The 72,089-nt window shown below is 36.1% G+C and overlaps 2 protein-coding genes and 4 pseudogenes across 2 annotated transcripts; all 6 read left to right on the top strand.

Annotated features, from left to right (window-relative positions):
- Positions 1-18,082: 18,082 nt before the first annotated feature.
- On the top strand, positions 18,083-33,700 carry LOC132266739 (uncharacterized). Its single transcript, XM_059767726.1, has 13 exons — positions 18,083-18,650; positions 18,765-18,833; positions 19,077-19,178; positions 20,209-20,277; positions 21,833-21,997; positions 22,404-22,451; positions 23,593-23,699; positions 23,829-23,900; positions 26,889-26,940; positions 29,350-29,963; positions 30,829-31,038; positions 31,117-31,237; positions 33,109-33,700. Exons 1-13 carry the CDS (start codon positions 18,255-18,257, stop codon positions 33,178-33,180), a joined length of 2,097 nt encoding a protein of 698 aa, XP_059623709.1. The 5' UTR covers positions 18,083-18,254; the 3' UTR covers positions 33,181-33,700.
- On the top strand, positions 33,306-37,463 carry LOC132266740 (small ribosomal subunit protein mL103 (rPPR7)-like; annotated as a pseudogene).
- A 112-nt stretch (positions 37,464-37,575) lies between these two features.
- Positions 37,576-39,393, top strand: LOC132266741 (small ribosomal subunit protein mL103 (rPPR7)-like). Its single transcript, XM_059767727.1, has one exon. The coding sequence runs from the start codon at positions 37,684-37,686 to the stop codon at positions 38,920-38,922; it is 1,239 nt and encodes a 412-aa protein (XP_059623710.1). The 5' UTR covers positions 37,576-37,683; the 3' UTR covers positions 38,923-39,393.
- Positions 39,394-39,514: 121 nt separating this feature from the next.
- LOC132316374 (small ribosomal subunit protein mL103 (rPPR7)-like) lies at positions 39,515-40,935 on the top strand (annotated as a pseudogene).
- A 3,839-nt stretch (positions 40,936-44,774) lies between these two features.
- LOC132316373 (small ribosomal subunit protein mL103 (rPPR7)-like) lies at positions 44,775-46,679 on the top strand (annotated as a pseudogene).
- Positions 46,680-48,470: 1,791 nt separating this feature from the next.
- On the top strand, positions 48,471-50,716 carry LOC132266737 (small ribosomal subunit protein mL103 (rPPR7)-like; annotated as a pseudogene).
- The last annotated feature ends 21,373 nt before the right edge of the window (positions 50,717-72,089 follow it).

The raw sequence follows: 72,089 nt of genomic DNA, 5'->3' as shown, positions 1-72,089 counted from the left end.
AGAATAAATATTTGAATTTTTTGAGATTTCAGTTACTATTTTCTACTAAAATTTCTTTTTCTTTATTTTATTTTTTTTCGTACCAACACTGCTAAAAAAAAAAAAAAAAAAAAAAAAAAAATTCCAATATCAGTGTGCACTGATTTTCGGAGTTTGGAGCAAATTTGTTTTCTTTAGTTTGCACTTTTTTTTTTTTGTTTTTTTTTCTATTTATCTTTACTTTTCTTTTATACATTTATTTTATATTTTATATTTTTATCTTTACTTATCCATTGTCAGCGTTCTCCAATTGTATTATTTTCGGTCATTTTATAAAAAAATTTATTTCTATATATTTTATAAAATGATTCAATAAGGGTAATTTAGTCAACTTAGAGTTTAAATTTGTCAAAATGACCTATTTACACCAAATTGAAACTTTAGGGGTGCTTTTTTGCATGTGAGGAGCATCCTCCAATAGTGTCATTTTCGGTCATTTTACAAAATTATTTATTTTTATATATTTTATAAAATGGTTTAGCAAGGGTAATTTAGTCAACTTAGAGTTTAAATTTGTTAGATGGACCTATTTGTACCAAATTGAAACTTTAGGAGTATTTTTTTGTACGTGAGGGGTGTGATATACACTCTAACCATACTTTAGGGGGGTGTGATATACACTTTAACCATACTTTAGGGACTTTTTTTGTACTTCACCCTAAATAAATATGAGCTTAATATTGATCCATAGTGTGACAAAACCTTTATAGAAAATTTATTAGTTGTTGCATTTGATAAGAAATTTAATTTTTGTATTGGTATGCATATCCTAAACAATTTTAATAAGATTTGACGGGATTTGATATTTTATAAAGTGACCATATTATATCTATATGAAAGGCCCATTTTAAGTCTATGAAAATCATAAGCAAATTATTTTGTTTGGTTGTACAATCTTTTATCAATTTTCTAATCAAATAAATGGCCTCCATATGTAATCTCCTTTGTATAAAACCAAAATAGTTTCAGTTATTGTACATTCATTTCTTAATCTTTATTTAACTAACTTTTTTTAATAATTTTTGTTACTATGTTACTGAAATTATTTTTGCTATTATAAAATGTCAATATGGTGTCTTACATTCTTACATTCATTATGTGTCATTCTTTTTTTTAGAATTTTGTTAAATCAATTTGATAGCGCGATTCAACTAAGGGCATATTGTCTCCTATTTTTGCCAACTTGTAAATATTTTTTTCACTTTTTTCCTTACTTTTTATATAAATGAAATGGTACATTTTCTTTCATTTTTTTTGTTATTTTTTCTACTTCATTTTTTTTATTTTGTATATTTCCATTTTTTTTTAAAAACTCTTTCTTTTATTTTGCATTTTTTGTTGTATTTTGTCCCTCCACCGTTTTCTTCTGGATGGGTTTCTTCCCTTTCACCTCTCTATTTTATGTTATTTTGGACATAGGACCCTTCGTACTCCTCAACAAAAGTTCAAACATGACTCAAAAAAAGAATATAAAAGGGAGTTGATATTCGCGTACTAAATTTAACTTTTGACGTTCCTAATTAAACATCTTTGGCTGGTTAACAATATTGTTGAGTAAACTTCTTCTGAGTCGACGTTGTTGGTGGAGTAAATATTGTCTTGCACGACGACAATGGTAAACCTCAAAGGTTAATGTTTTCGGTGATTGTGGATGCAAAAAATTTCATTAGCGTCTAAGGGATTGAACAAAGCTTTGAGATGGTTGTTTGAGACATTGAAATGGACAAAGCTTTGTTGCTGCTCGGCAGCGTATTGGAGAACACATTGTTGGTGAGGAAAACTTCGATTAAGTTAGATTGTTGATGACAAATGGTATTGTTCCTATGGAGTTTTTGGTGGAGAGATAACGGCCAAAAGAGTTAATTCGGTGATGCTAGGTGAGAACTCATTGAAGAATTGGTTGTTGTGGAAGTAGAGGCCATGGAGGAGCTTTAAATTATAGAAATCAGAGAAAATTCAACCGAATAGACAATTGAAACGTAGACTAAGTACTCGGAGCTAGGTTAGTTTTCCAATTGCGTTTGCCGAAATTTGTTCCTCAAGGCCAATGCTCGAAAGTCAAAGATTATAGAAAAATGAGCTATTGGCAACGCCAACCCAATTGCAAGATGATTTGGAGGTAGGGTCATAAGCGAAAAACACCCCCATGGTATGTATATAGAGTGTATAATCCCCTATACGGCTATACGTTTTAAAAAGTCCATAACATTCAATTTTAGAGGGAATAATGACATGAATGCTAAAAAGATTAATATGTCCCTATATAACTAAATAAAAAATAATAATAAAAAAAGTAAAAAAACTAATAAAATGTGAAATGACTAAACTGTCCCTCTTTTTTATATATAATATAAGGTTGTGGGCAAAAAACACCCTTATGGTATGCATATAGAATATATGACTCCTATGCATTCTAAAAACTCCTTAACATTCAATTTTAGTACAAACAAGGATCTGAATGCTAAAAATACTAAAGTATCTGTGGCAACCTTGTAGGCGGATGTATGTGAGTGTGTGCAGGTGGCACCAGTAGATTACCACACTGGGCGAGTTACAGGTGCACAATTCCACATCGCCTGGGTGTGGAGGGGAAAAATATTATATGTAGATTCAACACCTTTAATGACACAACGCGTTTTAAAGTCGTGATGGCCGTGATGGGAAGTCTCTAGTTTAGGGGAGCCAAAAGTAGATAATATTGTGTCCGGTTAGGGTGAGAGTTGTTACAATATCCCTCTATAACTGAATAAAAAATATGAAAAGAAAACTAATTAAATGTGACACGTGTATGTGTGTGTGTGTATATATATATATATAATAAGTCATTATCGGAAAGTGACGGCTTGACCAAGTTTGAACCGTGGGCCGGAGGGTACGCAAAGTGGGTTTCGGGTTGGGTTTTCGGAGTGTGTGAGGTGAGTTTGTCGTTTATCGCAGCTGTCAATGGGTTCAGAACCCGGACTTGACACATGAGAGCTGTCAGACATGTGTTGCTTTCAGGTTGGAAAAGTCAAATAACTTTTGTCCTTTTCTACCATTTCGCTTTTCATATATTTTAGCCAATCTAAATTTGACATGTACTTCTTTGTATTTCAATTATTTTTCTATTTATGAAATTTAAAATTTTCAAATAGAGATAAATTAAATAAAATAGGATCATGAATTATGGGATGTTGATACAATATACATATTTTTATTTGAATTCCCTTCAATTAAATTTCAAAATTTGCCAAATTTTGCCATTTCAAATACGGTCCAACACTTGTTAATTTGTTGAGTAAGGAAGAAGTAAATAAAGACAAAAATATTGTGTGATCGGACTTAAAATAGAGAACTTTCTTCCTCCTGTCCTCACACTTTCGGGAAAAAGAAATCCTGAGTGGTGAGGTTTGGTATACAGTCAATTATGATGATTATTGTGCATTCCAGATTGATTCGTAGAATTTTGTGTGTCCAGTTTTGAGTCTCTTGCACGGTTCTTTGTTTCATGCGTGACGTATCAATTGATGTGTGATTTTTTAAAAAAACTTTATATGCGTTTTATATTGATTAATTTACACTGACTTTATTTACTTGACCAACTAAAAAAAAAAGTCAAACACAAGCAGGTTCACTCGGGAGGTGAACGTCATATCACTTTTGAAAAAAAGAAATTTGGTGAGTGATGAGATTTGGTATACAATCAATAATGATGATTATAGTGCATTCGCAATCGATTCGTAAAATTCTGTCCGTTTTTTTAGTCTTCCTCATCTCTTAATTTGTTAAGAATAAAAAATAAAGATTCACTTATCAGAGAATTACAAAACCGCTCAGGGAGCTGGGAGTGTTATATCAATTAAGCGACCGGATAATTTTATCGAATTCCAAATTTATTTTCTTAGTTGACAAGCTAAAAAGAAAAAAACTCAAACATAGGCAGGTCCGCTCAAGGAGGTGGGAGTTATATCAATTAACGCAATGAATAATTTTCTCGAATTCCAATTTTAAATTACCAATTTCATATAACCAAACATAAGAAACACGGGAGAATGCTGACTTTCACCATTTTGCAAATAATTGATGAACCAGGCTTAAGTCCTAACCACGATTCGTTGACCTAAAACCTAAAATCTAAAATCATTAAATATGAGTTGAATAAGTAGAGAAACCGAACTTTCAGTTCAGTGAGTCTTAAACATATGATAATTAAGTACATCATTAATGTTATATGAAATTGATGATAAGGTAATGAAAAATATATAACCTTGGCACACAGTTGTAACACATGTTGGGCTTAATTCTTATAAAGTTAGAGATGGACGGGGAGGTTGATAATTATGTTCTTACTATTCTTGTCATTAATATATATATATGTGTGTGTGTGTGTGTGAGAGAGAGAGAGAGAGAGAGTGAGAGAGAGAGAACTCAGAATTCATGACACAGAGAGCTTCAATCTGAAATCCATCATATGTTTAACGCGCATTGCACAAAAGTATATACTTCTTCCTTTTCTAGTAATGTTAATTACTATTAACCTAATTTGCAATTAGGGACCGACCCAAAAAATAAGGTAAGGGGATAATAATAAAATATTTTAGTAATTTCAATACTAATATTTTAAGGGTATATAACTGGGAAAAAAAAAAATAGTAAGATATATTAGTAATAAAAAAACTCATGTCAATGTAGCTCCATCCCTGTTTGCAATGCACACGAATCTGAAAAGATAGAAACATTTGTATCTACTTTAAAAATAAGAAAATGATACCGTTTGTTTCGACCTAATTCTCTTTTTAGGTCAAATATATTTTTAAAAATTTTAATTTTTGGTGTTCGGCAAATATTGAGGTTGAAGTCTGTGGGGGTTCGTTTTCGTAACACAATAAAATACATATAAATGGTAATATCATACACAAATCTGAGTAATCTAGACAACATAATAGAATCCGAGGTGGACTGAGAGAGGTGAAAGCCCAATCAAACTTGAGAGAGAGAGAGAGAAAGAAGATGGCAGTGTACTAAACACCATTAACTCTCTTGATAAATGTTCAAGGGTTGTGAAGACAACTTATGAGAGAGAGGCTTAAAGCTCTCAATGTCTAGGAAGAGTTTTCCTCCCTATTTTCTCTACCCCACTTGGCCTTGGAATACTTCTTTATATAGGCCAGGTGAGAGGTTGGATGATGTTCTTGGATGACATCCCATATGAATTAATTAATATAATAATTAAAAGACAGAAATATCTCAAATAATTATAAAGCTATATTAAAATGAGATTGATAATTTCGAGAGTTAAAATGGTATTTCTCTCTCTGCAAGTCAGGTCGAGGGTCAACTCGACGAGCCTTGGACTTCAGCCACCAAACCAAGTACCTCTCGGATCCTGGGTAATCATGAGTCCTGCTCCCAACTTAGGTCTTTAAGTCTTCGTTCTTCTGTTTGAGGTATAGTGATAACGTGGTAAATGATACGTATCTTTGATCGTTGACCGTTTGACCAAGCTATGTGGTCATTGTTGATGATGTGGCGTAATTCTTTGACTGTTTGACCAAGCTATGTGGGCTGCGTTGGCTAACATATTTTGGACACCTACAAAGTCAAGTCCATCAAGCAGGACATGTAAGATAATTTGTCGAAAATTATTGAATAAGTTATTTTATTAAGTTTTAATATTTTTTTTCTACATAAATATTTTATGATATCAAAAAGTCAAAAAATAAAATAAAATATATTTTTTTTAAACTATTTTACATTCAAATAAACCCTAGCAATGTGAGTGTAAAACATGACATATGGTATATTGTACATCATCACGCACGTGAGTAGTATAATTATTATTTATTCAAACCATATACATAGTACATACATTATTAAGCAAGAGAAGGTGAGCTGATAAGGTTGAGCTTTATATATATATATATACAAACACACACATGCAAGGTCACGCACGTGAGTGGGATAATTATAGTAGTACATGCATGGTCACGCACGTGAGTGGGATAATAATTTTTAATCAAACAATGTAAGATACTCCATTATTATTAAGCCAGAGAGCAGATGGTGAGTCGATAAGGTTGAGCTTTTACAAAGAGAGAACTTGAACAGAGGATATTATATATATATATATATATATATATAACCATAAAGCCAGCACTCTTTTCTCAACACTCCCATCATTAGTTGCATGACCTACGATCCCTTTCTTTTTTGTAATTCAAAATCTCTATTATTTTAGCAAGTGGGCACAAGGGCCCTCCCTAACCCACGTCTGCACAAAATTTTCAGATTTTTCAACTTAAATTTTTAGATGTTTTTTTTGGGGTAATAATTCGTGCATGTAACATGGGACTGTATGTGTTCGATATTGAATTATAAAGTAAATTTATTTTTGGGTACTTGCTCAATCCACCATTGTTGATAATTTTTTTTTTTTGATTACTTACTATTAATTTTTTTTTTTTTATTTTTATTTTTTTTAAGAGAGTGCTGCAATACTAAATTACATGTGACTAGATGGAAGTTTCACATAACACGAGAGGCCCACAACATAACAATTTTTATGAGTCCGCGATTATGAGAGACACCCGACTAGCCTAACACAAGACGTCTAATAGTCAATACTTCTTTATTAAGAAACTTGCTTGATGTTGTTTCTTTACACATGTAAAGTACTTTCCTTCACAAGGCAACCAAATTAAAAATCGCTCCAAACGTGAAGACTTGAACCCAAAAACTACGTCAAACCAATATATCGTCTCACATTTGACCATTTGGGTGGCAAAAAATGTGCAGCAATCATGACCGATTGGGTGGTAGTGAAATTGGAGTCCAATGGGATGCTAATAGGTAGGGGTACCAAAGTAGATCAAAATCCTCGCCTTTTTCGAAAATTTTGTTATGTGAGGCTTGACATTATAATATTTTTGTAAAGTACATTATTAACAGGACGGGACTCGAAATATGGGGTGTGCCACTCCATTTTGTGCATGTCCGGTGTTCATTATATCACTTATGTAACATTTTAAATCGCTTATTCACATTAAATCATTTTTATATAACTATAACTTTTTTGAAAAATGATATTTCAACCGAAATATTTGACCGACTACTTTGACAAAAATTACGTGACATATCCAACTAAGCGCTAATTAAAAGTTCTTTCTTTCTTTAAGTTAAAATGGTAAGAAATATTGTTTGAAGAGACGAAACGAAAAGAGAGAGATTTGATATTTATCAGAAGAAAAGAATTTAGTCTAGAACTTAACAGCATATGAAAGATGAATATGGAAACACGTATATTATTTCTCTTTTCATTTTCTTTCCTTTTTTTAATTGTTAAACTTATTTATCTGAACTGTCATGTATATTCTGTCTACTCATTTATCACTACCTAACTTTTTTTGTGTCGATTGCAATATGATAAAGTGTATTGCGTCCACTACAAAACCAAAGCACATGATCCCCTCCACATGAGGGGGATCGAAATTTGGGATAAATATTCCAAGTTATTAGTATTGTTCACTCAATAAAAACGCACGTCTCTCTTTTGTCATATCAATTTCTTGTCAACATTTTTTTACACATACGACAATTTTATTTTTCAAATCAACACAAGCTAAACGGCCTAAACAAAAATTTTAACTTTTTAATCCATGAAATTTGTCTCACCTGCGTGTAAAAAATCTAATAAAAAGCTGACATGTGTTTTTATTGCGGGATGACACACCCAAATACCCAATCATCTTATCCTTAGTGTCACAAAAAATAATGAATATTGTGATTATCCATTCATTGTGTCTGGCCTACACACCATGAATAATCCGACCACACATCAGCAAAATTGTGAATAAAATTGTTTTTTTTTTTTTTTTTTTTTTCGGAAATTGTGAATAAATCTTTTTGAAAGAGAGTGTTCAAGTTACACATGTTCTACTTATTTAAACTGGTAGAGAATCAGGAAACGTGTTAAGCTGGCAGCCTGGCACATGGTTTTGCAGTCTAAGCAATGGAATTATCTTGACATAAATAGGAATGTTTATATATATATATATGATCCTTCTAAACTAAAGACAGACACTACTGATGAGTACTGTACATTGATGAAGTAACCTAACAATTACTATAACTGATATGTGTATATAACTTGAAATTCAATGCAATAATGGCACTAGTTTGAAAATATTTAAACAATTAGGCCAGACCAGGAGTATAAGTGGACCATGGAGCAAAAGTTTGAAGCTTAAACTGGAAAGCAAAGTGTGGAAAGAGACCCTTGTTTAGAGCTCGCTTAGATTCTGCTTTATTGCTACTGGAATATCAAGATGGTGTTATTTCATTGCCTTTGACAAGTACTTTTCAAACCCAAAAGACACTACCTAACATTACACAGCCTCAACCAATAAATCCAATGCCTTTCCCAAACCCTATCAAGACTTTACAACAAGAAGTACTATATATATATATATTTTTTTTTTTTACTTTTTCCCCGATCGATCAAGCAAACATGCACACTAACACTCACAATATGGCCCTACCAGGGCTCAAACACCCGGACCTCCCCTTTTGGAAGGAGTGCTGGAACAATTTTTTTAATTTATTTTTTAACTTTTTTCCCAAACGATCAACCAAACGCGCATGCACTCACAATATTGCCCTACCAGGGCTCAAACACTCCGACCTACCCTTTCGGAAGGAGTGCTGGAACAATTTTTTAACTTCTTTCCCGAAAGATCAACCAAACACGCGCGCGCGTGCACACACAATATTCTACCGAGGCTCAAACACTCAACCTCCCCTTTCGGAAGGAGAGCTCGTACCATTTGGGGGCTAATGCTCATTTGTATGCTGGAACTGTTTTTCCTGCACAGGTATTGCTAGTTTTATTCAGAACTTTGTATTCATCATCACACTTTTTCTTTTTTTTTTTCTCTGATACTCATCAAACTCGTAACGCAAGCTTTTTGCTCAAGTAGCACTGATATCCATCAAATATTCTAACAAATTAATTAGTTCTTGTTGAATGATTTCCCAAATTGACGAAACCATTGCTAAATTCCTGCCTATTCCGTTCAGTAAAAAGAGACCCCTCACAAGAAAAAGACAGTGGAAAAGAAAAGGAAAAGGAAGAGGATTTCTTTCCATTTAATTTTCTTTTCCTAGAAATACCCTTCCCTAGGCATTTATCAAGGCAGTTAAATGCTTAAATTGAAATATCTATCATTTCTTTTTTCAGGCTTATGAATTCAAACTTTTTACTCTATTTATAAATGTTAAAAATATACACAAGTCAAAGAGGCAGGCTTCTATAGATAAATGCACATACCAGAACACAAATACTCCAATGTTATAAAATATTGATATATCTTTTTGCAAATTTAGGCTAACAAGGAAGAGAGAGACCGTTGATTCGCAAAAATAGCCACAGAAAGTATAACAGTGCACTTCCAAATTACAATCATGACGTGACTCCAAAATTCACCATAAATTCCTGAAAAGGATGAAAAATAGCCCATCAGACACCAGCAAGACAACAACAAAAATACTTATTGAGGTTAAGAGTAGCATTAAAATGTAAAACTTGAGACCTAGAAAGGTAGAAAGGTGCAGCTAAGTAAGATTACTATTCTAATAATAAGTTCCAACACTTTCTTTTTGGTAAGTAAGACACTGACCCATACACTCACTTTGGTCCCAATTCAACCTCCTCTTTAGGAAGTCCCAAAGAGGTGTTACTCAAGCTAATGCTTGGCAGTTCCCACACTTTACTTGACCTGTGTTCTTTACTACGTCACAAACTTAAAAGTTCATATTGAACTTAAAGTCGTAATGAAATTACCAATCCAACATTTCAGCCTGTTGATCTGATGCTCTTCTCAAAACTTATTATCCTCGTAATGAAATTACCAATCCAACATTTCAGTCATATGACATCCTCAGAAATATCACCCAAAAGCAACTTATAATAATAGAAAATATGAAATCTCGTATTTGAATCAAAATGATATTTAAGATTAGGCGATATTTAATAATAGTAATAAATTAGTCCACAAGCATAAACTCTCTGAAATTTATATAACAGGAAGCTAGTCAAAAGTATGAATTACAAGAACCGAAAGAGAAAATGCTGTTGTTGTACTGGTTTGCATGCTTCAATATTACCAGCCATCAACAATAGATCTATAATGGACACTTGGATAATAAAAGGGTCATAACCCCGTGTGGTCCCCATTAATCGAGGACACTTAGATTATAATTTTTTTTTTTTTATCAAAACTAGAAATCTACCTGTGATAAGAGAAAAACGGACAAAACTGTGGAGGCCAACACACACACACACATAGTTGGTAAAAGCAAGATTTCTCCATTATGTACCTACTAATTGCATAAAAAGCAATCTTTTAACATTTAAACTCAACTCAACTCAACAAGGAATTCTTTTAACATTAGTAAATATAAAATGCATAAAATGTTGATTTTTTCACATCATCTAGAATGTGGCATACATATTCGTCATGTCGCTTATTAAAAAAGGCAAGCACTTCTGCTACTAACAAAACAAAAAGGAAAAGTTTTCAGTTATAAAATTCTACTCTTAGGAAAGCCAGAACGCCTCATTACTGCTAAGTTTTTCATTACTATAGCTCCTACCCTCCACAATCCTTTTCCTTTTACACTTTTTCCCAAATGAGAAACCCTTTTAAAGAAAAACTTTTTATGAAGGTCTGTTTTATCTTCCCTTTTGTTTGTTGAAAGGCATGATAATTATCTAAAAGAGATATTTACTTGAAAATATATTTCATGTACCCTTCTAGTACTGCCAAGTAACCCAGACATGAGAGACCCTTCTAGTACTGCCAAGTAAATCAGCCGTGAGAACACTTCAAATTATCCTTTACATCTAGTGAAAAAAATTGCACCTCCATTCGCGTCTCTATAGTATATACACTTGCACACAATCCCTCAAAAACAAACTTTCATCTTAAAGATATCTCAAATAAAGACCTAGTTTTCCAAGGAAGATAATCAGCCTCAGAAAAAATACCATTTGCAATGGATGTATCTGAAGCAACAAAAATTCTAGTAATCCCTTCCACTGGCGTCTCCAGAACAAATTTAATAGCCCACATTTCATGCCATACAACTGAAATAAGATATTGAGCATGGGCAAATCAGGTCTGCTGCCATGGTTTCAAATGGCACTTGCTAAAAGCCATGAGCACCACAATAATTAGCAACCAAGCATCCACGGACCACTAGAGTAGGCATTCACCTAAACCTAAGCTTGTGATGAGCAAACTGAACAGGGGAGCTCCATTCATTGGAAAACTGATGATATTATCAGTCCTTTACTTTGCCCGCAGTATAAATCTGAATCTAATGTACTCAAAAACTCTTTGTCACAATTGAGACAATAGCGGGTATGTTAGATGTGTGTCTTGCCTATCAAAAAGGGGCCAAAAAAAAGAAAAAAAGATCTTTTTGTAATTACCTCTTGGTAATAAGAAACATTTTCTAAAACGAATTTTAAGGATGATACAATGCGGCAGCAATGCATACCTTTTTGACAGCATAAGTAAGCCCTAGTCCTCTCCTTTGCACAAGTGTACCAACCATAACACTTCGTGACCCATCCACCCAAAACAACCCGTCATTTTCTAAGAATATAAGCACTAGTAACACTTGAATGAAAAAGGAAAAAACAAATGCTACACATCTTCCTCAGCAAACCGATGGAAAATGCAACTAGACCTTACAAGGACCCTTCTCTCCATAAGCGGACTCACAACTGAAGCTGTACTTTAATAGCCAACCACAGAATAATAGAATGCATTAGTATTCTTAGACTAGGCCGCGAAATGACATGATTTTTACAGCCTCTCGCTGCTCTCTAATTGCTTCCCAAGCAAGCAGAAGAGTACTTTCTATTAGCGGAGGAGTCCAAATAAATTTTACCCAAACATCCACCAGATGGTTCAAATCTGTTTTTATGCAGGGACAATCTCCACCTATAGTTCTCAGGATCATTAGAAACACAAGTATTGTTGAAAGATCTGATTCTTCCCCGTTCTGACTTCTTAGAAACTTATTAATTTAAAATCTCAGACACGTTTTTCTTTCAACATGATTGCATTTCTGTGGTTTGAGCACTAATCTAAATATGTAATCATTTTTAAATTTCACAATCATAGGTGGGTTAGTGTCAGGTAGACAACTGGCTGTAAAACTTATGTTAAATCTTTGATGAATTCTTACTCAAGAGTGGAGAGAGAGAGAGAGAGAGAGAGAGAGAGAGAGAGAATTCATGCAGCTGACCCCATACATATGAGATCCAAGGGAAGGAGGTTGATGATATGTGATCTACAATTGCGTATTCGTGCCCCTACCCCTTTAAAAGGGTCCTAATATCGATTGACTAATTTGAATTACAGATGTACACGACTAATAAAAAGAGAGAGTAATTAGAGTCGGAGAAACATTCTAACTTAAAAATTGGTCCTCCCACCAAATCTTTGAGTTTTCAGGGAACAATTTCCCAACGAAAGGATGAAATTGATAACTTGTTTAATAAAATTACATCATGTGAGACTACCTATCCAATGAAAATGAAATTCAAGGACTTTGATACTGCATATTCTATCAAAACAAGATATTAATGATATGGTACTATAATAATAGCGAATCAATAGAGCAGATGATTGGTTATCTGATGTCAATCACAGAATTAAGAATTTTGTTGTATGGACTTAGGTTTCCCTTCGTATCTCCTTTGAATTGTTAACGGATACTGATGTGGTTGTCAATCTCTCGGTTTGTCTATAAATAATCATATGTATTCCCAACTCCCCTCCGAGAACCATCAAGTTTAAATTAAAAAAATAAACAAAGGTATTAAAGCATAAACTTTACAAAAAAGAACGACTCCATATGTGGCTTTGAGGCTTTAATTTAGCAAATCAGAGTGATTAACTAGTGTTCATAGCGTTAAGTGCAACAAACTTCCCAAGATGTAGAACTGTGTAAATGAGCAAAACTCTTTTCATTTATACTTTGTGGAACCAGGGAAAAAAAAAAAAAAAGGTGACAAAACCTATGTGAAAAATATGATTGCAATTAAATTAACAGCATTAGTAAGAGAACAACGCATTCAAAATTCCAATGGACATTAGTGTTGATGGTATGATCTCTCCTAAAGGAGAGAGATAGAGAGTCCGAGTCCGAACCCTGCTAGGGGTAATATTGTGGTTTTGTATATTTGTCTTTTCGAAAAATAAAATAAAATAACAACACATTCAAAATGCAAACAACAAGGACGGAATCATGTACCTTTTGCAGAACTGGGTGGCCTGTTGAACCCCATTGTAGCAAACAAACCAAATCAACACAAGCACCAAAATATCTATAAGCGTCAAGAATTTGCAACAACAATCAAAAACCTCAAACCCAAATACCCAACTATATCAGAAATATTATAAAATCCATAAATTTTCATGATTATTCACCAGAATTAAATTTTTTTTACAATTATGCATATCTATTGATCTTGTAATTATCAAACAAATCACATCAACACAAGCACCAAAATATCTATATGCGTCAAGAATTTGCAACAACAATCAAAACTCAAACCCAAATGCCCAACTATATCACAACATTTTATAAAACCCCTAAATTTTCATGATTATTCACCAAAATTTAAAATTATTTACAATTATGCATATCTATTGATCTTGTAATTGGGAAACAAACCACATCAACACAATCATCAAAATTTCTACAACCGTCAAGAATTTGCAACAACAATCAAACTTCAAACTCAATTTCAAGGTTTATAAAACCCTAAAATGTTCATGATTAATCAGCAAAATGTTATGATTATTTACAATCATGCATATCAATTGATCTTATAATTCATTAAACTAAATAAAATGGATACTGAAGAGACAACGTTCCCACCAATCTAGCATGTAGAGTCCGAATGTCACGTTGTACAGATAGATCTTCCGTTGAACCCAATTCATTGCAATTGAATCTGTTAACATACCGAACCCAACCAATCCAATTATATGAAAAAGATCTATATTTATTCAACAGATAAATGTGGAAAATAATAATAATAATTAATAATAATAAATTTTGGACATTAACAGATAAATATTGAGAATGTTCTTACCTCTGCGAGCTGCTGTTTTTGGGTTCTCCAATTGAGTTGTGTGTGTGTGCTTGGAGTGCTTTTTCCAGGCAAGTCAACCACATAACAACGTTGAAATTTATTACAGCACTAAACGTGCCCTCTTTTTTTTATTTTCTTTTTATTTATTTTATTTTTTACCTTTTTTTTGGAAGGTAATTAACATAATTAGATACCGTATTATCTTTGTTTTTAATTTGACCAAACTAAATTATTGTTTTTTTTAACTTTATTTTATGATATTTTGATATAATTCTCTTTACACTAAAGTCATTTTAAATTGATCAAGTGACCATGTAACTTGTTCACTATTTTCTTGGTCTAGAATGTACTAAGGAGGATTCATGGCAGCTAACATGGGCTCGAACTCGTGATAGCATTGCCCTTTAAATCATTAAAAATATTTGCATTTCATGACATAAAAATGAAATATATATTATTACTCATATATTAAATATTTGCATTTCATGACATAAAAAAATGAAATATGTATATATATATTATTACCCATATCTCAAATATTTATGACCTTTAGCATATGAATACATATTAAAAATATTTTATAAATGCAAGTATTTTGACTGTCTACACAATCGCTTAGCCGGCTAAGACTAGAATTTTCGGATGGACTTTTTGAAAGCAATTCTGAATTTGGCCAACGAATTTGGATGAAAATTCTCATCGAGCTTATCATCTCTTATTTTATGTTCGTTTATAATGTGGCAACTATTGAAATGCGGAAATGACAACATATTTTAACAAATCCAATTGGACTCCTCGAAATACAGTTGACATGGATATTTTCAATTTTGAATAACTGAAGATGTTATTATTTTTTAAATTTTTTAAAATTTTTTTAAAACCCAAATTTAGATTTGATGGCAGGTGTTAAACATAATTGGTCTCCTACAATAGTGCACACGGTTCGGTACGATTCCTGGAACTGAAATCGGAATCATTGAAACATGAAACATAGAATCGAACCGAATTGAACCGCTCCGATTTGGTTGCCTTTAAAAAAAAATTTATTTTTAGCAATACCTTTGCCTAATGCTCAATTTGGAAGGATATGATAAAATTGAATGAAATAAAGAGAAAAATAGATGAATAAGACCTTCCTAGAGAATAAATTATGTAATTTTCACTGTTTGTTTGGTTGGATGGAATAGAAGAGTGTAAGAAATTATATAACTTATTTTGTTCGTTATGAGATAATGAAAGAGAAATGGTTAATTGTAAGGAAATTTTTGTAATTTAAAAACATTTTTAATAATATTGCTTTCTTCTTTCGTGTTTTTTGTCCATACTTAAAGGGAAGAAAATTTGAGGAGAAAGAAAAATGACTCATTTATTCTATTTTCTCTTATTTCATTATCTTCTCTCTACTAAATAAAGGAAGTTTGTTTATTCCTTCCCGTCTTCCCTACATCCATTTTTCTTTCTTCCTACCAAATAAATAAGGCAATAGCTTAGCCTCATTTACGTCGATACCATTTAATGACTTTAAACCCATTTGTAGTACATTTTGATATATAATATAGTACATTATAACATACATTTATTATATCTATCTATCTATATGTATTTTGATTTTAATGGAGTTTTTTATATGAATATTCTTTTAATGGGATTATTGTAGCATATAATCAATGCATTCTAAATATTTTACAGCCACAAAAAGCATCAATATGCATATTGTTGGGATTTATATACCCTGACATAGTAAATTCCTGTTTTGATTAAAGTGACATATATTCCTGACGTTTCTGAAATATTTATGCTTTATACGATTAGTGAATTCAATGTATTATGTTTCGATTCATTATGGAATTGATAGTGTCCATTTGATTACAAGAGATATTTATATATGTATGTGATGGCGATTAATACATGAATATAAATAATAATCATAAATTGTTCATAGTCAGTAATTATGGATTGACTCATAATTAATTAAGATTTGAACTGGATCCACGTTAGGTTAAGATATATGACGATAGCCGTCGTATGCAATTACTCTCTATCACTGTCATGACATTTGACTCTTAAGCATGAGAGAAGTATAGACTCTTTTATTAATTAGTAATTATTTTGATTTGTTCGGTGGAATCTTCAGAATCCTTAAACCGACATTTTAGGTAATTATGTGATTAATAGTTAGAGGGTTATATTTTTAATATTTGCATCATTGTTACTTATATTTATTTTGTATTGATTATGGTTGATCACAAAGTAAATTCGAAGGCCTTCGTATGTTTTTAGACAAAATGATCTATTATATATATATTTATTTAAATTATTATTTTTGTCAAACAAATGTTTTATTGTGATCGAGTCAGAAATAATCAAATGTACCAAAATAAATATATTAATTAAGAAGTCGGATTGATGGTTTTATTTATCCGATAACTAATTATGCATAGAGGGGTCGATGTGCAACATTGACTTAGAGGTTATTTATTATTTAATTGGAGTTCAATTAATTTCTTTTAGTGGAGTAGAAATTAATTAATGAATTAATTTAATTGGGTCCATGGACCGGGCCAATTATTAATTAATTGTAACCAAGAAAATAATAAGCCCAATAGGATTCTTACTCATAACCTAACTTGATATTGGAATCTTATTAGATTTAAGATATGTGAATTAAAGATGAATAATGATTTATGGTTTCATTTTCTGATTTTTATGTTCATGTATATTTTAGAAGAGACTTTTGGAAAAAAAAAAATGAATATATTTTTTCTTTCTTTAGATTTTAGGGTTTGCATTCTCATGGAAGCTCTCACAAGCCTAGTTTTCCAAGGTCATTTATAGAGCCTTATGAGTGATTCCTAAAGACAAAACAATTACCAAGAAGATGGAGATTCAAGGAGAAGGCATCTTGTTAAGGGATCTATAATAAGCGAGAACATTCACTTTAAAGGAAAGATTTAAAGGTTTACTCAGACCTTTGATGTAAGTATTCAATCTATTAATTAAATGATACATCATATTTTATTTTTGCATAAAACTTGTTTATATGTGATGAATCAAGATCTATGAATTAAAATCACTCAAAAAGTTTTTAAAACTAGTATATTTCCCAACACACACACATATATATTAGTAATTATATAATTAAAAATTAATATATATAATCATTAATATGGTTCGGTTCCTTTTCTAGGGTCTGAAACCGAACTGAAAATTAATGGTTACAAAATTTTGAAACGGAAACTAGAATCAAATCGCCAGATCGACTCGGTTCCACTGATTATTTGTGTACTCTTGCTCTCAAAGTTAGCCACTTCAAACTAATCTTGTCGCGCCATAACTTGATAAGAAATACATTTTTATTTTTTAGAAATACACATGTCTAATTACAAGCCTAACACGATTATAAAAATTGGGCTTGATTATATTATGCAATTAAACGTACAAGTCATTAAGTGTATTAAATCAAAATTTCAAATTCATTAAAAACTCATTTTTATTACATAATGCAGTATAAACTTGTCTCGCAATCCATTTTGATCCTTGAATAGCGTAAAAGGGTCAAATATTAATTTGGACAAATGTTACGTTTCAAATTATGTCATAAATTTGGACAACGAAAAGATGTATAATTCAAAATTTGTATTAATTTTTTTTCAATTCTAAATTCAAGACACCAATTCAATACCATAACAGAACTGTAATTGTGAGTTTCTCGGCAATGTAAAAAAAAAAAAAAAAAAAAAATTCATTCCTCAACAATTTATATCAAATTCAAGACAAGCTTTTGTTATCACTCTAATCCAAATGAACCACTATTAGAACGTGACCAAAAATTGAATCATTTTATCATATAAATTGATTTTAAAGTTCCATCGGCGTGCAACTTGGTTGATCTACTCTTTGTGACAGGTCGGGTGTTCGAGTATTTTTTGCTTGAACTTTTTAAAAATATGTAAAAGGGCTGCTCTCGAATTTTAGAGCCCTAAAAGCCCAACAATATTCGGAAACGCTACGCCGCTGCTCACCGGAGAGCACACCAGTTCTAGATAGAGAAACTACGGTGGAGATGGACATGGACCTGGACGACGACCTCGACGGTCCGAAACCCGCTCCGTCGCGAGCCAACAGATTCGCCCCCAAAAACTCCAAATTCAAACCAAAACCAATACCCAAACAAGAACCCTCATCAACATCCGAACCATCACCATCACAACCCCAAGAATCAGATTCCATTCCTGTGAAGAAAAACGAAGAATCAGATTCGCTACCAACACCATTTGTCGATTCCGCCACCGCCAAGGCGGAACCCTCGCGTCCCTCCGACGCAGCCACCACCGCCGCGGAAATGGACGTCGATGGCGAAGGACCGAAGGCGGAGCCAATTGCGGAAGACGACGCTGAAGATCAAGTTGTTCGAGAGATCGACGTCTTCTTCACTCCTGCCACTGATACCAACACACAGGTAATTTCAATATATGGGTATATATGTATATTCATGTATCTATCACTTTGTAATTAGGTTTTTCATCTCATACACACACACACACTGTTGTTGACTCTTAGTTTCTTTCACCAGCTCTATGTTCTGCAATATCCTCTCAGGCCATGTTGGCGTCCGTACGAATTGGACCAACGGTGTGAAGAGGTGTGTACCGTTTGTTTCTTTTTACATACCTATACTTCTTGTAACATGAGATAGAAATTTAGCAACGAATACATCGGTGGGTTGGAATTGGGATTGGAGAAAAATTAGTTCTGACTTTGAACTAATTCCAAGACACCAATTCCATGCCACCGAACATAGGTTATAACGAGTCTAAGTAAACTTGAAATTTGAAGATATGAGAGAATGATGGAGAGATTTCTTTTGTTTATTATTTGTTGTCAGGTTAGGGTGAAACCTACAAGCACTGAAGTTGAGGTTGATTTGAAGGTTGAGGTTGATTCCAAGAATTACGATCCTGATTCTAGAATGAGGATGGCAAAGCAGGTTTATTTCTAATTGTGCCATTCAATTTATTTCGACTGAAGCGTGAAGGTTAGAATTTTGGTTTAGAGTTTGATTTTTGATTTCTTACAAGAAAGCAGAAATCAAGTTTTCTTTAGAATATTTTGAATGCATGACATTGACAGAGGGGAGAAGTAGACGAGAACAATTGGAAGCAAAACAAAATGGAAAACAGAAAAATATGAAAACTTGAAGCATTGGAAATACATGTGGAATATTCAATTCTTGTCAAAGCTTCAGCAATTTAACAAAGCTTGATCTCAACTAATTGGCGTCATTCACTATCATTTTTGTCATTTTTCTCTATCACATATTTTGTCAAACTTTCTCACGCCACTGCATGCACTTATAAAATCTTCATTTTTTATTTATGTTGATGGGTCTACGGTGAAAGCGAGTATAATCTTCGTAGTTATGCATATATAGGCTTACATGTAGTAAGTTGTATTTATGAGTTTTTAGTTGATTTTCATTATTATTTTTTTCAAAATTTCATTTATTTTCTTTTTCTTTTCCCCTCCCAAGTATCTGGAGCATTCATAAATTATTACTTCATTAGTGCCTAAAAGAACCAATAATTACTGGCAATTGTAAGGAGGAACAATGTCATTGTTGGACCTGTGTCATACAAACACTTCTCATACACTCTTGAAGATGTGTCCGGTACATCTTTGACATATCCATAATTTGAAATTGGAATTCTTAATTTGGAATCCGTCATTGACACTTCTTGAATACTTAAAAATAGTTGATTTCCAACCTAACGTAGTTGCCCAAGTTCCAGAATTGCTCTCTCTTTCGATCGTCTCATTATTTCTGGGTTCTTTTCCTTGTAGTGGCAGGATAATCTTATTATTTATAACTTTATCCCACATATTCTTTTCCTCTCTGAGGAAAATTGCATCTATGGAGATTTTGATCCTTGTGGTCCTGCATTGAGCTTCTTAATTTGCCTTTTACCAACAATTTATTCATTTGATTTATGATTTATTCGTCCTTAATTTTCATTCAGACTTTGTCAACTTCATGGAAGCCAACTCGTACAACTGGCTATGCTGTTGGAGTTCTAATGGGCAATAAGGTATGCTTCTTGATCACACGTTCCTTGATGATGTTGCCATTTTATACCAACTAGCCTTCTTGAAGGATAATACCTGCTGCCATGGTGCAATATTGTTTTAAGATATTAGCTGGACAACAGTATATCTTGGCAAGAACTTGCCTGATAAATAGAGAATCTCATTGTACAAACTTTGGCAAGTAAAGCCATCCTTTAATGAGAACAATTTTCTTGAATCTATTTTGTAAATTCACTCACAAGGCAAAACTAAAAATTTTAATCTAACTAAATTTGAAAAAGGAAACAACGTTATCTTGAAAATAACTTCAACAATCCCTGGAATGGCCACGAGCATCCAGTTCAGACAATACACATCATCTCATTGTGAATGAAATTCATAATTTGAGGAAATAGGTTAAAAAAAGAAAAAGAAAAAGAAAAACGAATGCCTGTGATGATTCGACCCCAAATCTCAACTCAATTCATTATATGAAACCATAAAACATCTCAGTTGATTGAGTTGATATTGGTGAACTTTTGTTGGATTATTTGATTGGGGAAAAACCCAAATTTAACATAGAAATTGAATTGAACTTTAGATAGGCGTGAGCGTTCAATCTCAAAATTGGGAATAACTTGTATAATTGAAAGCCAAACTTTCATCAAAATCAAGACATGCCAGTTGATTCTTAAGCATATTTGGAAAAAGGAAAAATTTGCTGGGAAACTGAATGAAATACGCATATGTCCATGAGCTTCCGATCCCAAAATTTAGGGATTTGAAAAGTTCAAGACCAACTTCATCGATATAAAGTTGATCCACATTTTCAAAACAATCTCAATTCAACACAAAACTCCAAATTAAAAAAGTTAAAACGAGTTTCATTGATATATATTCAGTGCACATAAAAAAATGATCTCATTTGAACACCGAACCACAAATTCAAAGAAAACTCTTGGTTGGATGTAAGCTGCCAATCCTACATTTGGGGCATTTGTAATAGTTCCAAATCAATGCCATCTATGCCAATATTCCTCTACCCAAATAAACCACAGTTGAACAAAAATCACCAACTTTAAACAATAATCCATGAAAATCCGTGATGGTCCTGACCCCAACATCATCTATAACATAAACTCTGTATCCTAACACTTGATTCTCGATAATGAAGCGACTGTTGGAAATTAAAGAAGAAAAATGAAAACAAAGTTGAACCACAATGCATTTTCTCAAAACTGAGCCCTTGGTCATATGTAATTGCAAAAAAGTGCCAAAAATAACAAAAACATGGGGTTGACAGTTGAAAGCTGTTGGCTCTCTGGCATGTTTCTGATGTTTGCTGGTCGTTTCGGGTTGCTAGTTTAGCAAAATGCTGGTTTGATTGTCAATGGAATTTGTAAAATGAGTGGCGACAAGGAAGGGAGAGAGTGAGAAAAAGCCGTCTCATGAGAAAATTGGGAGAATTTTGGAATGGCATTTATTAAGGTGTTCTCCTTTTATATTTGTTGCTAAAAAAATCTAGATTTTCTTTAAGTGCATATTGTAAAAGGGTTTGCTTTCTTCGTTATCTTGCAGTTACACCTCAATCCTATTCATGCAGTTGTGCAGCTTCGACCATCTATGGAACATCTCAAATCTGGTGTCTCAAAGAGGAAGACCAATGTTGCAAGCAATATGGAAGCTACAGTTAGATCTGAAGATCTTGTTGAAGAAAAATCTGTAGGACCATCTAAGAAACAGGTAAATGCTATTTCTGAATTTGTGATGCTACTGACATCTTATTCAACTTTATTTTTCTGTTACGCACACCCCATTATGTCATTTATTTACTTAATGATAAGAATCAAACATTAACCCCACCCTTCACTTGGAAATGCAATGCCAGCATTTCTTCCAGGAGTCTGATGGATGGGCTGGCCGTGCGTCATTTAAATCTGCTGTAAACCTGTAATCAATTTGATAGATTGATTAACAATTTAACTGTGACAGGACTAGTGTCAATATACCTGGCACATGACTTATGGTGCCCTTCATAGACCTGTTCTATATTAGGCCCTTGAAGTTTATTTTATTCGATCAATTTTGTGTTTTTCTGTTATCTCTATAAAATTTGAGTTCTGATTTCGATATGTTTCTTTTCACGCAGAGCAGGCAACCAGGAAATGTAAATGAACAAAATAAGGATATTGAAGAGGTGTGAGAAACGTTTTATTTTTACTGTTTCAACTGCTATTCTAATGAACTGCCTTCTATTTATTTTGGTGAAGTATATATTTTCCATGCTTTCTGGCACCTTCTAGATTATTTATATGACAATCTGGAAAAAGTAACATAGTATTCATTTTATTGGTTGCTATATCTTTGAGATGTTCATGTGTCGCATGATCAGGGTTTTCGTTTTTCTTTTGATTTACTTCAATGGATTAGCTATTATGCATTAATGCATTTTACAGGTTTGAGTGGTTTACATTGGCGGTGCTTGTTATTTAGTGACCTTCGTTATGATTTCTCTGCCGCCATAAAATATGCAATTTCCATGTGTCTCTGTGGGGTGTTGTTTGGACAGGAGGATTCAGGATAGATTTTACCTCTAGCATTATTCACTATGTTGTGGTTGTTCTGAACTCAAATTCTTGTTCTCATGTTTGATAGTCGGACATTTTTACTATCGTTTAATATGTCCCCTAAATTGTTACGAAACGCTCAATCACAGGATCCCTACCTCTCACCCTCCTTGACGGAGCACCCAACGACAAACCCAAATAGGAGATAGGAAAAGAGCCCACCCCACACCCAAGAACTGCAGCAAGGGATGCGGTGTCCTGAATACAGGGACAAGCATGCTCTTTCCTACATTAATTTTCAAACCAGAAACTGCCTGAAAACAAACCAGGACACACCTCAAATATCTCAACCTGGACACATCAGCATAAAAAAAACCAAGGTATCATCTGCAAACAGTAAACGAGAGATCTCAATCTGATGACCCGAGTCTCTACCAACCCTAAAGCCCCTGATAAACCCAGATCCACTGCCCTACCCAACAACCTACTGAGAGCCTCCATAATAATAAGGAATTAAAACAGAGATAGAGTCGTTTTGTGTCTCTTTGTTTGGGAAGAGTCGTTCTTAGGTATTGCTCTTTTAGTTTTTTTCACCTGGTAAGTGGTGTTTGAGTTGCTTGTTTTACCCAAAACTCTGTTGGCGTAATGCACATAGAGAAAAAGCAACAAATTGTTATTTTTTTTGCTTTCGTTTTTCCTCTCGTATACTCAACGCAATTTGTTCTTCCATTATGGTTTATTAGTTTTTCTTTTTCTTTTACCTTTCTCCAGTGTTGGATTCCACTCAGATACCATGATTCCCAGAGCAGCTTCTCAGCCAGATATCTACAAAAAATGGTGGCCCATGAAAGCTCTCCAATAAAATTTTCAATGAGCCCGTACGCCTTTTGATTTTATCAATCCAAACAATTTTTGTCTATCTTTTGTCAATTTCAGGGAGAAGGTTTCCTGTTATGTTATGTATATGTTGGTTCTTTCAATTCACTCGTTCTTGTTTGAATTTGAAGGTACGATTATGTTAATTCATTGTGTCCGGGCACATCTAATGTCAGCATTGGACCTAAAGGCCCTTCTAGAAGGTACTGTTGTACTGTTGCCTAATTCTGGTTCCAACGAAATCTTGCAACATTTAAGGTGTCATCGGTTAATTTTTATTTTCATTTTTTATTAATTATAAGGAGACATGCTTTATATCTGAATCCAATTAAATGCTTCCTTTTGCAGCATTAGCATAATGATTGTAGAGACTATATATAGCTAATTGTCTGATCTCTTTCTTTTTTTTGGAGATCCATATGATCCCTAAGGGCTGATTTGTGATTTATTACAATGGAAGCCCATGTTCTGCCATAAATTTCTTCCATCTGGTCAATGTTCTAGGTTAGTCATCCCTTGGATCAACACATGATGCAGACTAAAAGTAAAACATCCAGTACTGTGGTGGTGTTGATAAATATTATGAGCATGTTTTGTTTAGCTGATCCATATTTGCATCTTTTAATGTTTTGAATTCTTTGAATTGACATATAATTGTTGTTTTCTGAAGAGGGATTTTTTTTTTTTTTGCCATAACGAAATTAAAATTTTAACTGCCTATCTGGTGGGAGGGGAAGGCTTTCTAAGAAAGAGAGAGAATAATTAATTTGGCTATCTTCCTCAATTTTATTGTTTCAATAAAAGAGTTAGTTATGCGCACGGTCTTAACAAGGATCTCTACTCTTCCCTTGAAGCGACCTGTTCTTGCTTGCTCAAATTAATTTACGAGGTTTTCGTAGACCTTTTCGATTTGGTTCTTTGGGCATTGATTGATAATAGTAGAGGATTAGGCTTCAAATTTCTTTAGAGCATTCTGTTTTCTTGTCTAAGCTCTTGGGCAATTAAGGTCTCATATTGGTTATTTGATTACATAGTGTTAAAGCCTGGCAAAAATAAATAAATAAGATGCACATGCTCTTCTTCCCCCAAAAAGGGAAAAAAAAAAATGCCCTTGTAATTTTGGAGATTACTTGCACTCCACAAGACCATGCCAAGAGATGATGTTCAAGTCTATTGAATTTCATTCTGCCCCTACTTTGTGGAACAAAGTTATACTATGGCATATTTTTTAGACTTAAAGTCAAACAGAACATCTAAATATGTTCCATTTACATCTGAGTCCAGATCAGAGCAAGTGTTCTCTAATTCCATGACTACAGAAATTCGTCTTCTGTTTTCCATCACCATTTCTCCTCTTAGAAATTTAAATATTTTAACAATTCTTTTTTTGAAGTCTTTTTTGCTCAAATCTCTGTGTTCAAATTCCCAAACTCACTATATCAGTTTTCTAAATCAATTCTCTTTCTTAAATTTGGCAAACTAATGGATTAACAAGACAGGTAATTGAACTTCCAAATTGTTCTTCAATAAGCTTCCAATTAAATATCACAGATTTTTGTCTGTGGGGTGGATGCGAAGAGTTATAATAGAGAGTTCGAACTTGTGTATGTAGAGGAGCAGTCCCTTTTCCGCCCCTCTTCCTCCCTGGGGCATTCTGCTTTATTTAGGGGTCATAATCTCAGCTGAATCACATGCTGTAATATGATTTCTTATCAATCATCCTAGTATTCCCTTAATCACGTGACTCTCTCTGATTGGTTTAGTTATTGGTCCTAGCTACTTATAGCCAAACCATCTTAGTGGATTCTCTCTTAGTCAATCTTTAATTAGTACTAGTGTAACCTTCTTGGGGACGTGTTCAATTTAGATTTATTATTTCCTTTGTTGGCACGTGTCCATCTCGACATTTGCATTTTGGTTATGCTCATTTTATGAATATTTTGTTTCTTAACAATCAAACATGTTGTTTCAAAAAGTATGTTTGGTCTAGTAGCTATTATATATATATATATTTATATTTCAAATTTAGACTTATACGTCTATCACAAATAATATGTCAGAAACACTTATCTATTTAACATATCTTGCTTTAATTATATGATTAACATCATCTCTAATTTATCCTTCTTTGAGAATAATCGAGTCAAGTATTAAAAATCTTCGCTTATTTGTATCTTCTTATTCCCATTCTTCACTACATCCTACATTTATATTTCTAATCTTATTTAATTAGATTTCACATATTCAGTAGGCTCATATTTCTGGATTTAGAGGATTGCTCTATTTTGAACCTTGTGTTCATCTTTGTCGGTTACTCTCATATCCATGTCCACAAATAATAGGGCGATTACCCAATGTGGCTCCCGGTTAATCGAGGGTGCTAGGAAGTGTGGACTGGATACAAACTTACCTTTTAGCATTATTTGTATGAAGTGGCTACTCTCAGGATTTGATCCCGTGTTCTCACGCTTGACATCTATAAATCATTGAAATAAAGTAATTATTGAATTGAAGTTCTAATTGCTTTTGTAACAAGAGAACAAGAAGGACCAACAGGCCTGTGGCCTAGCGGTACAAGGCTCTTATCTCCCAAAGGGAGGTCAGGGGTTCGAACCTCAGTGGAGGCAGTGTGTGTGAGTTTCCCAACTAGGAAAAAAAAAAAAAGAGAACAGGAAGGAGAGTGCTTCAGATGTCTTGAGAGAAAAACTGCAGTAACAAAGAAACTAAAATTCGTAAACAATATTCATAACAGATTTCAATATGTTGGTTTGGAGGTTTATGTTATGGCTTTTATGCTGCCACATGTTACATTTTGGGGCAATGTAAAGTCTGAGTATGATATTTAACCTTAATGTTGTGATCTTTCACCCAGATGGTTATCGTAATCTGTTTGTGTCTTCTACTGTCTATGTATGAATTTAATGCTATTACGAATCTGTGATGGATTGCATTATTATGGTTGATTGGCCTACCCATTAGTCGTGGTTGGGTACAATGTCTTTTGCTTTGCACATTTTTTTGTTGTTGCTATTTTCGGTTTGTGTCTTATTATATATTATATACACATATACGTTAGTGTTTTCATTTGACCTGGACTTTTTTGGCCTACTGGGCAAAAACTGCAATAGCTATGTGACTGCTTCTAGATTTAGATTTTTAAAGGTTTGACTTTTGAGTGGATGATGTTTCAGGTCGTTGCTTACATTGCCACTGGAAGAGCGTTATAAGATATGGCTTCGTGAGGTTTGTCGCTACTTAATCTAGATTGTGAATATCTGTTATCTGGTGATAATTTAATTGCAGTTATGTTTGAGAACTTCTCTGTGTGGTAATGTTTTTCTATGAACAGTTAGTTCTTACTTTTCCTTTGAGGACAGAATAGAAGATAAGGACCTTGACATTAAGAGCTCAAAGTATATAGGATACACTTGGGTTCTGTTCGATGAAACTGAAAAAAATTAAGCAGCTCAAAGTATATAGGATGCACTTGCCTTTTGTATGATAAAACTGTAAAATTTTAAGCTATGTTACCAGGTGCTGGATATGGTCTTCTTTTACTTGACTTATAGGACACTGGGACTCGACAAAAGAAAAGTCCAAAAGTAGGGTACGAGTACTTGGACACGTTACACAAAATATTGGTAGATTAATTTGATAATTGTCTATTAGTGTATTGATTTGAATAGAATTAGCAACTCAAAATGTTCTAACCAAAACTCAAAAGAAAGTGATTGTTACTCATCAATATATCTTTTTATGTAAAATTATCTTTCATTTTGCAAAAGAGAGAGGGCCAGATTTATAAATAAGAATAAAGACCCCTCACACGTCTGATGATTGTTCCTCTTGCTTATAATTAAAAATAAATAAAAAACTATCTAACCTGTTCACTTTTATAACTATTATTGTATCTAATAAGAATAATATGTAAATGTGCCACCTCTCTCTTTCCCTTACTCAAACATAATGATGACAAGACAAATTTAATATTATAATGTAAAATTTATGAGTGAAATGACCATGGCTCAATAGTCAAGATAACTGCTGTAATAAAGAAATCACATGGTTCAACATTATAGGTTTTACAGCAGTAGCTCACTAGTGTAATTAAGTCGCAGAAGCCAAAAAGTCTCCATTATCTGCCCCTAGCGACTTGGAAGCATCGTGGCAGTAGAAAACGCAGCGCGTATCACGACGTCCATCTTCAACCTTCCAAATACACCGTTTTTGAACCAGATTCGCGAACCAGAGACCTTGCATACACCATGAACCAAGTCATCTAAAGAATAAACATAAAAAAGGATTTATAATCATTCACAAGCATCAACCAAGTCATCTTTTTGGATTTTTTCTTCTTCAGCCGTGTCTGTTTGACTTAATGCAGCGTTCTACTCATATCCCGTGTTAGTGCCCGTGTCATGTCGTGTTGACACAGACACCTTGGCCTACATTGGTGAGTCCAGGTAACATTGAAATGAAGTACTGAAAATCTTAAGGGCTGAATTTTAAGTGCTGAAATTTCAAATTTGAAAATCTGTTTTGTACTGTCTACATTTTAAGTACTGAATGTATTAAAATTGTTTCACAAGTGCAGAAAACTGAAATCTTAAAAATGTCTAGTCTATAGTTTAAACCTCAAGATCTTATAACAAAATTATTACAAATATATTCTATAATTCTTGTGATGTTGTGGACCGAATTTGTTTCAGTCTGGGTCGCACTCTCTTGTAGCCTTGTATATAAGGGCATTTAGGATTTGGAGCGGGAATAATGAGAGAACACTGGAAATTGCAGGAGAGAAGAGAGCTAGGGTTTTGTGGCTGAAACTTGTACGCATAGGGAAATCTTTCGCCGGATCTTGACCGTGGACGTAGGCGTTTTCAAACCATGTAAATCTTCGTGTTCTTTGTGTGCGGTGTGTTTACTTTTCTGTCGTGATTTTTGATTTGTTGTTCGTTCGCGTTTTTGTTTTTTTTTTTTTTTTGAACAAATGTAGTAAACAATTATAAGAGAGCAATCAAACAAATTAACTGGATATTTTGATTCAAGACCATTGTTTTTCATTCATCCAATAAACTAATAAGAGTGCTATAAAGGGTGTGTGAGTTTTCTTTTCAATGAAAAAAAAAAAAAGTGTGCAATAAACAAATTTAAACTGCAATTAATTACTAATAATGTCTAACAAACAACTGCCTAGGATAAGATCCAATACTTATCTAGTCTTAACTTAGGTTAAATTATTCAAATGACATTGAAGATATTAAAGAAAAGTTGAATAACTTTTTTTCACATTAGGATATTGTCATTTAAAGTAAAGAGAAACACCCGACTTCTTTTTTCTGAACCTGATTAAGGGACCTTACCTCTCATAGAATGAGGCACTAGGGTGGTTTTTTGGGACCTAGATGTGCCTTTAATAATTGTATTCTTAGCAGCCTTTATTATATTTTTATTTTATTATTATTAATCATTATTTATTTATTTATTATTTTTTGTATTTAGTTCGAGTCACCATCTATCTTTTACTTACTGAATTACGAGAGAGGTTTACTTTATCAAGAGTACAATATCTATATTTTGGAAGGGGTTATAATGAATTGGAAATTTTCTTTTCTTCTTTTTGATTAATTGTTTTGATAATTCTTGTAATAGGGGCCTCCGATTAATCGATTTGACACTCTTAAGCACTTAGCTCCTTCTGATTCGATTGAAGATGTTCTAGGAGTCCTCCGGAAATATGCTCAATTAGTGCAAGGACTCTGGGTTCCGAAAAGTTCACTGCTATATGAAGGTGGTCGAGGAGTTGAAGCTTTAGCTAGAGATTACATTCTTCTTTTGTTTAGAAAGAATCCTATAATCAGTCATGGACAAGTAAATGCATCCGGTGCTCTTAGCAAAGCTTCAAAGAGTGTGCTGAATGTGTTAGCTGTTGAGAGACCTTCACTCAATAATTGGAAGTTTAAAGAACCTCAAGATATGTCATTTATAAAACTTTACCCTGACATCGTCAAGGAGCAAGAACAAGTTTGGGAACGTATGGAAATACCAGTAAATAGTAAGTATCTTGAAGGCGGGAAGAGTGGGCCGGGTATGAGGAACTCTTCAAAACCTGATATGGCCAGTAGGCCTCCTGCATCAAAGAATCCTAATGTAGTTGCAGCAAAATCTTCAAATGGAGCACTTTCCCGGACACCAATGTCAGTTGAAACTCGAGAAGCTCTACCAAAGGCCCTACAGAAAGTTTTCCAAACTCAGAAGGTTTGCAGGTAAAGTGTGTAGCTTTTGCTGTTTCATCATCACCATCATCCTTGCCTTTATCCCATATGGTTGGGGTTGGCCACATGAATTATCTTTTTCAATTCTTTCCTATTATGTAGCTTTTGTTGTTTCTTTGAACATTTTGTTGTCAGTATTCAACAAGAATCCTGTTAAACCTGTGGTTGATTACTATTATCTTCATTACTTGGCCTTCTCGTTATCTGCATAGCAACGCTTATTGTAGTAAAATTGCTAATTATCTTTTTCTTCATGCGCTAATTTAATCACGTGACTTTTACTTCTAGTAAAAAACCACTTCCTTTTTTTATTTTTTTTATTTTTTATCTTCCTCTTCTTCTTTCCCATTTTGTGTTCCTTTATCTTTTTCTAGACGTAATGGTGAGAAGAAGAGTTGACTGGAGAAGGCGGCAGTAAACACCATGTAATAGGTGGTCGCATAGAGGTGGTGGTGCATGTTGACAATAAAGTGACAGAGGGACGATGTAAGCTTGTTTATCTTGGAGGGTGGAGGGGTATCTAGGAGCGCACTGTGGCCATAGTGGTGTTAGGATGGTGGTGGGTTTTGCACACAGCAGTGGGTTTGCTGATTCTGTTTTATTAAAAACTTATGTAGAACTCAGTTAAGCAGTTTGAATTAGAGTTTATTCAATCTGCAGTGGCGGCCATCTATGATTTAGATTTAGAAACAAAGTATCCTATATGAATCCATTATACTAACAAAATTATGCACCCAATTGCACATCATTTCATCTACTGAGGGAAAAGAGTACATTGCTACATCTTGTTGGAAGTTATTTTTGCAATTTTACTGCTGGAAACGACATCAGAATTATGCCTTCTATATCCTGGCAGCTTTCCACAGATTTGCCAACGTTTGCGGGAAATGGCTGTTTCTGAATCTAGTCGTCCCAAAGGAGTTCCTAGAGAAGCAATAGCTGCAGCAAATGGTGTTGATGCTCCTCAGGAGGAGCTCATGGAAATCATTAAACAAGTTGCTACAAATATCCATGGTGTCTATGTTTCGAAGTCATCCCCAGATCATCCCCAATATGATGAGTTGAGGTTGTTCCTGACATTATATTTTCTTCTTCAGATGATTTTCCTTGGCCAATAATAATTGTGGAGTTTGTTCTTTTGCAGGAATATTGTCATTAACCTTCTTATTGCTGAAGGACCTGACGCAAAGCTTAAAAAGGCTTCTATTGTTGAAGCTGCCAAGTTGCAACTTAAAAGGAATATCACTTCTAATGAATATCAAAAGGTTGGCACAAATTCTAATCAATATAGATGTGCGTGTGTATATATATTTATGATTTTCATTTTCCAGATTTTATATATTTGTTGTCTTGGACATCGGATATTGGTCCTATTTCAACTGACATAGGAAGCAATTTGGCACATGAACACGTATTTGTTGTGGAATAAGTTCATCATAGTCGAATTAAGTTGACTTGCGAAAGATTTGGAAGATAACTGAACATGTGAATTAGTTCCAAAGGGCTTTATAGTGTCCGAAGGAACCTCGAATTTTATTCTGAGCACAGTATTGTGCTTTGTTTTGAAGTTATGAGTATTTATAATTCAAAAGATAAAGAATAGAGTTATTATTATTATTATTATTATTATTATTATTAACTTAAGTTTTGTAATTTTGCATGCAATTTGATTTTTGTGCCTTTTTTAAAAATTAATTAGGGGTGGATCCTATTTTTTTGTTAAAACAGTTGACTAACTTTTATCTAGTGAATTTTGGATCTATCACTTATAAAATTAAAATGCCCTCTTTAATTTGTTAATTGAAATTTTCTTTTCCTTTTTCCTCCACTGTATTGCTAATCGGCACCAACATTCATCATCCTAACCAAAGCAACCACCCATCGGTTAAATCCAGCACCACCAAAAGCTCTGACTTCTATCACCATCGTCTCTATTAAAGGCACCGTGGACTCCAATATCTACAGATTCTACGGCACCAAATCTCATGGCTATCATCTTTGATCAATTCTCCATACCCCACTTTGCCCACATGATGTTCACCATCTAAATTACTGCCACCATGATCAATCTCATCACACACACAACAAACTCCCTTGCTATTACCACAATTGCGCAGACGCATCAACAGCAATAAGTGATAGTCGATGCCTCCACAAATAAATCTGCACCTTTCCCCACTATCATCACTGGTTAATCCCAAACACCGACAGAACCAAAATACCATCTTAGCTTCACTGTCATTTTTACCACCTGCAACTAATGATTCCATTGACATTGGGAATTTGGGATCACACAACAGAACTGATTAAGGCACTGCTATTTCTTACTCTATGAGGACTCCCTCTCTCTACTAATTTCTAGATTAATTTATTTCTGAAGTCTACAAAACTACATAATGAATTTGGGCGGAAGTTACTTCTGTTGTCTTTGCACTTATTCAAACCATTGTATTAAACTACTAGGACTTGGCTTTTTAATTTTATTTTCCCAAGTCTTTAACTGTTGCTCATCATCTCATCCCACATTATTATTGATTATCCTCCCTTCACTATGCTGTTACACAAAGCAGTCAGTACTCTTTTGTCTAGTCATTGTGGCCTAATAGGTTGTCCTTGAACATGGCAAAGGCTTCTTAAACAATTTCCTATCGGTCTTTCTTCATCTGGTGCTGTCGTGGTTTCTTGCTTCTTCTTCTCTTCTGACTGCTGATTATTATTCTCTCTGTTATCATGTTACAACTCACAACTCTTCTGACACAATTTGACTTTCCATTATTCAGCATAACTAAAAGGTGGATGGCCTTATTGTTCGAATAGAATTTTAGTTTTAGCTTGGTAGTCCACTCAACTTTCACAAAATACTATAGAAGCTTTCTAAGTAGCATGACACGCTACATTTGCTCACATCCCTATCATAGACATTTTTGGATGCCGATAATCTTGGAGGCTCCTATAAAAATGTCCCATCACTTCTGGGACTTTTGGTTAAGAAAGTTCAAACACTTCTTTGACTTGCCCATGGTTTTAAAATTAAATTTCTTAATTTTCTCTGTGCAATTTATCTTCTTATATCAAGTAAAAGTCTTATAACTGCTTTCCTTAATAGGATCTATGCTGTCTCTCTTTGCTTTTTCAGGTCTTAAATGAATTATGCGTGTCGCATGGCTCTGCTTGGGTCTTAAAAAGTGGTGATGGGAATCCCAAATGATGTATATATGTTCATCTTCAGTTGGCAAATTATATAGTTTAAAGGTACTAAAGAAAGGCATTACCGCCCCTGATTAAAATTTTCCAGTGTCCAATATCATAGTTCAACCAGATGCAATTTGTACATCAAGCTGCTGCTTTTCAAGAGTCGATGTTTGCCTGTGCATGAGATTCACCCACATGGTTGAAACCATTTAGGATGACCACTTTTGCTCGCCAAATGCCAATTAAGAGAAATCAATGTTGCGAAGAGCAGTTGTTTTTCAGGTGAAGCGATTTAAGTACATAAAATTTATATTTGCAAGTACAAATAGAGATGCATAAATGAATTGGTACTGGATGGGAAGGTTTTTGGGAATTTGAGGGCTTCAGAATTGTGATATATGTCTCTCTATATGCATGTATGTATCGTTTCTGAAAGTTTTCAGATAAATAAGAATTGAGGACTCGCTTGTTACAGAATTTCATCTACTGTTAAGACTACTGTCGGTATCAATAAGAGGACTGTTTTCTGTTTCTCTGTGCAGTTGCAGATAGTGTATTGGACAACGGTCGATGTTATATGTTGAAATTCATACATGGAAAAGGTACGAGGGTGCTCTCACCTTACGCTCTTAACCATTGAATCCATTGTTTGTCACAGTGAGGGCGCTCTCATTATAAACTTGTTCGAAAATATGTAGGGATCGTATTGAAGACTGGTTGTGTAACTATAAACCTTATTTCAAGTTGATACATATATATTGGATAGATGCAGTTGAATTCATCTGGGTGCCTTGTGGGTCTGTTGTCTGGGTTTTTTGACATGTAATTTTAAAATATGACGGGCTGTTTTAACCTCGTATTGTTCTTAATATCACGGGCTGGTAGGTGTGTGATTTCTTGCCAAGGTAAAAAAAGGAGAAGAAAAATCGGGGGTTTACCTCTTGTAACGATTTGGGCATCGTAGCATTACTCGTTATATGTCTGAACAAGTATATTTTTGGAGGATGTTACTTCCGAAAACTGCAGCAATAGCAAGAAAAATTGATTTTCATTTTTGTGCTTGTGTTGATGATGGTGGTGTCTTGAGTCTTCTTTGGGCAGTTCATGGTCCATCACATGCACCGCTGTTCCTCTATTCCGCATATAGCATATGAATATTACTAGGGAACCGTTGGAATTTGAACTGTGGAGCTTTGCCCTTTTGGGTTTGGTTTTATTTTATTTTATTGGCTTCTCAAGCCAATTTTGTATAAAACGGTTAGATTGAAAACATGTCAATTCACGTATCCTTTTATCAAACAACATTATTGTTATGTTTATGAAATTGGAGGAAGTTTAGTTCAAAATTTGTATTATGTAAATTTGAAGATATTAACTAAAAAATTAACTAACTTGATGTTAGGGTTGGAAATGAAATAAGTTGACTTGATCTTCAATTTGTTTGGGTTCTGTTCGTATGTTTAGAGATTCATTTTGAGCTCATTTAATAAAAAAAAATGAAAAATGTAGTGAATAACGAAACGGAGCTTTTGGTTCATAATTCTCTTAGAGATTTCTCCAGGTGATACTACACAACTTAAAGTCATAGTCCTCTATAAACTCCATTCATCATCGTTGTCTCAAGTTCCAGCTGGTTAAATTCAATAAATAACACTTGTCTTGATCTAAAGATCATTTGATAAACCTGTCATGTTATTAGTGAAGTAGTCTTCTACGCTTTGAACATTTATTTGATCGGAGATCATTAGATAAGCCTGTCTTGTTATTGTTATTAGTGCAGTAGTCTTCTATGTTTTGCACTTTAAACCAGACGCGATATCATAAAGTCAGAGGATTATCATCAATTAATTTTTGGTAGAACGATAAAGTCAAAGTCCATTGTGTTAAGATTGTTTTGATTCTTTTGTTATGTTATATGAGCACCTGCACCTTCGTTCATGTACAATTTTTTTTTTTATTAGGTTGAATTATAAGCCTATATTTATAAATCTATACAAGTCTATATATATAATTGAACTATACCTGTTAGTAATTAACATAAACTAAAAAAAAATAATAATAAAATAAAATGTTGAGTCTTAGAAGCTTAAACACTAATTAATGCTGAGTTTTAAATAAGATGCTCGATGGCATTGAAGCTCCAGAGTCGAGGTTCCCTCAAATTTCCCTGTAATTTGATTTCTTTCCGCTTTGCCGAAATGTCTTCTTCGCTAGCTATTCGCCACATCCGCCACCTCTCAGCAACCGTGGCCACTGCTGCAGCCGCCACCACCACCACCTCCTCCTCCACATTATCCATCTCCAAGGCCAAAGCAAAACTCACAACCGAATTCGACCCAGACAAAGCCCTCGAGATCTATTCCTCTGTCTCCGGCCACTACGCCTCTCCTTCCTCCTCCCGTTACCTCCAGAAAATCACCGTCGCGCGCCTCGCGAAGTCTCGCAGATTCTCCGACGTCGAAACCCTACTCGAGTCCCACAAAAACGACCACAAAATCACCCACGAACACTACCTCTCCACCCTCATTCGGTCGTACGGCCTCGCCGGCATGTTCGATCACTCCCTCAAAGCGTAGAACCAAATGGACGAACTGGGCACGCCCAGAACTACAATCTCATTCAATGCTCTTCTCTCGGCGGGCACCCGATCGAAGCTATTCGATCAAGTGCCCCAACTGTTCGATGAAATGCCTCAAAAGTTCGGATTTTCGCCCGATAAAATCTCTTATGGAATATTGGTTAAGTCTTATTGCAATTCGGGTTCGCCTGAATTGGCCATTTCAAGAATGAAAGAAATGGAAGAGAAAGGAATCGAAATTACAGCAATCATATTCACGACAATATTGCATGCTCTGTGTAAGCAGGGAAAGATTCACGAGGCCGAGAGAGTTTGGAATGAGATGGTGGAAAAAGGGTGTTCGCCTGATGTTGCGGTGTACAATGTTCGGGTAATGCACGCCCACGGTGGAGAGCCGGAGATTGTGAAGGGATTGATCGAGGAAATAAGCAACGCAGGGCTGAAACCAGACACCATTACTTATAATTATTTGATGGCTTGTTATTGTAAGAATGGGATGCTGGAAGAAGCTAAGAAGGTCAAAGAGAATTTGGAGGGAAATGGGTGTAATCCGAATGCTGCGACTTTTAGGACTTTGATACATTATTTGTGCAGGATTGAGAATTATGAGGGGTACAAGGTGTTTAAAGAGGGTGTGATGTTTAATAAGTTTCTGGATTTTGATACGTTGGGGCCTTTGGTGGAAGGGTTGGTGAAGAAATCGAAAATGAGGAAGGAGGCGAAAGGGTTGATACGGATTCTGAAGAAGAAGTCCCCTCCTTTGACTGCTTGGAATAGATTCGCGGAGGATCTTGGTTTGGTGGCTGCTGCTGGTGATTCTTTAGCCCCTGGTGAAAACCAGGAGCCCATCACATGAGTGTTGTTGCAATTTTTGGTTGCCGAAATTAATCTTTGGATTATGAGTTGTGATACAGGTTTCGAAAGTTAAAACATATCCGACTGGATATAATTGAGTGTGAGATATAATTGAGTGTGAGATGACATTATCTCATAAATGCCGGGCTTCGGATTCTATATCATTTTTTTGGGATGAAAGGTTGAGTTGGGATGGAAAAAGAAAATAATCTACAAATGTGTCTTGTAACCAAAAGGTTTTCTATGTGCTTTGAGAAGGTTTTGTATTGAATTATTAGCAAGCTAAGTGTACTTATCTGTAATCTGGGAAGTGTGGGATTAAGGCCAAATGTGGACTTGAGGGGATCTGTTATGGTTTGGATATTGAAGCCAATAAGATGGAGCCCCCCATTTTGATCACCAAAAAAAAAAAAAAAAAAAAATAATAATAATAATTAAATAAAAAATTAATCACAAAAAAAAAGAAAAAATGATTTTTGTATTGAACTATGTTTTCCTCTTGGATGCATGATTTGAACTTGGTTACTTGGGGCATAAGATGAAAATTAAACTTTTACGCTTTTGCAGCAACCATGGTGAAGCAATCGAAGGAAGATTGGATTAGTAGGTTACAGGTTAGATTGAATCGACGTCATTTAATTTGTATTTTATTTTTTCTTTGTTTTTAAATTTAAAGGACAAAATATTCATTTTAATGATTTCACACTCTTGGTTGACAAACAAATGATGCCCTAGCCTTATTCGCATATTAAAAAAATAATAATAATAATTTAAAAATACTCTAAAGCGTTGTATTTTCTATCACTTCATTCATTTTCTTTTATTTTCTCCCATTCGAAAACCATAATCTATTATACTATTTAGATATTTATTTATTTTTGTCTTCCTCCATGCAATTAACACGTGTCAAAACCCTAAAAATAATTTGGGGGTATAAGTGACCAAATCTGCAGTCCTACCCGGCTTGAGACTGAAATAAGCAAGAGAAAAAGTAAAACCCTAGTACATTTTCTACACAGTTCTTTCATTTCATCCCAAAAATAACCTGAAAAACCAGTCCAAACCTAAAAACCCTAAACCCTAGAAATGTCTTCTTCGCTCGCTATTCGCCACGTCCGCCACCTCTCAACAACTGCGGCCGCTGCCGCTGCCACTGACGTCGCCGTCGCCTCCGCACGCTCCATCTCCAAGGCCAAAGCAAAACTCAAAAACGAATTCGACCCTGACAAAGTCCTCGAGATCTATTCCTCTGTCTCCGGCCACTACAAAACTCCTCTCTCCGCCCGCTTCGCGCAGGAATTCACCGTCAAGCGCCTTGCGAGGTCTGAAAAATTCTCCGACATCGAAACCCTAATCGAGTCCCACAAAAATGACCCCAAAATCACTCAAGAACCCTACCTCTCCACTCTCATTCGATCGTACGGCATTGCCGGCATGTTTGATCACTCCCTCAAAACATACAACCAAATGGAAGAACTGGGCACGCCCAGAACTGCATTGTCATTTAATGCCCTTCTTTGGGCCTGTAGCAAATCGAAGCTATTCGATAAAGTACCCCAACTGTTCGAGGAAATGCCTCAAAAGTTCGGATTTTCACCTGATAAAATCTCTTATGGTATATTGGCGAAGTCTTACTGCGATTCGGGTTCGCCTGAATTGGCCATTTCGAGAATGAAAGAAATGGAAGAGAAAGGTATCGAAATTACGGTAATCACGTTCACGACGATATTGCATGCTCTGTATAAGGAGGGGAAGAGTGACGAGGCCGAGAGACTTTGGAATGAGATGGTGGAAAAAGGGTGTTCGCTTGATATCGGGGCGCACAACATTCGGATAATGAATGCCCCCGGTCAAGAGCCGGAGACTGTGAAGGGTTTGATTGAGGAAATAAGCAATGCAGGGTTGAAACCAGACACCATTACTTATAATTACTTGATGACATGTTATTGCAAGCATGGGAAGTTGGAAGAAGCTGAGAAGGTTTATTATGAAGAATTGAAGGGAAATGGGTGTCATCGTAATACTGCCACTTTTAGGACTTTGATATATTTTTTGTGCAGGAATGGGCAATTTGTGAAGGCGTATAGGGTGTTTAAGGACAGTGTGACGTCTAATAAGTTTCAGGATTTCAATACGTTGAAGCCTTTGGTGGAAGGGTTGGTGAAGAATTCGAAAAGTAAGGAGGCGAAAGGGTTGATTCGGACTATGAAGAAGAAGTTCCCTTCTAACCTTTTGAATACTTGGAAGAAACTCGAGGAGGATCTCGGTTTGGTGGCTGCTGATTCTTCGGCCCCTGGTGAAAACCAAGAGGCTACTACTACATGAGTGTTGTTGGAATTTTTGGTTATTGGGGATTGCTCTGCATTTGTCCTGCAGCCTGAGTAATTCACTTTTGCCTGAATTTTGAGTTCAGGGATAATGTGAAAGTCAATTCTGGATTTTTCACTGAAGGCTGCTTAATGCTTTGAAAGAGGGACAAGACAGCGGCTTTGTTTTATTTTTATGTTAGTCTTGGTATTTGACTTGTTGCTTGTAATTTTGGATTCCCTTCGAAAAAAAAAGGCAAAAAATGATGGCGGTGGAAAGGATGAGAGTTTATTTATAGCTGAAGAAGAACACCGGAAGCAGTGTAGGAGAGATGGTCGAGTCCACAACTAGCTTTTAAGAACTATCCTTCTTTCTTAGCTATCCTTTCTGAGTCAGATTTGTCATGCCAAGGCTCTTGATGATATGAATGTTAACAATATCATCCAATATAGTATATTATTTGGCTCAATAAGTAACTCTTGTTCTATATTTTGTATGATATGTCTACTATTTTTTGCATGATTTGTTGGAAAACATCTTTTTCAGTTTTCACCACTCTTGTTAATTGTGTAGGGTGTACTTAATGCTATCACAATGTTTATATCACAGAATGAGCTCAAATGGGTGGCACTGGAAAGACTTGGTAACAACAATGTGCCTATGCAGGGCAGGACATTAAGCCAATTTAGCTTTCTTATGAGGTCCTACTAATTTAAAGGCTACATTTTTGGAGATTTGTTTGGCTACAATGATGCTGTTGTAGGCTGAAACACCGAGCAGAGCCAGACATGCATCAAAATTATATAATTGATTGACCTGAGAAAAGTTATACATTGGTATGGCATTATCAATCTATTTGCAATATGTCTACTACATTGCGAAGGGCCGCTTGCAGCCACAATTGCTTTGTGTTGTTGCTTTGACGTGAAACAGTTTCTGATTTATTTATGATTTAGAGTGTGTTTAATACTATTATGTATGTTTGGTAATATATATTTGTTAAAAGATTTTTAAAAGTAAAAACAAGAAAATTATTTGGTAAAAAAGTGTTGCAAATATCAATGGACCAGTGGCTGAGTAATACCAATCCCCTACTTCCCAAAGGGAGTTTATGGTTCGAGCCTCTCCACCCTCATTCAGTCGTACGGCCTCGCTGGCATATTCGATCACTCCCTCAAAAGTCAAAACATACAACCAAATGGACGAACTGGGCATGCCCAGGACTACGATCTCATTCAATGCTCTTCTTAAGGCGTGTACCCAATCGAAGCTATTCGATCAAGTACCCCAACTGTTCGATGAAATGCCTCAAAAGTTCGGATTTTCGCCCGGTAAAATCTCTTATGGTATATTGGTCAAGTCTATGGTATATTGGTTAAGTCCTACTGTCTTACTGCGATTCTGGCCGGCCTGAATTGGCCATTTCGAGAATGAAGAAATGGAAGAGAGAGGAATCAAAATTACAGCAATCATATTCACGACAATATTGCATGCTCTGTATAAGCATTTAAGCAGGGAAAGATTTCGAGGCCGAGAGAGTTTGGAATGAAATGGTGGAAAAAGGGTGTTCCCCTGTACAACGTTCGGATAATGCATGCTCACGGTGGATTGTGAAGGGACTGATGGAGGAAATAAGCAATGCAGGGTTGAAACCAGACACCATTACTTATAATTATTTGATGACTTGTTGCTGTAAGAATGGAATGTTGGAAGAAGCAAAGAAGGTCTATGAGGATTTGGAGGGAAATGGGTGTAATCTGAATGCTGCTACTATTACGACTTTGATATATTATTTGCGCAGGAATGAGAATTATGAGGAGGGGTACAAGGTGTTTAAGGAGGGTGTGATGTTTAATAAGTTTCTGGATTTCGATACGTTGGTTGGTGCCGGAATCGAAAATGAGGAAGGAGGTGAAAGGGTTGATCCTGACTATGAAGAAGAAGTCCCCTCCTTTGAATGCTTGGAATAGATTCGCGGAGGATCGTGGTTTGGTGGCTCCTGCTGGTGAAAACCAGGAGGCTACCACATGAGTAGTGTTGCAATTTTTGGTTGCCGAAATTAATCTTTTGATCATGAGTTGTGAGTCTTGGGACACAGATTTTGAAAGTTAAAAACTATTTAACTGGATTTATGTGAATGGGATGACTTCATCACATAAATGCAGTGGGATATATCAACTTTCGGACTCTATATCATTTTCCTTGAATGAAAGATTGAGTTGGGTGTGGGATTAGTTAGGTCCGAAAGAGTAAGAGCAATCCTTCCCCATCCATCAAATCTTTAAAGATGGCTGATGGATATGTTGGGAAACGTGTTAGTTTTAAAAACTTTTCGAGTGATTTTCATTCATAGATCTCGATTCATCACATAGAGACAAGTTTTATGTAAAAATAAAATATGATGTATCATTCAATTAACAGATTGAATACTTATATTAAAGGTTTGAGTAAACTTTTAAATCTTTCCTCTAAAGTGAATGTTCTCACTTATTGTAAATTTCTTAGCAAAATACATTCTCTTTGGATCTCTATCTTCTTGGTACTTGTTTTGCCTTTAGGAATCACTTATAAGCCTCCATGAATGATCTTGGAAAATTAGACTTGTGAGAACCTCCATTAGATGATAATACTAACCCTAATTTTCTAGAGAGAGAAAATATATTCTTTTTTCCTTCTTCCAAAAAATCACCTCTAAAATATACATTGACCATGTATATATAAGATTCCAATATCAAGTTGGGTTATAAGTGAGAATCCTTTGGGCTTATTATTTTATTGGTTACAATGAATTAATAATTGGCCCGGTCCATGAACCCAATTAAATTAATTCATAAATTAATTTCTACTCCACTAAAAGAAATTAATTAAATTTCAATTAAATAATAAATAACCTCTAAATTAATGTTGCACTTTGATCCCTCTATACATAATTAATTATCGGATAAATAAAGCCATCAATCCGCCTACTTAATTAATATATTTATTTTGGTACATTTGATTATTTCTAACTCGATCACAATAAAACATTTGTTTGACAAAAAATAATAATTTAAATAAATAAATATATAATAAATCATTTTGTCTAACAAAATACGAAGGCCTTCGAATTTACTTTGTGATCAACCATAATCAATATAAAATAAATACAGGTACTAATGATGCAAATATTAAAAATATAACCTTCTAACTATTAATTACATAAGTACCCAAAGTGTCGGTCTAATGATCCCGAAGTATCCGCCGAACAAATCAAAGTAATTATTAATTAATAAAAGAGTTTATAATTTTCTCATACTTAAGAGTCAAATGCCAGTAATAAGGAGCAATTGCATACGACAGCTCTCGCAATATATCTCAACCTAACGCGGATCCAGTTCAAGTCTTAATTAATTATGAGTCCATCCATAATTACTGATTATGAACAATTTATGATTACTATTTATATTCATGTATTGATCGCCATAACATACATATATAAATATCTCTTGTAATTAAGTGAACACCATCAATTCTATAATGAATCGAAACAAAATACATTGAATTCACCAATTGTATTAAACACAAATATTTCAGAAACGTCATAAACATATTTCACTTTAATCCAAATAGGAATTTGCTATGCCAGGACATATAAATCCCAACAGGATAAGGATTAGGGATTGTTACGTGATCATGATCTAGATAAAATGAGATAGAGCGGTGGAGAATGGGTTAAGCAAAGTTGCAGGTTTGGAAATTAACCTTTGCTCTATGGTTAGACTGAAACAACGTCATATAGTTTTTTTTTGTTTTTTTTTTTTTAAGGACAAAATAGTCATTTCAGTAATTTCACTCTTGGTTGACAAACAAATGATGCAATCATGCAAGGAGATTTTTTTTATATTAATTTTTTGTTTTTAATTTATTTTTGTAATTCAAGGGATTATTTGTAAATGAGTGATAATTCTGTAATAAATTCTTATAATTCATTTTTGGGAAAAAATAAAAATTAAAAACAGTCTAAAGCGTTATATTTTCTATCATGCCCTTTTCTTTTATTTGCGCCCATTCTAAAACCATAATCTATTATACTACTTCTTTTCCTTTTCCTTTTCCTTTTCCTTCATTTTTATTTTTATTTTTATTTTATTTATTTATTTTTTTCTTTTTCGTCTTCTACCATGCAAACACAGTCTAAATACATAAACAAATATATTTGAAATGTTCTTAATGAACCGATTTTGTATGTATGGATTCGACTTTGTACATTTGTAAGTTCAGTCTAGACTTAATTCCTGACAAATTTTTTGAAGTTTGACTCATTATTTAAAAAAATTCAAACTCAACTCGCGTAAGTTCGTTTAGTTTGACTCATTATTTATAAAAAATTCAAACTCAACTTGCCTAAGTCCGTTTGATAAAAAAAGTCAACCTTGATTTTATTTTTGTATTTGAGTCTAGTTTGAATTCGTGGTCAAGATAGCCTTAACTTGTTCATCAACTTATACAAGTAAACCCTTGAAAAAAAAAAAAAAAAAAAAAAAAATCTATATTTCTGAACACCTAACTTTACTTGAACTTAGTATTTATAAATTGAGTTTAACTATGTTCACATTTCTTTACTGAACTCAAGTAAAATTAAATTGTGTGGGACAACGTCCCGTCCATTTGTTTACTACTTGTGTGCGATTAGTCAAATTAAATTCAATAAAATAGTTTACACGTTGAAAGAGCGGCGCCGATCCTCCCACAGTTCCACACAAGCTTCGCTAGTGTCGGGAAGCACGTCACCACACCACCACCACAATCAATATATATATATATATATATATATATATATTGAGAATGAGAGAGAGAAAGGGAGTGATTTAGATGTATGAATATGTAATATTTTTGTTATTTAAGTCTATAATTAGAATTTGAAATTTTAATTAATTAATTGTTATTTCCTTATAAAATTACAAACTTGTTTATTTACTTTGACTTATCTAAGATGACAATCAATTTGAGACAATTAAAAATGACATAATGGATTACTAATACGGGACATAAGTAGTATATAAAAAAAGAGACCTTATTAAAGAAATAGTCCTCTCCTACAATATATAATTGAAAAAAAAAAAAAAAATATGGTACTTTCTTTTTCTTCCCACAAAAACTAAAAACTCTCCAAAATTAAATGGGGAAAACAAAGAAAATAATCACAAATCTTAAATTACTTGTTACCGTGTTCTATAAATTTAAATTTATAAAATTATACCATTTGAATATATCAAATCATTTTAATAATCTAAATTTCCTTAGTATTGATTTTAACAAAAAAAAAAATACAATATTATCTGTACTTTGTTATGTAATTGCGATTTAGAATTTTATTAATGTTACCAACTTACAGTGTTCCATAAATAGAAATTTATAAAGTAAAAATTCATAAAACTATACCGTTTGAATGTATCAAACTTCCTTAACTAGTCCAAGCTTCCTTTACATTTTAAAGAAACAAATATAATATTATCTATACTCTATTATCTATTATGTATTTACGATTTTGATAATGGAGAATAGCTTTGTATCAGAGAGGACTATGTTTTTTTTTTTTTAACTGTAATGTGTCTTAGCCAAATCGTTTGGGGAGTTGCCTATACTCTTAAAAAATTAAAATAAAAAGGATAAATGAATTAATTTACATGTATCAAAACTCAAAAAATAATTTAAAATGTAAGAAAAAGTTCATCTGCATAACATTAAACCTAATTTGCAGTCCTACCTGGTTTGAGACTGAAGTACTTGAGAGAAAAGGTAAAACCCTAGTACATTTTCTACACAGTAACACAGTTTTTTTCATTTCATCCCAAAAACCTGAAAACCAGTCCAAACCCAAAACCCTATAAATGTCTTCTTCGCTCGCTATTCGCTACGTCCGCCATCTCTCAACAACCGCCGGCGCTGCCACTGACGCTGTTGCCGCCACTGCCATTGATGCCACCGCCGCCGCACTCGCCATCTCCAAGGCCAAAGGAAAACTCAAAAGCGAAAAGGACCCAAAGTCCTCGAGATCTATTCCTCTGTCTCCGGCCACTACAACTCTCCTACCTCCGCCCGCTTCGCTGAGGAAATCATCTTCAGGCTCCTTGTGAGGTCTAAGCGATTCTCCGACATCGAAACCCTAATCGAGTCCCAGAAAAATGACCCCAAAATCACCCAAGAACACTACCTCTCCACAGGGGCGGAGCCAGGAATTTGTTTCAGGGGGGGCGTCATATTAAAGATGATAAATTATATTTTTTTCAAACGAAAAGTGATGCAAGACAATAAATCAAAAAATAAAACTGTAATAATGGTGGAATAATAACATTTAATAATTTGAAAAATAATTATTTTTAAAAAATAGGAACATAAAAATACCTTAAGACAACAAATTTAATTACCAAACTTTGAAAAAAGAAAAAAGAAAAAAAAAGGTGGTTTGAATAAAGGAATGCAATTTTTTTTAAAAGAGAATGTAAAGAAGAAGAAGAGGATGAGGAGTAAGAATGAAAAGAAAGGAAAAATTAAAGATATTTTTTAAAAATAATTATTTTAGTCGGTATTTTTGTAAAATTTTATAAATTATAGGCCTTTTTGCAATAAAAATTAATTGGCCCAAGGGTAAATAATTATTTCAGGGGGTATTTTTTAATTTTTTATAAATTATTGGCTTATGTGTAATAAAAAATTAATGGCCATTTTCTTAAAAAAAATTATTTCAGGGGGGCATTTTAAAAACTTTTATAAATTTTAAGGCCATTTTGTAATTAAAACTGATGGGCCAGCATGGGCCCAGGGGGGGTCCATGCCCCCCTGGGCCTATGCTGGCTCCGCCCCTGCCTCTCCACCCTCATTCCATCGTACGGCATTGCCGGCATGTTCGATCACTCCCAGAAAACATACAACCAAATGGAAGACCTGGGCACGCCAGAACTGCAATCTCATTCAATGCTCTTCTTTCAGCGTGTAACAAGTCGAAGCTATTCGATCAAGTACCCCAACTGTTCAAGGAAACGCCTCAAAAGTTTGGATTTTCACCTGATAAAATCTCTTATGGTACATTGGTTAGGTCTTACTGCAATTTGGGTTTGACTGACTTGGCCATTTCGAGAATGAAAGAAATGGAAGAGAAAGGAATCGAAATTACTTCATTCACGTTCACGCCGATATTGCATGCTCTGTATAAGAAGAGGAAGAGTGACGAGGCCGAGAGACTTTGGAATGAGATGGTGGAAAAAGGGCGTTCGCTTGATGTCGAGACTTACAATGTTCGGATAAGGAATGCCACCGGTGGAGAGCCGGAGACTGTGAAGGGTTTGATTGAAGAAATGAGCAATGCAGGGTTGAAACCAGACACCATTGCTTAAAATTATTTGATGACTTGTTATTGTAAGCATGGGAAGTTGGAAGAAGCTGAGAAGGTTTACGAAGGATTGAAGGGAAATACGTGTCATCCCAATAATGTGACTTTTGGTACTTTGATAAATTATTTGGGCAGGAATGGGAAATTTGAGAATGGGTATAAGGTGTTCAAGGACAGTGCCATGTATAATAAGTTTCCGGATTTCAATGTGTTGAAGCCTTTGGTGGAAGGGTTGGTGAAGGAATTGAAATGGAAGGAGGCGAAAGGGTTGATTCAGACTATGAAGAAGAAGAAGTTCTCTTCTAACCTTTTGAATGCTTGGAAGAAACTCGAGGAGGATCTCGGTTTGGTGGCTGCTGATTCTTTGGCCCCCGGTGAAAACCAAGAGGCTACTACTACTACATGAGTGTTGTTGGAATTTTTTGTTATTGTCGATGTGAAAGTCAATTCTGGAGCTTTCAGGGAAGGCTGCTTAATGCTTTGGAAGAGGGACAAGACAACGGCTTTGATTTATTTGTATGTTAGTGTTGGTATTTGACTTGTTTGCTTGTAATTTTGTTGGTTAAGTTTATAAATTTTTTTTTTTTGTATTAAATTATATTAAAAAAATGAAGATAAATGGATCAATTAGCATGTGTCAAAGTCCAAAAAATAATTTGTAGTGCAAGTTAATATTAAAAACAAAATATTAAGATTTAACTTATTGTGAGGGGGTGTCAATATAATTTGCGGAGTCAATCAGAACTCACGGATAAGTTGATTAATTGTCGTCCTACTTGGCTTGAGACAAAAAAGTAAAACCCTAGTGCGTTTAGAATCCTAATACATTATTCTACCGGTGAAGTGCAAAAAAAAAAATCCTTGTGTGTTTTAAAAGGGTGCAAATAACACATAGGTGCTCAAAAGCTGCCCTTAATTTCAAAATTGAAAATTGTGCAAATAACTACCAAAATTGGTATGTGCAAGTCATGTGACAAAAAAAAGAATCTTTAATTCCGACAATGGTTTTTGGAGTACCCAAACTACCCTTTACTCTTTTTCTCCCTCATTTCTATATATATATAATAATTTTATTTAATTAATTTTCTTTCTATAAATACTCTATATATAATACACATATTTTCTATATATAATACTCACTATATTCATATTTATTCTTTATTTATTTTCTTCACTCTTTTTTTCTTTTTTGTTAAAATTATTTTCTTCACTCTTAATAAAATATAATCTTTCTTTTCATATTTTTATTCTTTATTTATTTTTTTTCCCTCTCTAAAGGTACTCTCTCTATATATATAACAGTTACAAAACAAAAAAGCACTATGTCCACCTCACCCGCGGCGGGCTCTCTATTACCCAAACTCATCTTCTATGCCCTCCTCCACCACGCTCACCCAATTCCCCCACCTCCGCCGCCGAGGTAAGTTCCATCATCATCCTCCACACTCTGTAACTTCCTATTTTTGGTCACGAAACTCTCCTCTAGAATTCCCTCAATCACTACAACCAAAATAGTCTACGTCGACGAAAACTCATACTTGGTTGGCAAAATGGAAGAGAAACACCCGTAAATCAAAGCTACAACATTCAATTCACCACCAAACTAAGCGATTTATACGACATTCTGCACACGGTGAGAGCAACAAATTTGGAATGAGTGTATACCTGTACATAGCCTGCTCTTCTTGCAAATGGGGGATTACGGACCTTCCCAATCCTGCACGGAGCCAACAGGGGACATGCCCTCACTGAATTTTTTATATTTTTATTTTATATCTTAAATTATTTAGAATTTATGAAGATATCCCTGTTAAAATTACAATTTGCTAGTGGGATTCTTTTTCTTTTTTTGCATTTTATATTTTAAATTTTTAAAAATTTATAAAAAATTTCCCCACTAAAATTACAATTCGGCCATATAAATTCTTTTTTTGCATTTTATACTTTTACATTTTTAAAAATTTATGAAAAAAACTTAATTGAAATTATAAAAATAGACCTACTATATAAGTTTATCCCCACAAATTAAAAGTTTCCTCTCCTAACAAAATTTTTTGGGTTCATCACTGTTCCCAATAATGTGTACGAAATAGGTTGGGATGTGATTTTGGTGGACAGACAAAGCCGGAATTTTTCGACAGCGCTAGAATAGATGGCCTCGATATTCATCACCAGAGTGATGGTGAGAGGCAACGAAAGAAGCGGCAAAGGAAAGACCCATGTGTTTGTGCATATGTGAATATGGAGGTTGAGAGATTGCTTCGTGTGTTGGTTGTGGGGTTGTGATTGGGAAGGAGAAGGGGTTCTATTTGTCCTTAATTATTCAAAATGATGCCGTTTAGAGTTGGTTGGTTTATTTTTATTTTTTTGAGAATAATTTCAACGTCTACCAAATTTTTAATATCATTCTATAAAGAATATTTGGTGGCATTTTAATATATTTTATCAATCCTCTAATAAAAATCTTTATTTGCGCAATTTTGAAACCCAAAAACCTGAAAAACCAGTTCAAACCTAAAACCCAAAACCCTATAAATGTCTTCTTCGCTTGCTATTCGCCACGTCCGGCACCTCTCAACAACTGCGGCCGCTGCCACTGCCGCCGCCGCCACTGCAACTGACGCCGCCGCTGCAACTGACGCCGCCTCACTCTCCATCTGCAAGGCCTTAGCAAAACTCAAAACCGAATTGGACCCAGACAAAGCCCTCGAAATCTATTCCTCTGTCTCCGGCCACTACACCTCTCCTCTCTCCGCCCGCTTCATTCAGGAATTAACCGTTAAGCGCCTTGCGAAGTCTCACCGATTCTCCGACATCGAAACCCTAATCGAGTCCCACAAAAATGACCCCAGAATCACCCAAGAACCCTACCTCGCCACCCTCATTCGATCGTACGGCATTGCCGGCATGTTCGATCACTCCCTCAAAACATACAATCAAATGGAGGAACTGGGCACACCCAGAACTGCGACCTCATTCAATGCTCTTCTTGCGGCGTGTAACCAATCGAAGCTATTCGATCAAGTATCCCAACTGTTCGAGGAAATGCCTCAAAAGTTCGGATTTTCACCTGATGAAGTCTCTTATGGTATATTGGTTAAGTCTTACTGCCATTCGGGTTTGACTGATTTGGCAATTTCGAGAATGAAAGAAATGGAAGAGAAAGGAATCGAAATTACAGCAATCACGTTCACGACGGTATTGCATTCTCTGTATAAGGAGGGGAAGAGTGATGAGGCTGAGAGAATTTGGAATGAGATGGTGGAAAAAGGGTGTTCGCCTGATGTGGCGGCATACAATGTTCGGATAATGCATGTCCACAGTGGAGAGCCGGAGAAATGCAGGGTTAAAACCAGACACCATTACTTACAATTATTTGATCACTTGTTATTATAAGCATGGGAAGTTGGAAGAAGCTGAGAAGGTTTACCGAGGATTGAAGAGAAATGGGTGTCATCCGAATGTTTCAACTTTTAGGACTTTGATATATTATTTGTGCAGGAATGGAAATCATGAGAAGGGGTATGAGGTGTTTAAGAAAAGTATGAAGCTTCATAAGGTTCCTGATTTCGATACGTTAAAGCCTTTGGTGCAAGGGTTGGTGAAGAAATCTAAAAGGAAGGAGGCCAAAGATTTGATTCAGACTATGAAGAAGAAGTTCCCTTCTAACCGTTTGAATGCTTGGAAGGGACTCGAGGAGGATCTCAGTTTGGCTGCTGCTGATTCTTCTGGTGAAAACCAAGAGGAAGGAGGCAAAAGGGTTGGTGAAGAAACCGAAAAGGAAGAAGGCCGAAGGGTTGATTCAGAGTACGAAGGGGTTCCCTTCTAACCTTGTGGATGCTTGGAAGAGACAGTAGGAGGATCTTGGTTTGGCAGCTGCTGATTCTTCTGGTGAAAACCAGTCCTTCTGCAACTAGAATGATTCACTTTGCCTGAATTTTGAGTTTGAGGGATGATGTAATACCGTGAAATTCATTCCAGAGCTTCCATTGAAGGGTATTTAATGCTTTGAAAGAGGGACAAGACAACTTCTTTGATTTGTTTTCATGTTAGTGTTAGTATTTGACTTTGTTGCATGTAAATTTTGGATTCCCTTTGTGCTTGTTTATCCTTCTTTCTTAGCTATCCTTTGAGTCAAGATTTGTCATGCCAATGCTATTGCTGATATGAATGTTAACAATATCATCCTATAGATATAATCTGGCTCAAAAAGACGCCACTGCCTACGTGGGCAATCTCGATCCTCAGGTTTTTCTTCCTTCTTCTTATTCCGTCTTTAACTTCTTTCACAAATCAGAGCTTTTCTCTCAAATGTAATTCTAGGGTTTATGTGCTTGTCTCTGATTCTCAAACTGATGGATTGAGTGGCTTTAGTCGTTGCCAACTTCATGTTTCGTATTTTATGGTTTTCATTACTCATATAAAATGCTTCAAATTATTGAACTTTGGGGATGTTATTATTCATTAAGATTTACTTTCAAAAGTTTGCGTAGGTTGATTTTTGCTTGAACTTTCCAACGGCTTCAATATAGCTCTGATTTAGGCATTTTTACTTTTCTGTAGAAATAAAAATATCAAATTTGTCACTTCGCGTGTTGGCTTCAATTGGGTAGGGCTGTCACTTGTATTGGATATATGAACTGTTCTTCAAAGTACGATGAGGATCTCTTTTGTACTTTTACCTTTCTAACTTTGATACTTGATTCATGACTCAATATACTTTTGTAAAAAAATATTTCTAGGCCGAGAATGAACCAGCTTGTATGTATGGATTCCGATTTGTACGTTTGTAAGTTCAGTTTAGACTTAATTCAAGATCATGACGAGGTCGAAAAGTTAAATTTGAGTTGACTAATTATTTTAAAAAATAACAACTCAACTTGCCTCAACTCATTGGACAAAAAAAGCCAACCTCAATTTTATTATCTTGTTCGAAACTAGTTTGAATTCATGTTCAATAACCTTAACTCATATAAGTAAAAATCTGTATTCATGAATGCATATCACTTTACTAAATTTAGTGTTTATAAGTTGTGTTTAACCATGTTAAAAAAAAAAAAAAAATCCAATTTGTTTACTATAAGAACTTAAGTAAAATTAAATTATGTGCGGGCACATAATTTGTTTACTAATTGTGTGGGACTGGTCAAATTAAATTCACTAAAATAACTCACACATTGAAGGGGAGGCGACGATCCTTCCACATCCACAGCCCCACACAAGCACTGCTGGTGCCTGCAAACACGTCGCCACACAGCCGCCGCCACCACCACCATAAATAACAAAAATACCCCTATATAATATTATGACAAAACTCATACATCCAAATCAATCTCTGTTTCTCACCCTCCTCTCTCTATGTCTATTCAGACAAAAAATGAAGATAAATGGATCAATTAGTACGTGTCAAAGTCTAAAAACAAAACATTAAGATTTAACATATTTTGAGTGGGTCTCAATGTAATTTGTCTGAGTCAAATCAGAATTGACGGATAAGTTGATTAATTGCGGTCCTACCTGGTTTGAGACAAAATACACGAGAGAAAAAGTAAACTAGTGCATTTAAACCCTAATACATTTTCTACAGGTGAAGTGCAAAAAAAACTCATATGTTTTTTAAAATGTGCAAATAACACTCATGATGTTTAAAAACTATCCCTGTAATTTCAAAATTAAAAATTGTGCAAATAACTCCCAAAATTGATATTTGCAAGTCATGTGACAAAAAATGGGTCTTTTATACCAATAATGCCTTTTGGAGTACCCAAACTACCATTTACTCATTTTCTCCCCCATTTCTATATATATATATAATATATATAATAATTTTATTTAATTAATTTTCTTTCTATATATACTCTCCATATAATACACATATTTTCTATGTATAATACTCATTATATTCATATTTCTCTCTGCTATTTCTATTATATCCCCTATTTCTATATATAATATTCATATTATATTTTATTTATTTTTCTTTGTCTTCTTTGTATTTGTATATTTTATTTATTTTCTTCACTCTCGACGAATGGTTAAGCGAGAGAATGTAGCTAATACCGAGATTTTGGTTCAATGGAAAGGCACACCATCAGAAGATGCTACATGGGAGCCGTGCTACAAATTCATTCATTGATATCCTGATTTTCCCCTTGCGGACAAGGCGAAACAGAGGACGGAGGAATGATATGGGTTATTAATTTGTTAATTACATAAGTATTTTGGTTGATTGTTTGTATATATGTTAGTTGTCAGTTGTGGTGTTGGAATTAGTAGGTCCGTTGTAGTTATGGTGAGTAAAAGTAGGAGGTAGTGGGAGAGTGGGCATGAATAGCCTGCTTTGTAAATATATATATATCTATCAGTTTGCTACTTTAATGAGATTATTCAGAATTCTACAAACCTAGTTTCAGGAGGAGATTCTATGATACCCCCGAATCTCCGGATGCGGCTTGGCCAGGCCCACGCCCGATTACCCGAGGATATCAAACCAATTAGCAATAATCAAACACAGAATACAATTAAAACCAAAAGAGATAAATAAAATTTGTTGAAATGAAAACTGAAATGATAATCCAATAATTGAAACCTCAGAATAAATATTTCCATTGATAAATAAAACTATTCTGTTACAACTGATTCTCCACGAATACAAATCGTTCTCCAAATTATACAACTCGAGAATCCATTAATGGACCCCTAGAATATCCCACTGAACTCAAATGACCGGAAATAAAACCAAAGCCTAAAACATGAAACAAAATCCCACGGCATTGGTGAAGTGAATGACTGTATCTGCTCAGCACAATCCAGCTCTAAGACTGGAACTGACGAACACCTGTAAAAATAAGAGTCGGTCAGGCCCACATATAAATTCTTCTCTAACTGCAATCCAAACAGTGACCCGATACGTAGATACACGCTAGATATCTCAACAAAAGCTATCTAGTTCATACATATATATATATATATATATATATATATATATATATATATCCACACTAAGGGACATTCATTGGACTACCATAGGGGTCTCAACCTGAATAGAAGGCAACATGCGAAAACGCACCCAAAGGTGGGCATGAGTACCTAGACCTAACAGGGTACACCTCAACATACTATAACCAGCAACGCATCCACTACATATACGCACCCTAACCAACGAGTCCGAGACTCAAGCTCATTTCGTGGTACCATAAAAATATATTTAAAATCCATTTATATCCATCCATAGGAAATCCATTAAATCGTTCAGCTTATTCAACCGCACAGACTTATATAAGAGATCCAATAAGTCGTTCAGTTTATTTAACCGCACAGACTTAAATATAAGGAGAATTATGTTTTTATAATTCATACCCTTATTCCAAAATAGGTAGGACTGAGTATTTTGAATCAGTCTATCCCTAGTATATCACCGTCCCATACCGGTGCGTACAATCCACAAAATCCATATAATTGATAGAACAGGTAAAGCTGTTCACCAATTAAAATCCATAAGGTAGGAATTAGTGTTTTGAGCTAAACCATATCTAGTATATCACCGTCCCATACCGGTGCATACAATCCTGCATATCCATGTAAATTAAAACATGTAAATAATAAGCAAGTAATTTACAGTCCAAAACGAAATATCTATATCATTGCAGAAAAGTGATTAAAGTTTCAGCAATTTAAATCTAAGATCTAAACCATGTAATTGCAAGAAATGGTTTAATAGTTCAACAACCAGCATCCAGAGCATGCATAGATCAGTTTTAATAAATTAACAACTCTATCATGCATTTAAATAAGTTTTATAATCATGTTATAGTCCAAACAATTGCTAAATTAATTTAAACAAATTAGTTCTTTCCATCCGATAACAGCGTACTAAGTTCTATACTCATATTCTGTTTTATCCTTTAACACGGAGCCATACACTATGCCCCAAGTCCAATTTGTTAATTAAAAGACTTCACCATGTGTTTAAAACTTAATTTGGAATCATGATATAGCACCTTAAATTGTCAAATTAAAACTAGACAATAAATCTCCTTCCAGCAGTTAACCGTACGCACAGTTGTTAAAATAGCGCACTGTTAATTCCATTCACTTAGAGGTCAACCTTACTCAATATAAACATTTAACAACATCAAAAACCAATCTTCTAATCCTTCTATGAAACCCCATAATCAACAGAAGTAATCCTATGCTCCAAAGTATCAACAGTTCGTTAAAAAAAAATTTCAAAACAAGTGTACTATTGAAGAGAGCCTGCTCTAACATTTAAAGAGCAGGCTCTTTTGAGTCTGGAGCCGGCTCTAAGAGTCTTAGAGCAGGCTCTTCAATTGTGGGAGCCGGCTCCCACATCCATGGAGCCGGCTCTCACCTCTTTTGAGAGCCTTCGTCCCCGTTTTGCTCCGTTTCAGCTTCTCTGCTCCTTCACCGGCTTATTCCTATCACTCTGTTGGTTTTTAAAACTGCTCTTAGGAGTCTAATTTACAACCAGTAGCATCCCATCAGATTGTTAAAATAGTAGGAATTTAATACGACAACAAAACAACTATTGACTTAACATGTTTTTATGCTCAAAAACTGAATAAAATCTTGCAACTACAGTTCCATTCCAAACCCCTTTGCTCCACATCAATACTGAACCTAAGGTCTTATATCATCCTATTAACATCCCCATGGTTCGTTTATAGAAGATGAGAGCAAGTACAGTAACAAAAATCGCAACAAAAATTAACATGCTTTAAGGAACAAAACTGGAAGCAAATATGCACAAATTGTAAGTAGATTTGATTTTAATACAAACAGATCATCAATATAGCATATACTAAACACGTAAGTTTCAGTTACTGATTTATTAAATTCTAGAGACTACTTAGGTGCACAGAACACGAGCCAAAGAGAAGGGGAAAGAAAAGAACTTGCCTCTGTGGTTTTTGAATAAAAACCCTGTCGCCTTCTTCCTAGGTTTTCTGATGACGTCCGTTCTCTGTCAACTCTACCTCCTACTGCTCAACCTTCCTCCTCCTAGGGCCGACCTTCAAGCCACGGCCAAAACCCTCTCTGAAGTTGCTCTATTTTTTCCTCACAACCTCTCTCTATTTTCACTCTAAAACTCTCTGTATTTTCACTATTCGTGAATAGGGTTTGTGCTTACAACCCTAAGCAGACTTATAACAGTGTATATATAGGCATATAAAAACCTACGTCTACTTATATTTAGAGATGGAAACCCAACTAAACCCTAGTGGGCCAAATACACGATCCATAAACCTGAGATCCTAATTTAACATTAAAATTAAATACCTTAATAATTTAACCTAATGAACTCATTCAATCAATCAAGACTAATTTAATTAAATAAAAACAAAAATCCAATTAATACAAATAAGCAGACCAAACAAAAATAATCAAGTAATACAATCCACATAAAGAAAAACAATTAATCAATTAAATATAAACGCATATCCACATAATCACATAAAACACTTAAAATAAATAATAAAATCCCAATTATATCATTTTTAATTTTAGGGGTATTACAGATTCCCCTCGAAGTGGATCAACTGTCTCTTTTCTCTTTAAATTTCCAATACAGTTTGCTAGAAAAATTGTGAACATAACAATATTCATCGCCACCGTGCTGGCGAGAAGCAACGGAGTAAGCGGTAGAGGAAAGACCCATGTGTTTGTGCTGGTGTATAATGTGTAGGAAGTAGGTTGAGATTACTTCGATCGTATATGTGTGTTGGTTGTGTGTTTGGGAAGTAGGGGTTTTATTTGTGCTTAATTACCCAATATGATGCCATTTGGAGTTGTTTTGTTTTTTGTTTTTTTTTGTTTTTTTTGTTTTTTTGGGTAATTTCTGTTGGACATAATAAATACTTTAACAATAATTAGCCCATTATGATTTAACTTTGATGCACAAAAACACCATGAGTTATAAAATTTAGAAGTGGTACATATCTTACCTTGATCCATTATAAGTAAGAGATTTTGAACCTTAGTTATTGATGTTGACTAAACTTCAAACTGAGCCAAAAGTTAGGTTCCGTCTATTCTGAATAACCAATGTAAAATTATAAGATCTTCAAACCACTTCTCTCTCTATAGTGAATGGGTACTAATTGTGGTGTTTCATTTCACAAATCACGTCATAAGAGAGTATGGTTTGGGACCTTTATATATAACATTAGTCTTAGTCTTCTCATCAAAGACTTTAAAATTTACATAAAAAAACCCAAGAGTTACAAGAAACTTCATTAACTGTTCATTAAGTGAGAACAATAACTTCAAGAGTTACTAAAGTATCACTAAACTCTTCATTAAGTGACCACTAACTCCAATTCCATTAGTGAAGTATTAATCACTTAGTTTATCAAAGAGTATATATGTAACTCAAATCATGCTAGAAGTATATCCATCTTTACACTTTTGGTTTTTTATATAGGTGCACTTAATATTGGATCACCTTCCAATTAATATCTTAAAACCCTCTTCATGGAAGTATCTAATATATCATATGTATAATAATGTAAATGCCAGATTAAAGAGATAAATTTCTAACAATCTCCCACTTGGCCTACATAATTATACCATTTATTAGATTATTCACATAATATGGCCATCACACCTTTCCAAAGAAGAGGTTGCACCATCTTCATTAGATTCTGTTCAATGAAACTACTAATGCCAAAGTATTGTAGTTATTGAATCACTCATCGATTCAATACCATTCAATAGTTATAGGATTAATACCTTCATCAACATGAATCGGTGAGATTTAAGTAATACTGATGATATTAGCAAGGTAATGGTGATTAGTGCTAATTCATCATTAACGGTCCACTATTGCTTTTATATTTAAATGTGCACGAAAGTTGAAAGCAGCACAACATAATCATGATATTGTCATAAATATAATGTGATCACACTAAAAACATCAATACACTTTTAACCCAAACAAAAAAGACTTTCCACCTAGCCCATGTGCGCAACATGATCCTTAAAGAGCTTAGGTGAGAGACCTTTTGTCAATGGGTCTGCTAACATGAGTGTAGTACTGATATATTTAATTATGACAATTTGATTCAAAACCCTTTCTCTCATAGCAAGATACTTGATATCAATATGTTTCGATCCTCCAGTAGTTTTATTATTCTTAGAGAATCGAATAACAGCATCATTATCACAGTAAATTTTTAAGGGTTTTGTAATCGAATCAACAATACTATAATATAGATCTTACTCCCACTGATCTTAAGGTATATACATGAATCCACTAGATTCTCCTTAAAACCAAAGTTAGTTAAAACTTCATGGAACTTAAGATACCATTGTCGAGAAGCCTCTTTTAGACCATAGATGGATTTTTTAAGCCTACACACCTTGTGGGTCTTGCCTTTATCCTAAAAACCTTCAGGTCGGTCCTTATAGACCACTTTATGAAAGTCACCATTTAAGAAGGTTGTTTTGACATCCATCTGATGTAGCTCTAGATCATAATGAGTTACTAATACCATGACTATTTGAAGGGAGTCTTTATTGGAAATAGGAGAAAATGTTTCCTTATAATCAATCCCTTTTTTTTGAGTATATCCTTTAGCAACTAATCTGGCCTTGTATCTCTCAATATTGCCTTTGGAAACACGTTTGGTTCTGAAAATCCATTTGCAACCAACAATTTTGGATCCTCCAGGTAATTCTACAAGATCCCAGACTTTATTATCCTTCATGGATTTCAACTCTTCATTTATGGCATTAAGCCATAGAGTTAATTTATCGTTACTTATGGCGTGAGCATAAGAAATGGGATCATTTTCCAAGCCAATATCATAAATATCACAATCATTTAAATAAATTTCATAGTCATTCGATATAATAGGCCTTCTTTCTCTTTGGGATCTGCGTAAAGGTACTTTTATAATTGGAGTAGATTCCTTAATGTGGGAAGTTTATTTAACACTACAATTTTTCATAAATCTAACTAAAATCATAAGTAGTTAGATATAAAATCAATAAATTTACCATATCATCATAAGAAACCAATAATGTGTAATACCCCTAAATTCAAAAGGATAGGTTTGGTATTTAATTAACTGTTTATTTTGCATTTTTAAATTGATTAAGTGTGTATTTGCATTATTTGTTAAATTATTTGATTTAAATGTGTTAGTTGGGTGTTTAAATTTCATTTATTTGCTTATTTGATTTATTTTATTTTAATTCAATTAATTGTGTATTTGTTTTTCTTTAATTGATTGTCTAAAGTTATTTTCTTGCATTAACTATTAAATTGTATTTCTCTTGTACATGCACGTTTAAATTTAAAAACGCTAACCGACTTAGGTAGTGGATGGATTCTAGGGTTTTATGTTTGAACGTAGCTGACTTAGGGTTGGTGTAGGATTTAAATTATGGTTTCAATTAAAACCTATAAATATATAAGTATAGGTCTGCCAAGGGTTTTGGTAAACCCTATTCACGTAACAGAGTCCTACAGAGAGTTGTGAGAACAGAGAAAGAAAGGTTAGGGTTGGCTTAGAGTCAAGGGCTGAACCAAGGAGGAGGTGTTGATGCATGCTCATGGATTGAATTAGGAGCAACGAAGGTCAGTAAAAACAACTAAGGTCGCCGGAGTTGCTAGAGACGGAGGTTTAAAGGTTTCTGAACTGAAATCGGAGGCAAGTCTTGTTCTAGCTCTTTCCCTTTAACTCGTGTTCTGTGCATGCCTAGGTAGACTCCAGGGCTTTAATGGATGCTAAAACAAGTCTTTATTGCATGTTTGAAATATTTTTAGTTCCATTGAATTAAATTGATATGCGAATTTCTGTAATCTCTGTTAACTGGTTCATACCGTTGTTGTGTTTAAAGTATGTTTAATTGAGAACCTTGATGCATATTGATGTCTTAAAAATTAGTCTGGGACATTGATTGAATAATAAAACACGTAGTAAAAGATTTACAGAGGCCTGGGTAAACTGAAATAGCTTTGTTGGAATTAAACTGTATTACAAGTTCTTTCAGTTCGGTTAATTGATGCATGCTTCGTTTAAGTTTAAGCTTTGTTTAATTGATGTCTTTGATGCATGTCAATGCTTTATAACTATTGTAGGACACTAATTAAACCTTAGAGCAAGTATTAAAACAAATACAGAGGTCGTGGAACACGCCGGAGTCGAGGAAAACGAAGCAGAGACGGGGAGACGGCTCTTAGGGGTGAGAGAGACTGCTCCCAAAGGAGGGAGCCGCCTCCCACAATGCAAGAGCCGGCTCCCACATGTAGGGAGCCGGCTCCCAAGGCCTTAAAGCCGGCTCCCATATTTTGGAGAAGGCTCTAAATTTTTTTGAGCCTTCTCTTCTTTTGAAACACACAGTTATGTATTTTTAGGGTCTGTTTGGTCGGTGCAGGGTATTTCTACTTGGTTTATACTATTTTAAATCATGTGTAGGAATGTTGTAAACCTATAAAAACAATAAGGAAACATCAATTCATAATTTGATTAAGGAATTGAGTGAGGTGAACTTGGGGAAAAAATCTGTAGGTTGTGCACTGTTATGGTTAAGAAATTTATTACTGTAAATTGGATATTGTTTTTATTTATGATTTAAAGTTGTGAATCATATTTAGATGGAGTTATAAGTATAGTGATTTACCTGAAATTACCTATGCTTTGTTTGGATTAAAAATTGATATATGTTTACTATTTAACTGCATCAATTTATGGACAAGTTGGAGAATGTAAATGCTTAGATTATTTTAGCAGTTTACATTATTTGAATGTTATTTTTAGGCCCTATATTTAATGCCTAATACTGATATATATGTATTAATTTATATTGATGCATAGTGTGGAGTATAATTGATGAATTGCTTAATACTGTTTAATCAGTTTTATTATGTGGAGGTATGTATATGCACCGGTATGGGACGGTGGCATATTGGGGATGGATTAGTTCAAACACTAAGTCCTACCTATTTTGAAATAAGATGGATTAACTGCAAAATGTTAAGTCCTACTTATATGTATGTATATGCACCGGTATGGGACGGTGGCATATTGGGGATGGATTAGTTCAAATACTAAGTCCTACCTATTTTGAAATAAGATGGATTAACTGCAAAATGTTAAGTCATACTTATAAGTTGGTGTCAGGTCAATAAACCTTTTGAATGACACACCTTGAACGGACTTTATATATTTATGTTATGGTGCCATGGTATGAGTTTGAGTCTCAGGACCATGGTTAGGGTGCGTATATCGCCTAGGATGGATAACTGGACGGTGGTTTCTGTTCCCTGGTAGGTCTAGATACACATGACCAAAGTATGTGCGATTTGCATGGTATCTCTACTCAGGCTGAGACGTACCACTTGGACTAGTGAGTGTCCTATAGTGTGTAATTATATATATATGGACTACTCTAGATATTGTTGAGCTATCTAGGATGTATCTGCGTATCGGGTTTCTGATTGGATCGTAGTAGAATAGGACTTGCATGTGGGCCTGACCCACTCCTTTATTTTTCAGGTGTTGTCAGTTCCAGGGTTAGAGCTTGGACGTGCAGAGCAGATACAGACACTTACTTCTCCGATAATGTAGGATTTCATCTTATATTCTAGATTAGGATTTTGTCTTCAGCTGATTATTTCAGTTTGGATTTTAGGGGTCCACTAGATGGATTCCCGAGTTGTATCTATTTTGGAGATTTGGATTTTTATTAATCTTTATCATTTGGAGGATTTTAAATTTAGTATTATTCCAGCTTTAATATTTATTTCGTAAATCTATTTTGTAATCTGTGTTCGTTTATGTATTAATTGTTTGGTATCCCTCGGATCTGTGCACGGACTTCATCACCCGTGGCTCTAGAATCGAGGGGTATCACATAATGCAATTGTAATTCTTTCGCTGGGCAGAACTACAATATATTATTAGTATATTTTCAAAAAAAAAATCAAATGTAATATATTAAAATCATTATTACATATGTCACCATAACTGAGGTTGACAAAGATGTAATGCATATCATATTCTTAATAGAATTATATCACCTTTGGGCAGAAAAACTCCAATATGCTTTACATTAATCATAACATTCATTTAACCATAGTGATCCACCGTTGGGCTGATCATAACTATATATGGTTTAATTATTTCACAATGTCCAACTATTCATAGTGTTGAACCTCCGTTGGGCTTATCAATACTACTTCAAAATTGAACACTTCATAATGTGAACCAAAAAATAATTTCATAATATATGATCATCAATATTGAGTATTAATTGGGTTATACATAATCAAGCATCAAAATAATTGAGGAAGCCAGAAGTGACATGGGCCGGATATGACCCGCGAACATGGCATCCGATCCGAGCAGCTGGGTCCAGCTCATAGAGAAATACTGCCATATGGGCCGAACAGGAATAGCCCATCAAAGATGACCAAAACCCACAGAGGAACGGGCCCAGATCTAGCAGTCCATGAGTATTTGTAAGTATCTATAAGTATGAGAAATGATGGATAGAGGAGGGGATTGATTCTGTTGAAGTGTAAGAATTCTAGAGAGAGAAAAGAGAAATGAATTCCTTGCATCTTCAATTGGCGTCGTCTGTGGGAATCGTTGAAGATTGATTGATCATTGATCAATATCGCGTGGATTCAGACCAATTCGTGAAGATGAAACTCGATCTTTGGGAATTGGATCCAGATCTGAGCGATTGTGACCTATTCTGGAGGAATTTTAGTTCCTGTTGCTTTGACGGAAGTGGCTTCAGATCTACGCAACAACGAGTTGTTCGATTGTGGCCGGATCTGACGGATTTAGAATTCGGAGAATTCAGATCTCGTCAACCGTAAGCATAGTTCGGAGAATTCGAGTCCAGATCTAAAAAATTCGCACTCACGAAGCTCAAATCTACTCAAGAGCTTGAGTTTAATGCCTTTACTCCGTTCAGGAATAATGATAGGTGAAAGCTCCAATCCGATGGAGGCTGTCCAGCAAACGAAGCTTGAGGAGTTGATGAACTTGATTGAAACTCTCAAAAAGAGAATGCAGAATTGAAAGCTGGAATGCAGCATCAGCAAATGCCTGTGGTTCCGCGTCCACTTCCTGCCGGTGAAGGAGGTATTCAATCTAATATCGCACATCAAGGCGAGCAGGACGAGAACAATCAGTCAGCTCTCTACCGTGATGAAAGGAGGATGGACGATTTGCCGCCAAATGTTCGTCGAGTTGAGGATCATGAAGGATCGACTCACGTTGATCCGCGACATGAGCAAGTCAGACAGAACGAAGCCATGACCTTCGATCCGCATCAGGAAAGGTTCAACCGAGAGGAAGTGATAGAGGTTGATCGCCGCCGAGTTGTATCGCGTTGGCAAAGAGAGCTCATTGAGGAACGGTCGTTCGATCCGTCTTACCGGCCCTCCATGGCTACACTCACTCATCACGGTTCGGAGAGCAGGTCTGTAGCTCATAGAGCTACCGCTGGGCTCCAGAGAGAGAATGAAGCACTCCGATCCGCGGCTCGAACGGTTGATTCACCATTCACTGATGAGATCCTGAATGCTCCGCATCCAAGGAAGTTTGCCATGCCAGTCTTTATTCTGTTTGACGGAACAACCGATCCGATCGATCATGTGTACCATATCCAGTTGAAGATGGCTCTGAATACGGAGAACGACTCTTTAATGTGCAAATGTTTCCCTACAAGTCTAGCCGGACCGGCGCTTAGCTGGTTCAAGAACTTGCCTAGAGGCTCCATTGATAGCTTCCGGAACCTGTGCGATCGGTTCATAAGCCAGTACTATGGGAACAAGCGTCCGCCGAAGGACATCTCGAGCCTATTCACAATGAAACAGCACAAAGATGAACGTCTCCAGGCTTTTCTCACCAGGTTTAACCTCACTAAGAGTATGGTGATTGAATGCCACCCTTCTACAGCGGTTCAAGCCTTCAAGTTGGCTATGACACGTGGTATTCCGTTCCATACCTGTCTGGTAGTGAATACGCCGACGACTATGGATGAACTCAATGAAAGAGCCGATGGCTTTGTGTACCTAGAAGAAGAGGAGGCAGCCAATGCTCGGACAGCGTCGGTCGTGTCGACCGAGGAAAAGTCCAAGGCAAAGATCAGGCAGAAGCAGGCTTAGCCGCAACGTCAGACCTCCTGGAAGGCAGAAAAGAGGTCCAGGGAGGAAGAACTAATCACTCCGTTGAAGGTCACTCTGGCGAGGCTATATCAGGAGAACAAGGATAAGTTTCATCCACCACTGCCAATTAGGCAACCCCTCGAACAGAGGGATCAGACTAAACATTGTGATTTCCATTCCAATTTCGGTCATCAGACTAACGAATGCAGGAATTTGAGAAGGCAAGTGGAGATGTTGATAGCTAGAGGGGAATTCGCGAGTTATGTTCAAGGCTCGGCGATAGAGCAGAATCGACCGATGGAGCAAGTAAAAAGGAGTCAGAAGCAAAGCACCCACAATCCACAGCCAGTTCGTATAATCAATGCTATTCACGGTCGACCCGAGCCTAGCGAAGACTCAGATGAGCTACTCCGAACGCGCCTACGGCAGGCGCAGATGAAGAAAAAGGTCAGCAGTGTGAATACTCTGCACCAACAGATCACATCGATACAGATAAAGTTCGACAGGACAGACCTGCTGCATGTTCAAATCCCCCATGAAGATCCGTTGGTGGTCAGCTTGACAGTGGCAGACTGCCTGGTGTGCAGAGTTCTGATCGATCCCGGAAGTAGTACGAATGTCATGCCAGGGACACATTTGATCGGCTCAAGATTAAGCCAGAGAGGCTCAAACCCACTGGAAATCCCCTATTAGGATTTGATGGTAAGAGGGTGGAGCCCATCGGTATGGTGGAAGTAGAAGTTCAAGCTGCAGAACGAGCTCTTATGGAAACTTTTGTGGTTGTGGAGATTCACCCCTCGTACAATCTCCTGATGGGAAGAGGATGGATTCACAGAGTCCAAGGTGTGCCCTCAACTCTGCATCAGGTCATGAGGTGCCTCGGGCCCGATGGAAATAAAGTGATAGACATTCATGGGGATCAGGTTGCAGCCAAAGAGTGTTATTCCGTCACATTAAAATATGCTGGGAAAGGGAAGGCGCCCATCCGTTCGGCGAGCCCAAGATAGCAATTACAGGAACCTCCACCCAAGCAGAATAGGGTGGAGGAGCCAGTTGACTTGACCGAAGAGCCCCTTCTGGATGTGCAGATCGATCCGTCCAAGCCAGAGCAAACTACCAGAGTAGGAGTAAGACTGACCAAGGAAGAGCAGCAGGAGCTAATTGACTTCTTGTCTCACAATGCCGATGTATTTGCATGGAGTCACCTAGACATGCCTGGAATTAATCCCTCCGTATCCTGTCATTCCTTGAATGTTAATCCCAATTTCAAACCAGTAAAGCAGAAGCAACGAAGATTTGCTCCAGAACGTAACCAGATCATAGCCGAGGAGGTTGATAGGCTGCTCGATGCGGGATTCATTAGAGAAGTGCACTATCCTGATTGGTTGTCCAACGTCGTTGTCGTGCAGAAGAAGAATGGGAAATGGCGAGTATGCATTGATTTCACCAATTTGAACAAAGCCTGTCCGAAGGATAGCTTCCCGCTGCCTAAGATTGATCAAATAGTGGATGCCACCACCGGGTATGAGCGTTTAACCTTTCTGGACGCTTATTCAGGTTATAATCAGATCCCTATGGACCCGGCAGATGAAGAAAAAACTTCTTTTGTTACCGAGCGAGGGACATACTGCTACAAAGTTATGCCTTTCGGACTGAAAAATGTGGGAGCAACTTATCAAAGACTTGTTAGCAAAATTTTCAAGGATCAAATAGGAAAGATTGTGGAAGCCTATATTGATGATATGGTGGTAAAGAGTAGGAAGAAGGATGATCATCTGAAACATCTGCAAGATGTATTTGATGTGCTGAGGCGATATGGGATGAGGCTCAATCCAACCAAGTGCTCGTTCGGTGTGAGTTCTGGTCAGTTTTTGGGGCACGTGGTCAACCGCAGAGGCATCGAAGCTAGCCCTGCTCAAGCAGAGGCTTTGATTAAGAATGCCGAGCCAAAGACGATCAAAGAAGTGCAAGCCCTCACAGGACGAATAGCTGCATTAAGTCGATTCATTTCTAAGTTGTCAGACCGCTGCAAGCCGTTCTTTGACACGATCCATAGTCATGAAAGACAGGTCTGGGGGGACGAACAACGACAAGCATTGACCCATTTGAAGGAATATATGCAGAATCCACCAGTCCTGTCAGCCCCGGATCCAGAAGAAAAATTATATCTATATCTTGGAGTATCTAGTGTTGCGATAAGTGCCATTCTGATTCGTTGCAAGGAAGGGGTGCAACACCCGGTGTTTTATGTCAGTAAGACAATGACCGAGGCAGAACGAAGGTACTCGAGGGCCGAACGGGTGATACTTTCACTCGTAAACGCAAAAAGAAAGTTGAGGCATTATTTCGAATCCCACCCTATAGCTGTCCTAACAACTTTTCCAATCAAAGTGCTTATGCACAAGCCAGAACTCTCGGGCAGAATGACAAAATGGGCCATAGAGTTAAGCTCATTTGACATAACGTATGAGCCGAGAACGGCTGTCAAAGGACAAGCGGTAGCCAATTTCCTGCTAGAATGTGACTCTGAGGATACGGAAGAAGACCTTAGATGCGGCTCTTGGAAACTTTATGTGGATGGCTCCTCTAACCAGATGGGGGCAGGAATTGGGGTTAAACTGCAAACCCCAGAGGGTACTTCTTTGAGTCAAGCACTCAGACTTGAGTTCCGAGCCACCAATAATGAAGCGGAATACGAGGCGTTGCTGAATGGGTTAAAGTTGGCTAGAGAGCTACAGGTCAGAAGTTTGACTGTTTATAGTGACTCACAGTTGATTGTTCGGCAGGTAAATGGTGAGTACGCGACCAAGGATGACACGATGGAGGCATATCGTTCTGCCGTTCTGCATAAAGCCAATGACTTTGCAAAGATTGAATTCATACAGTTACCGAGGGAACAGAACGCAGATGCAGACCGGTTAGCATGTAGTGCTTCGAGTTCTGGCGAGACATTGGCGAGGGTGATTCCAATAGGAATACTGACCCAGCCATCTATTTTTAAAGAACCTTTAGACTCTGAACCTTGGCAAGTCAATGTCATACCGTATGAACCGAGTTGGATTGACCCCATCATCACTTATATTCGAGATGGCGTTCTGCCTATGCAAAGGGATGAAGCTAGGAAAATAAAAAAGAATGCTGCAAAGTACGCTATCGTGCATAACCAGCTGTACAGAAGGTCCTACTCTGGCCCATACTTGAAGTGTGTCACCCCCACAGAGGCTCAGCAGGTGTTGCGAGCTATTCATGAAGGCGTATGTGGAAATCATTCTGGGGGAAGATCGTTAGTGCACAAAGCAATGACACAAGGGTATTTCTGGCCGAACATGTCAATAGATGCAGAGGAGTTCTCTTGAAGGTGCGATAAATGCCAACGGTATGGACCATTGATCCACCAACCACCCGAGGAATTGCACGTAATGGCCTCACCATGGCCTTTCGCGCAATGGGGGATGGATGTGGTCAGTCCTCTGCCAACTGCAAGAGCTCAGAGCAAGTATGTGCTACTGGCCACGGATTACTTTACTAAGTGGGTGGAAGCAGAACCATATCCAAGCGTGACTCAGACTCATGTGAGACAATTTATCTGGAGCCATATTATCTGCCGTTTCGGCGTTCCAAGGTCAATAGTCATGGATAATGGCATGAACCTCGACAGCAAGCAAGTAAGAGAGTTGCTGGAGGAGTATGGAATTAATCAGAAGTTGGCTGCAGTAAGTCATCCCCAGGCCAATGGACAAGCAGAAATTACAAACAGAACAATTTTCGCCTGCATTAAGAAGAAGCTGGAGGACCATAAAGGGAAGTGGTTCGATGAGCTCCCGAACGTCCTATGGGCTTACAGAACCACCCCAAGGCGGCCGACTGGGGAGAGCCCGTTTGCAATGGCGTATGGTATCGAGGCGGTTATACCGGTTGAGCACTTGGTCCCAACTATCAGAAGCTTAGCATGGAGTCGAAGTCAGAACGACAGAATGTTAAGATTGAAACTCGATATGATAGACGAAAAGAGGGACGCTGCAGCAATAAGGCTTGCATCATACCAGCAAGTATTGGCGAATAGTCACAACAAAAGAGTGAAACACAGAGATTTTGCCCTTGGCGATCTGGTTCTGAAAAGAAAGGTGGGGATAGTCAAAAAAATGATGCCACCCTGGGAAGGCCCATATAGAATTGCAGAAGTCATAGGGAAGGGGGCATATACATTGGAAACCATGGCGGGAAGGTTGGTCAACAAGCCCTGGAATGCTACGTCTCTGAAGAAGTACTATCAATAAAAGCTAAGTTTCAGTTTTATCGGATGTTGTTTGTTTTCAATCAAATACGTATAAACGTGCAAATTCCTAAGATTTATAAAAATAGCTTTCCTTTTCAAGGGGTTAAAAAAAAAAGGATGAAAAAATGAAAAGCCAAGTGGCAAGTGGCATTCTAGCCGAGCGCCAGGCACTTAAGCAAGATAAGTGGCAGCTGGCACCATAAGCCGAACGCCAGACACTTGCTAAAAAATGAAAAGCCAAGTGGCAAGTGGCATTCTAGCCGAGTGCCAGGCACTTAAGCAAGATAAGTGGCAGCTGGCACCATAAGCCGAACGCCAAACACTTGCTAAAAAATGAAAAGCCAAGTGGCAAGTGGCATTCTAGCCGAGCGCCAGGCACTTAAGCAAGATAAGTGGTAGCTGGCACCATAAGCCGAACGCCAGACACTTGCTAAAAAATAAAAAGCCAAGTGGCAAGTGGCATTCTAGCCGAGCGCCAGACACTTAAGCAAGATAAGTGGCAGCTGGCACCATAAGCCGAACACCAGACACTTGCTAAAAAATGAAAAGCCAAGTGGCAAGTGGCAAGTGGCATTCTAGCTGAGCGCCAGGCACTTAAGCAAGATAAGTGGCAGCTGGCACCATGAGCCGAATGCCAGACACTTGCTAAAGCAAAGCCAAGTGGCAAGTGGCATTCAAGCTGAACACCAGGCATTCACGAACACGACAAAGTCAATATGAAAAAATATTGAAAGTGGGTTTGAACAGAGCATAGCAAAAAAAAAAAAAAAAAAAAAAAAAAAAAAAAAAAAAAAAAAAAAAAAGTTTTATCATCTCATTCATAATAAGCATTGAGGTTCCAAAAAGTGAAGTATTCAAATCACATAACTACAAAAGAGTATGAAATCGAGGTATCTGGAAGAGCCCTAGCTAGCTGCCTCAGTACCGACAGCCTCCTGGTTGTGCTGACCCACCTCCTTGTTCCCATTAGCCATCTCACCCTCACGAGGTGGGGAATCGAGATGAATAACAGAGTCGTTCTGCTGAGGCCCAACGTCAGCAGTGACTATAGGAGATACCACAGTTGACGAAGGAAGAGCGATTAGAGGCTGAATGGTAGAAGGAGCTGTAGTGATCCTGGAGGAAGCAATCTCCTGGCACTCATCAAATATGTGCTCGGCTTCGGTGGATTCTGGGTCGACATAGACCCCCAGAGGGTCAATCCCTAGATCCTTATCAATTTCATCTGGAGTTGAACTGGTCTGGCCCTCAGCCGGAACTCGGTCGGAGAAACCATCTCGGAATCCCTGAGCATATCTAAGAGCTCCAACTCTTGAAAACCGAGCATGAAGAGCCAACATGCCACCATTCACTCTGCTAATGGTGTCAATCAGAGCGTTGCGCTCGTCCAGAGCTCTTTTCTCAAATGCCATCCGAGCAGACTGCTCGTCAGCCAGAAGGCGCTGGAGCTTTGCCTTTTCATTTCTAACTGAATCGCGCTCAGTCTGTCAGACACTCTTCTCAAGCTGAAGGGCATCTTTTTCATCCTGGAGAGAGTCGGTTTCCTTCTTCAGAGCATCTCTCTCTTTTTCAGCTTTCTCAAGCCGAGCCAATATCTCGGTGTTTTGGTTGGCAATAATATCGTTTTCCTTATTAGCCACATCCAGGCTATCAGAGAATTTACGGGCCCTGGCGTTCCCCATTTCCACCTGTTTCTGCATAGCCATCATACCAAACAAAGTCTGCATAGATATGTATGAATACTGGTTAAACCGATCGCATGGTCGGATAAAGACAAGAACAAATATTATGAGAAGATTCATGAGTTAAAAAATAAAAGTCACCTCCATGGCAGATTGGGGAAAGCAGCTGAACACATCCTTTTATGACAGACCCTTCGCTGCCTCAAGGTCTTTTGGAGTCCACATGCTCCTATAGTACGCCATGGCGGTCTAGCCATCCTTGAACATGGTCTCGTTCGGCGTCACGAACGTCCCATCCGTTCGGGTGTATCGAGGAGCCCATGGTGGTAAAACAGGAGTAGAAGCAGAGGCATAATCTGAAGCAGAAGCAGAGGCAGCAGCTGCAACAGGCCCGGAGGGGGCAGGAGCTCTGACTTGGCGATGCAAGAGAGCGCTCGGCCCAGAAACTCGGGTCCTCCTTGTAAGAGATTCCTCCTCAGGGTTGACTCCACCGTCAGGATGAGGTCTTTTGCCTCGCTCTTTATCCCGAACACCCCCAGCAGCAGCAGAGGTAGTAGTGATCTGTGGAGATGTGCTCGGGTTGGTAGCAGGGGTGCTAACAACATGATCAATAGCCACCACACTCGGGATAGTGTCAGAGATGGTAGCTGAAGAAGAGGCTGATGCGGGAGAGGAGGTTGCTCCAGCAGCAGTAGTGGCTGGGGGAGGATTTTTCCTCCTACCAAAGGAAGGAATCTGAAGCCTACTCATTGTATAGCCAAGGGATGAGAGCGCTAAAAGGTTGTCTGAAGTGAGGAGGTCTGAGCAAGAAGGAATATCGTTCAGAACTTATTTCTTCAAGTAATTACTCCTATCCCTGCAAACACTATAGCTCAAGTCATCACAAAGTATGCCTAAGGAGCGACATAAGAAAGTACAAAAGTGAGGAACACATGTTTCGCAGGGACAATCATTTTTATGAGATTTGAATTTCTTATACGAGGAGACAGAACAGACGCCAAAGGCGCTCGGGATTGGGTAATCCTCTGCAGCCAGCGAAGACCAGGCCCCACTAACACTCACAACGTTATCCCTCCAACCCTTTTCAGATTTGATTGTATCCGTACATATGGACATCTTGTCGAACGGGTAAAGGTGGTAGAATGGCTCTTCAGTTCGGATCTTACTGACCTTATAGCAAAGAAGAAGATCTATGAGGTCAAGATCCAGACCTCTGTCACGAATCAGTAGTAACATAACGGATATGATTCTAAGGAAATTTGGGTTTACCTGCAGAGGGGATATCCCCAGTCTATTGAAAACATAGTTAAAGAAGGGATGCAGAGGGAACCTAACGACATTCAGTTGAAGGTTAGTAAATAAAACCTCGCCGGGAAGAAGGCCGGCACCGGTCATAATATTAACATCTCTAGGGCAAACCATAACTTGGATGTTGTCAGGAAGTCTAAGTCTCATACGAAGAACATCTAGATCTACGACCATGGTGAAAGCGATTGAAGGATCTAAAAGAGTAAAAAGAAGTTTACCGAAAGTAAAAAGGAACAAGACTAACCTCTGGGGTAGAAAGCAGCAAAGAGCACTGCAAGATCGCTGGAAGAATGACTCTTGAAGAATTTCACCGGATGAAATTTAGCACTGTTCTAAAAAGATGAGTGAGAGATTTGACTGATGATGGAGACGGTAAAAAGGCATGAAGTGGCATTCTAGAGCCTTATAAAGACGAAGTGGACCCGAGGGCCGAAGCGTCAGGGAGGCGAGAAGTTTATCGAACCCCGGAACATTGATTCCGGATCCGACCGCCCATTCCCCCATAAGAGTTTCTCGAGCCGTCAACGTCATGATGAGACGCCTTTGATAATTACCCCCTTATTAAATAGGGAGTAATTATGGGGGCAGTTGAGGAAGCCAGAAGTGACATGGGCCGGATATGACCCACGAACATGGCATCCGATCCGAGCAGCTGGGTCCAGCCCATAGAGAAATACTGCCATATGGGCCGAACGGGAATAGCCCATCAAAGATGACCAAAACCCACAGAGGAACGGACCCAGATCTAGCAGTCCATGAGTATTTGTAAGTATTTATAAGTATGAGAAGTGATGGATAGAGGAGGGGATTGATTCTGTTGAAGTGTAAGAATTCTAGAGAGAGAAAAGAGAAATGAATTCCTTGCATCTTCAATAATCTATAAAGATACTTAAGAAATTCATATAAGTTTCATGCATCAAAATTAAGAACCATGTCTCTGATACTTGTTAGACATAATAAATACTTTAACAATAATTAGCCCATTAGGATCCAACTTTGATGCACAAAAACACCATGAGTTATAAAATTTAGAAGTGGTACATATCTTACTTTGATCCATTATGAGTAAGAGATTTTGAACTTTAGTTATTGATGTTGACTAAACTTTAAACTGAGCAAAAAGTTAGGTTCCGTCTATTCTGAATAACCAATGTAAAATTATAAGATCTTCAAACCACTTCTCTCTCTATAGTTAATGGGTACTAATTGTGGTGTTTCATTTCACAAACCACGTCATAAGAGAGTATGGTTTGGGACCTTTATATATAACATTAGTTTTAGTCTTCCCATCAAAGACTTTAAAGTTTACATAAGAAAATCAAGAGTTACAAGAGACTTCATTAACTCTTTATTAACTTTAACTCTTCATTACTTATTCATTAAGTGAGAACAATAACT

Source organism: Cornus florida, unplaced genomic scaffold (assembly GCF_030987335.1).
Source record: "Cornus florida cultivar Cherokee Brave unplaced genomic scaffold, ASM3098733v1 CherokeeBrave_3.0.0_Hap2_Chr07, whole genome shotgun sequence".
Taxonomy (NCBI): Eukaryota; Viridiplantae; Streptophyta; class Magnoliopsida; order Cornales; family Cornaceae; genus Cornus; species Cornus florida.
Note: the sequence above shows the minus strand (reverse complement) of the source record. Positions and strands in the feature narration are given on the sequence as shown.

Coding starts and splice junctions, on each gene's coding strand:
- LOC132266741 (XM_059767727.1), top strand. CDS start 37,684: ATGTCTTCTTCGCTCGCTATTCGCCACGTCCGCCACCTCTCAACAACT.
- LOC132266739 (XM_059767726.1), top strand. CDS start 18,255: ATGGACATGGACCTGGACGACGACCTCGACGGTCCGAAACCCGCTCCG. Junction 21,998..22,403: donor TAGGACCATCTAAGAAACAG/GTAAATGCTATT, acceptor CTTTTCACGCAG/AGCAGGCAACCAGGAAATGT. Junction 23,700..23,828: donor ATAAAATTTTCAATGAGCCC/GTACGCCTTTTG, acceptor TTGAATTTGAAG/GTACGATTATGTTAATTCAT.